The sequence below is a fragment of the Sciurus vulgaris genome (assembly GCF_902686455.1).
Source record: "Sciurus vulgaris genome assembly, chromosome: 5".
Taxonomy (NCBI): Eukaryota; Metazoa; Chordata; class Mammalia; order Rodentia; family Sciuridae; genus Sciurus; species Sciurus vulgaris.
In genome coordinates this window covers 59,421,202-59,493,290 of record NC_136465.1, presented here as the reverse complement: position 1 = coordinate 59,493,290, position 72,089 = coordinate 59,421,202, and the positions used below count along the sequence as shown (strand labels likewise).

The following is a 72,089-nucleotide window of genomic DNA, read 5'->3' as shown; positions in this document are numbered from 1 at the left end:
AGGTTTTGCCAAGGACCCAGAGGCCAGAAATTGATAAGATCTAGACACTCTATTTTCTATATCACTTTTATGATGACTTCTTCTATAGAGTATTTCTTACTGATAGAAAGAGACACTTCTGAAGGGGTCACCTGGCATTTCCAAAGGGTTTCAAAACATTCGGCGTTTTCCCTGCGGCAAATTTGTGAGGTCAGTAAGTATTTTCATTTTTCTCGATATATAGATAAAGGTTTAGAGCAGGTGGTATGCCCCAGTTCACGGGATATGTCAATGGCTGAACTTGTGTAAAACCTCATAGCTCAAGGCTCCATCAGTTTGCTGACCTGTATTTTTACTGGTTGGTGAAAGTAGATTGAGTACATGAGCTTAGATTCTACCCTGCAGCTCTCAGTTGGGAGTCATAACCTTATACTATATAGCAAAAAGGGATTTCAGAGGTCTTTTGGTCTAGGGTTGAATTCTGATCTGGTTGTAAAATTGATTTAGTGGATTTTAGATCAACATTTTAAAAAATAAAAGAATAGAATTTTTAAAAGATTGGAATAGAAAATAAGATAAATTCACATAGAAAATGTTGATGACAAGGTTGACATTCTCTAAGCATAGTTTTACATGTATGTGTACAGTATAGGTATACATATATACAGGGTTGTGATTTAGAGTTTTGTTTCTTAGTTGTGGGTCATGTTCAAAAACATTTTAAAGTCACTGGTCTAGTCTGGCCTTCCTTATTTTAGAACTCAAGAAACTGAAGTTCAGGGACATGAAGCAGTGCGACTGAAGTCACCCAGAAGATTAGTAGATGAAGAATACATATTTCCCAATTCCCACAGGAGGACCACCATGGGAAGAGCAAGGACTATTGAGTCTAAGAGAAGTTAGTTTAGTTCTTCCTCCTTGTCCACATTATATACTAGTTGTATAAAAGTAAACTGCTTGTCTTCATTTTATAGATGAGAAAATTGAGGCTTGGAGAGCTTAATACTTTTATCTTAGAGGTTAGAGTTGGGGTTAAATAAGATGATACTGCATAGGTTATGCAATTAATACCTGACTCACTCTGTAAATAAATTTTCAGGCTAGTCCTTTTTGGTCTGTCATTCTCAAAGACCACAATTATTTCACTTCAAAATATAATTCCTATTAATATGAATAATATGTGTACATGATAGATAATGATTATACTTTGGCATAATAAATGATAAACAAATATGTGCTAAGGCTTCTAAAATTATAGGAAAACATAATTAATCTCATGGACAAAAATGAATCAGATACTCATGAAAAGTTACCTTGCAAAACCAAATAGAACATGATCATTCTATGATATGGATGACTCAAAATAAATGTAACAAATTTGAAGGCAGGGAAATCATTGTGGAGTAAAGGAATCAAAGTAAACTGCTGGGAAGATATTCAATGAGGTGATATTTAAAGGATTGGGAGAATTTAGAAAGTCATGGGAAGAGGATGGCATCTTGACAGGGGTGCACATATAAACACAGAGGCCGAGGGTTTAATGAGAGAGCAGATATTCAGATTGGGTGATCAGGATGGAATAGATAAAGGAACAAAGGATGCAAGACCTGGGTTGTTTCTCAGACTTTGGGCTATTATCCTGCAGGAATGAACCTCATGGGAAGTTTTGTCTGAGGAGTGGAGTGAGGGGAGAATATTTAAAGGAAGTTCATTTTCAGTTCAGTAGGATCACAGTTTCTTAGAGGTGATATGTCTGGCAATATTTTAATCCTGATCAGTTAATTGATTTATAGTCTATATAATCATATGTCACAGAAGAAGGCAAAGGAGAAGGAGAAGTAGTGGGAGGAGGACTAATAGAGAAGGTAGGGGGTGGGGGAGGAGGAGCAGAAGGAATGACCTCCAAAAGGGGAAGGGAATTCAATTTTCATATTTGAGGTCAGGTAGGCTGACACCAAACCTCATGGATTCTGGGTAAAACAGATTTGGAGAAATTTCTCCCATAGCATTAGACAGGAGTAGATAAGAAATGCTAAGATCCAGAAAGAGTCAAGGGAAGAGTAACGATCCAATCTTGACAAGACCCAGAAAAATTGTTAGAATGGAGAGATGATCAGTACCTGAAAAAAATCGCATGAAAATAGTCAGAGAGGTTTGCAGAAATTGTCCCATCTGGAATGACTGATGTCCCTAAGAAAATGTCTAGCTGGCATCAGCCTGGGTATTACAGCCTGAGAGAATAGTGTAGGAAAAAGACAATTTGAGGTTCTTGTCCTTAACCCAGGAATAAAGATTTCACTGCCTGTAAGTTCAACACACAAAAATGTAATTACTATAGTTTTCTTACTTATAAGGCTGCAGTTCTTTTTATTACCCCTGTTTTCCAGAGTCATGTCTTTTTTATGTCATCCCAACTTTCATCTCATTTGTTTAAATTAGGACAGTTGTGAAAACAAAAAGTTGCAGAATACCAATATCCCTTGCACCTCTAGTACATTACATGTGTACAAAACAAATTACTTCATTACTATTGTTGTAATTACCAGTAGTATTTTTATTATTATTTTGCTGTTTTTATCATTTTCTGGTAAATATATATTGTTAGAAGTAACTGATGCCAAATAAATAAAGCCATGATAAAAATTTTACTAACCTCTTTTGTTTTTTACAATTGGCTTTATTTAAAAAAATTTTTTTGATGTTGAAAAATCATTTATTTTATTCATTTATTTACATGTGGTACTGAGCATCAAACCCAGTGCCTCACACATGCTAGGCAAGTGCTTTATCACTGAGCCACAACTCCAACCCCTTTTACTAGCCTCTTAATAAGAAACATACCTGCTGATCCTCCATGTATTTAATTAGTCAGTCTTCAGATTCTATAGTTTAATACATTTTGGTTGAATATTTGAATAATTTTGTAATATAAAAACTGATAGAGAATTTAGAATCATGACTAAGCCTTCCTCCTTCTCCTTTCCTTTACCTTTTGGACACATAATCACAGTGCCTTCAACATAATAGCCAACTCTTCCTCTCTATGGTGCCTTTTCCTTTCCATCTTTTTTGTTGTTGTTGTTGTTAGTTGTTTCCCTTGTACTAAGAACTGAACCCAATACTCCACCTGTGGGTTTGACTGTAGAGAGAGAGGATCACAGAGGGCTTGTGTGAATCAGTTTTTCACTGCTATGACCAAAATACCTGATAAGAAAAATTTAGAGGAGGAAAGGTTTATTTCAGGCTCACAGTTTCAGAGGTTCAGTCCATAGTTAGTCAGTTCCATTGCTCTAGGCCTGAGGTGAAGCAGAACATCGTGGCATAAAGGCACTGTGAAGGAAAGCTGCTCACCTCATGGCAGCCGGAAAGTGGAGGGAGAGAGAGGAGCCAGGGACAATATGTATAATCCCCAGGGACACACCCTCAGTGACCTAGCCACACTCCTCTACAGTTACCACCTAGTACAGTTCCTTTCAAATTTTTAATCCATCAAATGGATTAATTTGCTGATTAGTTTATAGTTCTTATTATCTAATCACTTCTGCTTTGAACATTACTGTATTAACACATGAGTCTTGTGCCTGTATTCTTCATATCCAAATGATAACAGGAATGATTATGTGATTTATTTAGGATATAGAATTTCTCCTGGTACAGTCAATTGTATCAGATTTGTGGTATCAAAATGATATCAGACCCAAGTTATGAACCTTTCCAATTTTTCTTGGCTCCATTTTTCTCCAGGCCCCTCTGCCTTTTGCTCTGTAGTGCTGGATGCAGTAGACACATCTTATGACATCTCTCGCTGTTCTTGCCTCCCCTCAATTAGGTTCATCTCTAGCACTGTTTCCCTGGTTCCCATCCTGGCAGAAGTGTCAGCTCCTCCTGTGCTCAGACCCAACCTAAGTAGGCCAACAGAGACCCTGGTCCAACTCAATTCTTCAGTGCCAACAGGCTTGACATACACCTTTTTCAGTGGCTACATGAAGGGCCAGGTGACACTAAAGATTAGTAAAGACATTAATGCCCTATGGGACAAAACTTGATCTGTGACAGACAAGAGCTGAAACAGCCAGTAGGTTATTTCGCTTTCTCCTTCCAATGGGTTGTCTTGTTCTAATGTTCAACCAGTTCAGAATATATAGTGACATTCTGTGTGAATGGACAATGGGCTGTTTTCTTGTGAATACATGGGCAGCATGATACACAACCCTCTTATTTGCTTTCTTCTTTCCCTGCTTTGTGTCTACATTTTCTTCAATCTTGCTGCCCTAATATTTGCAGGAAAGCAATAGCATCTATGCTTTCTCTTGGGTTCTGTCTTCTAGGGAACCTGATTCTGTAATCATTTGTGCTACAAACACTAAGTGCTTTCCACGTAGTTCAGATAATATGCTGAAAAGTTGTGGTACTTACTTGGAAAGATAATCACAGTCTAGTATAGGGCATAAATGATATATGTTTCACATATAAATTTTCATTAGATCACAGTTTTTCTAAGTGATATTAGTAAAATTAATGTTTAATAGAGGCTAATGTGAAATTTGGCACCAGGATTTAAACAACACTTAATCATAACATTTTCTCATGCCATTTAACATATTTGAAAGCATTTGGTTTATGGTCATTTATAAAGTTTCATTTAATGAATATTTAATAATTAATTAATCATTTTACTAAATTTGAATATGCTGCCTTTCTTTTCTCTGTTATCCTCTCTCCTGGTTCTCTTCCATCCTTCCCCTTTCTCCATTACTCCTACAATTCTCTGTATTCATTTCCATGTCCTCTTCTTCTTTTTGCTTACACCTACAATGCTAAAATGGACATTTTTGGCATGAAAATATTAGGAGAGTCATAGAAGTGGAAAATGTGTCCAAAAATCAAGATGAAGTACCTCAAAACTACTGATAGACCTTTCTAAATTTTTGTAAGTTAATTAAAAGTACTTTCACCAAAATGAAATGCTGTAACTTCTTGATTTTGATATTTAATATTGAATTTGTAAATTTCAATATTGAATTGATAAAATTCAATATTGAATTGGTAAATTTAACATATATATATCTAAAATATTTACTATATATATATAGAGAGAGATAGATTTAGAAGATTTAGTAGTTTTTTTTTTTTATCTTTAGTGATTAATATATTTATATCTCTTCTTGGAGTTTTAGTAACTTTCTTACCTTGTGAAAAAACTTTATGTATTAAGAACATCAACTGTTTTCCTGTTTGCGTCTCATAAATATTTTTCTCAGCTTGATGATTGTATTTTAATTTGAGATTTTGTTTTACAAACATGCCAGACCTTCTGGAACCATATTTCTCATTACTTTATATTAGTTTGACTTTCAACTTTGCTACTTCTGCAAATTAGACAGAAGATATCTTTTTGAAAGACAGTGATTTTTTTAAAGTATAAAACAAAAGACATGGAATGAATAAGGCAAAAGTCAGAATTTTGGTGGCTCAAGTACCTACTTCTGGTCTGCTGGTAATTATCTGCTAATAAATTTAAATTTTTGATCTATCTTTCACAAATGCCTTCCTCTCTTATCCATAAAAGCATTTTAATAACTTTATGACTGGTGGGATTCTACATTATGCATAACCAGAAAAATATACTCTATTATATATGATGTGTCTAAGTGCATTCTACTGTCATGTATAAAACAAATTTTAAAAATTTTTTAAAAAGAGAGAGACTTCTTGGTTCTTGATTTCAGCAGGGTATCTGATGATGTTTAACCACAGCACTGCTACAACCCCTTTTTAATAGCTCCAGCACAACCATTCAATAGAATGATCCAGACTTAGTTTATATTTCTGAAAAATGGCAATGATTACTGGAAAGCAGGCAAGGCCCCCTCTGTTCTCACATTTCACTTATTCTTTCATATATCCCACATTACTTCTGAGATGGCAGTAATATTTTTTAAATTCTATATTTTTCATATTAACAACATCAAGAATATTATTGAAATGCAAATGTTTGACTTACAGTTTTGCCTAAGTTGATCACTGAAATAAAAGAAAGGGACAAGTTGTAAAAATATAACAATCATTCAGAAAAATTAATCTATAGTTAGTAAATATTCCTAAGCAGAGAAAAATGAAATCACATGGCAGTTAAAATCAGCATTAAAATTGCAAAATAAAAAAAAAATAAAAACAGAATTAAACTTCACTGAATGAAACTCAAAATTCAGATGTCAAAAGATCTCATTTGGATTCTAATTAGAATAAGTTATACTTCATGTATGTAATATGTCAAAATGCACTACACTGTCATGTTTACTGAAAAGAACAAATTAAAATATTTTTAAAAAATGATCACAAATGACGGAGTCACTGAGAAAAGTCAACATCTGAATCCCAAGTTCTTTCTAGTTCTACAGACTTTAATACTTGTAAGTTTAGCATAATCAATGTTCTTGTAAACCAGCTATACAAGTGATATGACTCATTGAAGCCCCTCTAAATGCCTGGTCTCAGGGCTGGGGATGTGGTGCAATGGTAGAGAACTTACTTAGCATGTACGAAGCCCTAGGTTATATTCCCAATACTATGAAGATAATAATAATAACAAAACAATAAAGCTGCCCTCCAAAAAAACATATCATATTTGCACTAAAGAAAAAATGTTTCTCTCAAGGAGAAACATTTTATTTTTTTATTTTTTTTATTTTTTTTTACTTTTATTTATTTATTTATTTTTTTTTTTAAATCAGCAGATTGTTCTTTATTATTTGTTATTTTAGAATCACTTTTAAAGAATTAAAACAGTATTTTGCTATAGACTTGTTTGGATGCTTTAAAAAGATACCACCGGTTTCTAGGCTGAATGACTAATTTTGTACATGCAAAACTAAAATTCATATCTGAATTATCTATTTTTTGCTGTTAGACTTAGTATGTATAAGTTCAGTGTACTGAACTACTGGTTTGTGTTTTTTTTTTTTTATTTATTTATTTTTTATTGTAAACAAATGGGATACATGTTGTTTCTCTGTTTGTACATGGCGTAAAGGCATACCATTTGTGTAATCATAAATTTACATAGAGCAATGTTGTTTGATTCATTCTGTTATTTTTTCCCTTCCCCCCACCCCTCCCACCCCTCTTTACCCTCTATACAGTAGTTCCTTCCTCCATACTTGCCCCCCTCCCTAACCCTAACTCTAACCCTTCCCTCCCCCCCATTATGTGTCATCCTCCACTTATTAGCGATATCATTCGTCCTTTGGCTTTTTGAGATTGGCTTATCTCACTTAGCATGATATTCTTCAAGGAGAAACATTTTAAAAAGTGAATTATTTTAAAAAGTGAATCGATCATCAATCAAAAACTCAAGTAGATAAAAAGAAATTGGGAAAAAATTTAAATAATAATGAGTCATAGGAGAAATGCTAGAGTTAGTTCATGGTCAACAAAGTTAACTAACAATATTTCTGTGACCTCATCTAAACCCTATCAGATTCTTCTGGGACAGATCAACTCCTATCATACCATGAAGCATTATTTAAGGTGGGGTGTGATTACTTTTCAGCCTCATGTTCTTCCTCCAAGCTTTACAGATTTTAAATAATTAATATTCAGAGAGAAGATAGAGGCCTACTAGAGGTAGTTCTGTCTCCTCTCTGTTATCCTTACGGCATATAGCAGTGTGTTGAATGCCCTGGAAATTATAATTTCTGTTGTTCTAGTTGTTGTGGTTTCTTTTTCATTCTTGTCCTCTCTTTAGGCCTACAAGGATAAAACCAACTAGCGTGAAATCAGTATTCACAAGATGTGGGGGCCCATGTGGGCTGGAGCTGTTGGAGGTTTATGGGCTGACCATCATTGGTGCTGAACACACAGAGCACTCTACTGCTGTAACTCACTCTTGACCCTGCTGAGGGCCTCCATCAGATCATGCTATCAATCACTGATCACTGTGAGCTGTGGACTAACATTTCCATTCTGCAGGGAAGGGCTGGGACCTCCAGATCCATGTTCGTTTATGCAACAAAAATCTGGTTGTGTCTGGTATCTGTTAACAATTTAATTTCACCTTGTTTTTCAGTTTTTTCTTTTAATAAGGGAAATGGGTTATGCAAGAGATTCTTTTTTCCTTCTCCAAAAAGTTCCCTGGAGAAATACCCTCATTTTGCTTGGTGCGGTTTCCCCTAATGTCACCACAAGTTTGACTAAAGAAGATGGAAAAGTCTGGTTTGGATGAGAATGTCTCCTGTGCTGTTTAACTTTTAGGCCAATAAATGTCCCTGGAGCCCAGCTGCAGAGATGGATAACACATACATTTAAGTTTAACCTGCAAGCTGTTGGGGGCAAAGAGCAGAGGAAATTCAATTCCAAGCTCCAGTTGTTCTGATCAGACTTGACATGTGTGCCTGGACAATAAGATTTGTGACCTCAGCAGAATAAATGTAAACCTAATACCAATTAGCATGTATAAATAGTTGTGCTCCAAGCACTGAGTTTCAACTTTGGACAATGTGAACACAGGAATAGCAACAGAGTGCAAGCCTGGAGCCTAGTAAATCTGGGTTCTAGTTCAGTCCTCCCTCCAGGCACGTTAAGCCTTGCTGAAGTTCACTTTCTTATCTAAAAAACGAAAATAAAATTAGCACCTCTTTCATGACTTGACTTTAATATTAAGTGACAGTGTGGCATGCAATGGGTTTAGCACAGAGCCTGGTACATCATTTATAGCAATAAAAGAACACTAATGGTAAATTACATTATGGTGTATTTTGTCTATATCCCATTCCTTTTTTTTTTTTTTAATGGTGCAGGGGACTGAACCCAGAACCTTGTGCTTGACAGGCAAGCACTCTATGAACTGAGCTATATTCCCAGCCCCCCATTCCTTTAATAATAAGAATATGAGGAAGGGAGGGAAATGGAAAAAGGAAAGACAGGAAATGCATCAGATACAACTTTCTTGTGTTCATACATGAATATACCACCACTGAAACTCCACATCATGTACAACCACAAGAATGGGATCCTAATTAGAATAATTAGAATAATCTTATACATACTCCATGTATGTATAAAATGTCAAAATATACTACAGTCATGTATAGCTAAAAAGAACTAATAAGAAAGAGAGAAAAAGAATATCAGTAACAAACATCTTTAAAATTATCATCATTATCAAGGGCTTAGAAAAGAGATAAAATGCATCATTGCACACATGAATGACCCTAAAAGCAAGCCCATAGATGTGGAGTTTTTCTGACCCTCATGGTGATATTTTTCCTTTGTTTTTTTCTCAGGACAAAGGAATACAGTCTGTGTCATATATCATTTGTATGATAACACAAAATTTATTCTCTTCTTCACATATATCTGGCCCTAGACTAGATTACAAATCCCTCCACACCAGAGAGTGCCTAATATATGGTAATGCATGAAGTAGGTATCAAAAGACACAAGCAAATTGGAGCTCATTTTCAGAAATCAGGGTGCATATAATTATTGCTACCTTGAAATGGAGCTCCAAGATTCTCCAGGGGATGACACCACTTGGAAAATGACTTGATTTGTTTTTTGACCTGGAAATAAATCCCAACATTGCAACTTAACACTTGTGTTTCTCAGTCCTCTTCTTCAAAATTCTTTCTGTAGCAAATCAGACAAATCATCATTTATTCTGATGGAGGAGAGAGCTAGAGTTTTCTCATACGTAGGGACATGCGTATATTAGGGGTTAATCACGGGCTACAAATCTTCCAGTTCCAGTTTTAATTCAATGTGAAATCTATAACCACTTGTGAGCAATCAATAATGGAAATAGTAATAATAGTAATGGAAATGGAACTAGGGTAAGATATCACTTCTTACAAATTTTACATACTAACCATTGTATATATAACACTTTACATTAACACATTTAAGCTTTATAGGAAATTCATGAAACAGGCAATTATTTCACTGTATGTGAAAGCAGAGTCTAATATTAAGTAAATACTCACAATCTTTTTAATTCTTAGAAAAATATGGAATACCTAGAGTGTGCCAAATAAAATTAAGAATATAGCTGTAAACACAGCACTCAAACTATGCCTCTTGGAGTTTACATTCTAACAGGAGAGGAAAAGTCTGAAAAACACATAAAATAAATAAATAAGTAAATTAATTAATTACAAAAATGTAACAGTGGCTAAGGAGGAAGACAAGTGATGCAGGAAGGTATGTTAGCAAGTGTCAGAGGTAGATGGAAAATTTAGATGGGTAATAGAAAGGTAATAGAAACTGAGACTTCAAGAAACTAAATGCATGTTTGGAGGAAGATCATTCCAGGAAGTAGATAAAGCAAGAGCAAAATGCCTAACTTTGGAATGTGTTAGGAGTGTTTGAAGAACATCCACAGGGCCAGGCTGATGGCAGAGAGCTGATGAGGTCAGAGATATTCCTGTGGGACAGATCATGCAGTCAGGAAGATGGGAACGCTTTAAGAGTTTGAGAAGAGAAATGAAATGATAAGAATTTTCTTTGTATTTGTTTAAAACATTTTTTCTTTGGAATAATTTTAAATTTAGAGAAATGCTGCATAGACAGCATAATGCTACCTGACACCATTCACCTAGTGTTCCCTAATGTTAACATCTGACATGACTCTAGTACATCTAAGACATTAACATTGTTATATTACTATTACCAAAATTACTCCTATTAGCAGGGGTATGTTCCAAAACCCCCAGTGCATATATGAAACCATGAATCATAATGAACCATATAATTTAATGCCTTTTCTATTTTAACTAAACACATATCACACACTGGTCATAACTTTTTCAGTTTGAGGTAAGCTGTAGTTTACATCTGGAATGTCTTCCAAAGGCCCATGTGTTAAAGGCTTGTTCCCTAATGGATGGTGCTCTTGGAAGGTGGTAGAAACCCTTAAAAAGTGGGGCCTGCTGGTTTTAAGTTATTGAAGCTGTGCCTTTGAAGTCGATTGTGGGATGTTGGTCTTTTCCTGTTTTTCATTTCCCAGGTGCCACTGAATAATCAGCTTTGCTCAACTATAATATGCTCCCTGTCACAGGTTCAAATTGACATGACAATTGATTGTGGACTGAAACCTCTGAAACTATAGGCCAAAAAACCTTTCCTCTTTTTAAGTTGATGATTTCAGTTATCTCATTGTAGTAACAGAAAACTGGGGCAAACTTCTTTTTCATTCTTCACAATTTCATAGATGCTTCTTATGATACAGATCTTAGCAATCTCACCATATGATCTTTTACTTTTTTCATTAAGTGAAGAACTTCCATCCTTTCACTTAAAGTTCCTTACAGCTTCTCTTTGCTAAACCTGAATTGTTAGCTTCACTCTTCTTGCACTTTGGGGGGCATAATTAGGTAAAATAAGCACATAGAGTATGAATACACTGGATGAGGGAATTATTCACATCTTAATCATCATGAAGCAGAGTGCCTTAAGATTTTGTGACACTATTCCATGGTACAACTTAAATTTATAATTTTGGAATAATTTCAGACCATGGCTGGTGGCCATATCCTCATGTCTTCTTGGTATTTTGGGATCTTTTCTGTCTTTTCTTGCTTTTCATGACTTTGAGAGTCTTGAGAGTATAGTTGTGTTGTAAGATGACCCCCTATTGGGTTCGGCTTAGTGTTTCTTCATGATTAGAGTGGGCTTATGGTTTGGGGCCAGCATAGTTCAGAGGTGAGTGCTCCTCTCATCATAACGTATCACAGGCACAGGGCACCATGCCACTTATCACTGGTGATGTGAGAATCGATCACTTGATCCAGTCAGTGTCTGCCTGACTTTCCACTGTAAAGATATGATCTATCCTTTCCCTACTCTACTTTTTCTAAGTGAGTGATTAAATCCAATCCTCTGGGTGTGGGATTAATTGATACCTTCCTAATCTACTTTTTGACAGGTTATGCTGCCAGCAGTGGTGAGAAAAGCTTGGAGGAACATCAATTAGAAAACTTGCACAAACCTGGCAAGAGATGGTCATAGCCTGGACAAGCCTTGCAGCAGTGGAAGAAGGGAACACAGTCCAGTTCTTGATGTACACTGAAGTCCAACCTAACAAAATTAACTGGCAGATGGTTCACCAGGATAAAGAGAGGGGTCAAGGATGATTCCAAACATCTGGAAGTGTGAAGCTGCTATTTACCAAAATGAGGAATAGTAGGCATTGACGGCAAGTCTGGGTACCGTGTGGATAGAAACCCGGTTTGGACTCCAAAGCCCAGACTCTCAGTTTCTTTGCTTCTGTTTCTGTAACTAATTCTTCTCATCTTGGAAGTATCTGATAGTAGAAAGCATAACTAACATTCAAAGAACCTGTACTGTGAGTTTATGCTTCTCTATTTTAATGGCTGTCTTCACCAGTAAGACCTTTCTCCAGGTGTTCACCAGGAAGGTATGCCTTCTTGCTCAGTAGATACAGAGCAGCCTGCCAGTAGTAATACTTAGAATGGGAGTACTTCAGTCCAGACATCTCCTTTGATGATCATCTTGGACTTTATCGAATTCCTTTAGTATCTCACTGCAAATGTTGCCCTCTTCTCTTCTAATTAAAAAGCAACTTTTCATTACCATTGACAAAATTATCCAATAACACATGCCCTGAAGCAGTCTAAATTGGTCAAGGTTAAGGAGCTGTTCTATGATATTCAGCTCTGAAAAATGGTGTTGATTTAGAGATATCGAATGAGTAAATTTTACAGGCCAAGTGGAAACCAGTGCAGAGACAGTTGGTCATTTATTCATCTCCATATTAGTCCACTTTCCATCATTGTGACAAGATATATGAGACAATCAACTTAAAGTGTGTGTAGGGGGGTATTTTAACTCATGGTTTTAGAGGCTTCCCTCCATGGTTGTTTGACCCTGTGGTGACACTATATATCATAGTGGGAGTGTGTGGTGCTGAGGCCTGTTCACCTCATGGCAGTTGAAAAGCAGAGAGAGCAAGAGGCCAGGGTCCCAATATGCTACTCAAGGGCACATCCCCAATGACCTAACTTATTTCTTCCAGCCCTACCTCTTCAAGTCCTACCACCTCCCGCTGGGTGCAGTGGCACATGCCTATAATCTCAGTGGCTTGGGAGGCTGAGGCAGGAGGACCAGGAGCTCAAAGCCAGCCTCAGCAAAAGCGAGGCACTAAGTAACTCAGTGAGAACCTGTGTCTAAATAGAATACAAAAAAGGGCTGGGGATGTACCTCAGTGGTTAAGTGCCCCTGAGTTCAATCCCTGGTACCAAAAAAAAAAAAAAAAAAAAAAAAAGTTCCACCACCACCCAATAGCACCACAGGCTGACGACCAAGTCTTTAACACATGGGTCTTTAAGAAACATTTCAGATGCAAATTGTAGCAATCTCACCACGCTTATCCTCTTTATTTATTTTGTTTTATAAGTTTCAGTGGAAACCCATCTATAAAATGGTGACTTCCCTAAGCGTACTTATAGGCACAAATATTTGAGGTATATTCAGTTAATCAGGGTATGAGCTGGTGGTTATCTACTTGCTAAAATATTTTCTCACTATATTTAGAATAATGTCTAAACTCCTCATTATGGCAATGAAGTCCTATAGGATCTATTTGTTGCTAACCTCTCCATTCTCATAGCTTATAATATTTCACAAATCTACTCTCTGCCCATCAACTGCAATCTCTTACCTCAGTGTCTTTGCACTTGTATCATTTGCCTCAAGTTCTCTTCCTCTGACCTTTGCAGGGCTAATTGATTTTCATTTTAGTTTTTATGTTTCAGTTAAAAGATTACCTTTTCAGAATGGGCTTCTACACTACCAGTTTAAAATCAGGATTTCCTGGGATAGTCTTATTCAGCAAACGCTTCTTTTAACCAGACACTTTCTAGTACAGGAACCTCTTCATTTTCGATCCATCAAATTTGAATAATTCTGAGATCATTATTGCTTATTTCCTTGCTTCCTTGATCGTTTTCTGACTTCCTATGCTGGAATACAAGCTCTTTATTCTGGCATGGGCATTAGTGATTAAACTCTTTTCTTCTCAGCAACTGAATTAATACATCAGAATAATTGTATCAACAAATATTTAAGTGAATGAGTGATGTGTCCTGAAGATTTCCTGAAAACAGATGGTGAATATTTCACTTCTTCACCTTAAAAAATAGGAAACTATCCAAAGGTTTGTATGTTAAAGGTTGGAGTCCCAATGCAGCAAGGATCAAAGGCAGGGCCTTTTGAAAGTAATTGGATCATGAAGGCTGTGGTCTCATCAAGTGATTAATTCACTGATGGGTTCATAACCAAATAAGCCATTGGGAGAGGATGGAAACCGTAAGAGGTAGGGCCTCTTTGAGAAAGTGGGTCCTTGGAAGTATGCCTTAAGGACTATATCTTCTGTGCAACTTCTCTCTCTTTCTCTTTGCTTACCAGCCACCATGATGTGAGAAGCTCTGCTTTGTCATGTGCAGCCTGCACTGTTGTTTTGCTTCAACACAAGCCCACAGTGATGAGGCCAAGTGGCCACTGACTTAAACTTCTGAAATGGAAAGTCATAATAAATCTTTCCTCCCTTGAGCTCTTTTTCTCAGATATTTCATCACAGAGACCAAAAGCTAACTAACATAGTGTCTTAGGAAAAATAAACTGGAGGAACACCTTTTGATTTGAGGATTCAAAATATAAAATTGTTTTGAACCATATAAGAAGATGAAACCAGAGTAGACTGAGGCAGGATGTGCATGAAGGCAAACCAGCAAATAAGGTCAGAAGAGGGCATTTGAGTAGAACTGCTGAATTTCTATCATAATGCAGCAGCCAAGTCCCAATACACCCAAGTCTCAAGAGATCGGCTTCCACAGACTGACTCTCTATCATGCATTGTGCACCTAATGAATCCCAGGTTATTTTATATTGGATTTCCAGAGAGGTTGTCAAAAAATAGGAAAGGCAGAATGAGAGGGTATTTTGGAAGCCAATTATCTTAAAAAGTTCATTGAATCACTTGCATTTCAGTCTCTTGGGGACAATAGCAGAATTCTCTAATGGGAACTTGGTTTTTAAAGATGGGGACTGAATAGGAATCTGAGTATCTTGAAATAGGTTTCAGAAGAATCTGATGCATAAAATTATGGTGGGAAAGAATATAAAAAGACCAAGGTCCTCCACAAAAGTGTTTACCTTACAAAATAAAAAAGCAAAACCATTATCATTTTGCCCATTTCTAAGCATTGAATAGAGTCTCTGATAGTGTCTTTTTCCTTGTCTTCAGACTTTGTATACTTATCATGTTAGATAAATGTGAGCTATGGACCTGGTGTCCAGATATGATTCTAGGATGCAGTACCTGGACTTAAAGCCTATTTAACCTTCGTAGGAGACAAAGGTATTCCAAATCCAGAGTTGGTGGGGGTCACTGAGGAGTTCTCTGTGAGCCAATCTTCACCTCCAGATAGATGTAAGAAAGAGCAGGGACAGGCGAGAAGGAGAGGGGATCTGTAACCCCTGGGCCAATTCAGGTTTTCTGAAAGGCTGTTACAAAATTTGAGAACAAACATTTCAAACTATGGATTGATTTTAGAAAGAAAACTTACGCTAAGGAGCTAAAACAAGTATTTGTCTAGCAAAGACTATCTTGGGTTAATTTCATTCCTATGATTTTTCTTTCCTTCCTGCCTTCTTCCTTAAATTCACCTTTGTTTGACATTCAGTCTCTTGTTGAGGAAGGACCTTATATTAGTGATTTCCAGAATCAATAGAATGTAGATAGATAGGTAGATGATAGAGATATGTGAGAAGAAAATTTTTAGGGCAATCAGCTTGCACAAGAGACTGAGAAGTCTCACAAAAGTCTACATGCAAGTTGGAGGCAGCAGGCACCTGGTAGCATAACTCAGTCCAAGTTGAAGTCAGAGAATGTGATGCTGTCTAAGGTCTAAGGCCACTAAGGCTTGAGAACTCAAGGTGTATAACCAGTATATATATCCTGGAATCCTAAGGCCAGAAAGCCTGGAGTTCTGATGTCCAAGGAGGAGGAAGAAAGAATATCCCTGCTACAGGAGAAAGACCAATTCACCTTTTCTGTTTTCATTTGTTTTGGGTCCCCAGCTAAATGACTAGTACCCACCCATGTGGAAGGAAGAGTTTTTGTGTGAGTCAACTCAGACTCACACACAAATTTCCTATGGAATGCCATCAAAGATATACCCCCAAATAATTGATTTACTGGTTCTCTAGTTATTCCTTAATCTGGCCAAATTGTCTCTTAACCATCAGAGACCCTGAGTTTGTATTCAAATTTAATTTACAAATTAGCTTTATAAGGTATCACCCCCTGATTCCTTTGCCCCACTGCAGTGTTCAACACAGGATAAATAGCAACATGACTGATTTTCTCTCTTCCTTTTCACCTTCCTTGGGGGGACAAAATGTGTTGTTGTTTTACTATATTCTATATGCTGATTTTTTTCCAACCCAAAAGACATTTTATGACATTTTACACTAAAGTGTTAATGACTGCCCAAAACAAAATTATCCATAAGAGCAAGGTGATATGAGTGGGGAAAGAGGGCAGGGTGCTTTGGAATGATGCCATCAAACATGGTAGCTAATATATTTCCTTGTTAAACACTTAGGCTAGTGGAGTCTGACCATGAAGTTGGGGAGAGAGAAAATTGTAACATTTAGTTGAAATCCTCTCATGTCTCCTCCAGCACATTCTTCATCTGGGAAATTCCACTACCTTCTTCCCACTGTTTTCTTCAAGGATGCACTTTATTTTTATAACTTATGCTGAAAGAGCTGACAAGCCAGCAGGGAGGGTTTGACCTGACTCTGAGAAATTCTGTCTCCCACTCTTGGAGCCAATGAAATTCCTTCAGTTCTGCTGAGGACCGTAGGTTAGCTGCAGAAGGCTGGACCCAGTGTCAAGGGTTGGAGCACCTGCAGAAAAATAAATCTAATCGTCAGCTACAGTTGTTCCTTCCTTTATCTACCACATCTACCAGGAAAATCAGATGTGGCAGCTCAAGTGCTTGAGATGGGTACAATGTGTGCTTTCTGGTTTCCGACAAATTAGACCATCAGAGATGATGGCGAGCAGAGGGAAAAAATTGAATAGGAGAAAGTCCAGTAGGAGTGGAGGACTTGTCTGGAACAAGGAAGCAGACAGCATCTTAGTTTTATCTTTTCCCATCCCTTGAATGTCTGAAAAAACAACTAAATAGTTTAGATACTTTGACAATATTGTATTAGTGGCACAGCTGGGCTGGGAGTTGCCTTCAGAGGAAATAGGCACTGCTGTAGCCTGCCTGTTGCTTCTGAAAGGAGGAGATTAACACAGGAAGAAATGTGGCTGGCATGTATCGCCAGATCCCATTTTTCTTGCAGGGTTAAGAAAAGAGGAGATTTTGTTAGCATATGCATTTTTAAAATAATGTGATCTTTTAAGGGACTCTTTTAATTCTCAGGTTGTTGTGTCTGTGCTGTTAAGAGGAGAGGAGCAGCGATATGGCATGCTAATTGCTGTCACAAAGTGAGTCTGAGAAGGGGTTGCCACTCTCCAGCACAACTGTAACTAGCAAGGAATTGGAGTTAACAACAGACATAGACTCAGGCTGGAAGTTAGTTGGTTTAGAAGTTACTCAAAGTCAGAACAATCTGCACATATTTGCAGAGGCACTAATGTAGAATTCCAAGGGGCAGGCCTGAGTTTTTGTGGAGAACAATGCACATCCAATCCAATCAGCTTTGTCTTTAATGAAGTTCCTCTGTCAGTTCTTCTTTTTCTTTTTTGTATCAGGGATTGAGCTCAGAGGCACTTACCCACTAAGCCACATCCCCAACCTCTTTTTTGTATTTTATTTAGTGATGGGGTCTCACTGAGCTGCTTAACACATCACTAAGTTGCTGAGCTGGCTTTGAACTTGCCATCCTCCTGCCTCAGCCTTCTAAGCTGCTGGGATTACAGGAATGCTCCAGCATGCCAGGCTCCTCTGTCAGTTCTTGAATCTGGATGAAGTATTGGCTCCAGCCCAGGTTTCTTTCTTAGAGGCAAGTCTGGCTAGATACTGCATACATTCAGCCCTAGATCTCCCCATGAGCCAGTGATATTGCTTTGGGAAGTTGGACTACATTGCAGGTTGACTAGGACCTTTGAGGAAGTGACATTGTTTTCCCCAAATCTGGAGCAGAACCGTATTTTCCTTTGAACTCCTAAGCTTCCTCCTCTGAGGATAAAACCCTGAATCTGAACTGTGACTAGGCTGAGGCAAGTAAAGCATTCACATTAGTTGTCCCAAAAGTCGATCAAGAAGACAAATAATGTTTTAATGCAAAAGTTTTAAAATCAAAATTAATGCCAAAAATTCCATGGAGAACCAATTATCAAAATTTTCAATAAGGATAGGTTCAGTGTTATTGAGTTTTCTTTTGCCTTAGGCTTCTCTGTAGCTCAGCTGGGCACTGACCCTGTCAACACCATTCTGAGGACAGAGACCTTTCTCCTCCCATGTCCCCTCATCAAAAAAGAAGAGTTCATAATAATGTAGCAGCTGAGCCAAAGCTGGAGGCGAAAGTTTATGCCCCTGAAGATCAATCGTACTAACTAAACCTGTTGCTGAAAACAACCTTTTAATTAATTGAGCATTCCCTACTATACCTCAGACCTGCACAGTTCCTAGCAGGTTGTACTGATCCCAAGAGGACAGAAGTTGTAAGGTCATTATTTGAGGAGGAGCTTTTGCAGCTGTCTCAGGTGGCTGGGTTACCTCCTTCTTGAGGTAGGACTTAGGGGTGATCATGGACAAGACCTCTTGTATTCAGCAGATTTTTCACTATTCAGATCGTTTTCTGGGAGAAGGGTTTGGGTTGCAGAGGAAGATATTTTTTTTTTTTGCGGAACTAGGGATTGAACCTGGGGCCTTGTGCTTGCGAGGCAAACACTCTACCAACTGAGCTATATCCCCAGCCCAATACTTTTTTTTTTTTTTTTTTTTTTTTTTGCAGTGCTAGGGATCAAACCCAGGGCCTTGTGCTTGAAAGGTAAGCACTCTACCAACTGAGCTATCTCCCCAGCCCCAGAGGCAGAGATTTCGTGAAGCCTGGTGAATCCCTTCTTTCTTTTCGTCCTTTAATACCCCATTTTACTTTCGAACAGGATCTGAAATTCTCAAGTTAAAATAATTTGCAAGCAACCCTGGGCAACAACACTAATTGAAGGGTTTGATCTTTGTCAACAGGTATCAGACAAGGGGTGGAAGGAGCAAAAATAACTGTTTATCCTGTCAGTATGAAAAGCCTGCTATGATATTCTGGTTTTTATTTTAATTTTTTGGAGAAGAAAACTTGTCATCTGGGAATTTATAGACTTTCTTCAATGTTTCAAATGAAGTAATAACTTCAACAGGGATAGTCTTTCTAAAATGTTGTTATTATTGATAACAATAGGGGAATATGAAATGTTTTGAAAATAATGAATTATTCCAGAAGTTATCTCAGTCCTTGGAATAACTGTGTGAAGTAGGAAACATCTTTTCTATTGTATTGATGAGAAAACAAGTTACCTGCTCAAGGTCATACAGTTACTATCCAAGAGACAGAATTGGGACTCAAACCCACATAAGCTAACTCCGCATTCAGTCTTTATTTAAAATTTTTTTTAAAGCAGACTTCTTCAAAATCATTCTGATATATCTGAGTTTTCTTGCCCTCAAAATGCCCCAGCTCAATTCAGAGTGCTATTCCTTATGATTCCTTCCCTAAATGTTAGCCCATTGAGACAGGAATGGTTACATACTACCCTCCATCAAATGTGGTTTCTCTATAAATCTACAGCTTTATTTCTTATATTGGAAATATTTGCATAGATTTCTTTCCACTGGCAGTCCCGGAGAATGGTATTTCTGATGCGAAAATAGCATGTCAGACTCAGGAGAATGAGTCTGATGAGAACCTGCCTTTGAGGTACTTTTCAGTATTCAGCTTCTGAGTCTGGTGAGGCTGACCCTTGGGACCCTTGTAAATTCCCATAAAGCTGGAACCATACTGCATTCTTGCCTGGAAAGCAGCAAAGGTATTGTGTATACTCAGCAAAAGTTAGAGGTGAAAGAAAAAACCTTATAGACTCAGGTTAGTGTACAAATTAAGTATCATGTTTTGGGAGGTATGGTTTTCTCTGAAGAATTTATTTATATATTAACAAGTTGGGTCATAATTGGACTTCAGCGATTTCCCCTTTCCTTCAGGGAATATATTCTAAAGATACATAGCAAATGCTTGAAATCATGGGAAGGTAGTATTGAACTCTATTTATACCATGTTTTTTCTCCCCATACATACATACCTATGATAAAGTTTGATTTATAAATTAGGCACAGAAAGAGATTAATGAAAAAATCAGAAAATTCATAGAGAACTAATCAGCCAAAATTTCAATTTCAATAACATTTACAAGCATATACTGCAATAAAATTTATGTGAATGTGCTCTCTCTCTTGCAATCTCCCTCTGTCTCTCTCAAAATATCTTTTTGTACTTTCACCTGTCACTTAAAGAAGGCCCTTTATGGCTAGTCTCTGATATGTCTGAATTGCCAACATTACTACCCTTGCTCTTTGAGGCTATTGTTAAGTAAAATAAAGGAAATAAGGGTGACTTGAATACGGGTGCAATGACATTGTGACAGTGGATCTGGTAACTGTGATTAAGTCAGGGGCTAAGTAAGGGACAGGCAGGGTGTACAGCATTGGCCATGCAACACCAAGGGATGAGTCCTGTTCCAAGTGGGAAGGCATGAGATTTCATTGTGCTACTCAAAAGAGTACACAATTTAATACTTATGAACTGGTCGTTTCTGGAATTTTCCATTTAATATTTTCAAGTGGCAGCTGATTGTGGATAACTAAAACTAGAAATCAAAACCATAGATGCATGGAACTGCTACAGACTCTGGTAATTGATGAATTAAATTCATTGTTAACTGAGACTACTTTCTTGGAGAAATTAGGTGCTAGGTTTTATTTTCTTGGGTTCTATAGGAAATGTGTCTCTTCTACTATCCCCCCTTTGAAGAAATATATGCTAAAATCAGAAACAGCCTCTAATCCAAGGATTTGTTATCCTCAATCTATTGGGATATTAACCAGGGTAGTAAAACTGGGATTAAATTTCAAGTTTCTGGGGGAGCAAAAAGGCAAATTTACAGGGAAATAATGAGAATGAAATAAGGGAAAAAGTGCTCAGAAGTTCAACCAGCTTGAGAAGAGGGACAGAAATAATGACATTGTTTTTACTTTATTTGTGAGATCTTTCACAAATGAAGGAAAAGCAGGTGGCCTCCCTGCAACCTAAACAAATTCATCTTCCTCTGAAGGAAGGAAAATTCATCTTTCCTCTTAGAGAGGAGGAAGATGAAGATCAGAGAAAATGGCAAAACACCAAGATACTGAAAGGTTGAATCCTTTGACTCCACAGTAGATGGAGACACTGTACCTTTAACATACTTGATAAATTCCTCATTGTATTATATCATGCATTTCTCCCTCTAACATAATCCCTTTTGTAGTTATTCATTTTGCCATCATTCTCTGCATGTGCATGGGTAAGTTATTGAGCAAATTATTTTTTAATATTTCAAAAGAAAACAGATTTAAAAGGCAGAGGGACATTCTTAAAACTATGTCTCAGAATAATTAAGGATAACAGCAAACTCTGCTTCTACTACATTTTCCCCCATATTTATTTTTTTGTGCTATGTTCTACTTACACATATGCAACTTGGATTGGTTTTCTCTTTTCATTATTTAAAGAAATGAAGAAAGTCTCCCCTTTGTATTATCTAAAATAAAAATACATTAATTCTCCCTCCTGACTGATGACTTGAGCAACCACATCTTGAGTGCATGTATATCTCTGTATGTGTGCACACCCACATGCAGTGCATGCATACACACACACCACACATATTGTCTCTTTGTGTTAACGGCAGTCACCTTGACCTATTTCAAGGGCATGATTTTCTCCCATTTCTAAGCCTTTTGTTTGTGGATCTGCCGTTTCTTATTCTTTTCCATTCTTATCTGTCTTTCAGATTTATCTGTTCTTTAGACTTGATTTTACATATTTTCTACTAGGAATAATAGTGACGGTTCCGATTGACCTTCAGAATCCTCTCCATCAGTCTTTCAACTGCCTGAATCAGGCTGACTTAGTTTGACATTTCTATTCCTATCAACATATGGGCTGTGCTTCTTCAAGACTTGGGAAAGTCTCTGAATGGTAGTATACATATGCTATTGTATACTCTGTTCAAACCTTGCTCCCAATATGTATCATAACTCTTGCCTGTTGTCTTAAAATGTTTAGTCTCTTCCTTAAAAAAAAAAAAAAATTATGTTACCATTGAGCCTCTGCCTTTCAAGTCATTGACCTTCTCAGTATATTAGTAAAAGAAGGAAAGAGAATCTCATAAATTTGCTGAAGATCTTTCAGTATTTCCCATCTTTGGGTCTTTGTTATTACTTATTTTTCCATCCAGGCAAAAGGTGTTGCTTGTGTAAGATACAACAATTTTGTTCAGAACAATTTTCCTGGAAACCTGGAAACCAGGAAATAGGTTCTTTCATTTAATAAGTGAAACAGATTTTAGCCTCTGGATAGGAAGCAAATGAAACTTCTCTCCCTTCTCTCTCCCCTTTCTCCTCATCCCACTCCTCTATCACTTTCTTACTCTTTCTGCTTTCAAAATACTTCTCCAGCTAGCAGGAGTCCATTTCTTGCTTTTCTGTTTTTCATGCAATAATTGGTATTTTCAATCTACTATCTCAAGAGAAAGGAATCTAGAAGCCTTTCTGGACAAAATAGAATAAGAAAAGCCACAAACGATGATTCCGAGGTTTGCTTTCTCTGTCAGGTCATGGAACTTCCAGTTCACCTACCACTTTTTTCAGACTGCTTTGAGGCCTGAAGCATGCAATGGATCAGTAAAGGAGCTTAGATATGGACTACTATGACTGATCCTTCTCCTGATGATTTTGTTGCTATTGATGCTCATACTGCTACACATTCCAGTCACCTCTGCAGGTGCTGAAATTCTTAACATAATCTGATAAGATAGCAGGCATCTAGACTTAACTATCTTAACAATGCAATTGACATCAGAGTAGCATCAATTTCTTTTAACATTCAGAATTACTGGTAAGGTTATTAAGATGGCTTAATTTGAAAGATATAAAGTAATAGCTTTAAACAGGGTTTCTCTAAGATTTAAATAAAAAAAATGTAGCATGATAATTCTCAAATGAGCCTTTTAAGCCAATATAATCAGTGGTGTGCTGGAGCTGGCTCAGACCAGCTAGCAGGAGTTGATTATTACATTTTCAGGAGTTTGGAGAGCTGGTTGTAAAATAAAGACATTATTAAAAGTTAAATCAGAGAAACTTGCACTGAAATAAATTATATTAAAAATGGTAATAAAAACTCAAAGTTATTACTCTCTAATTATTTTACTACATTTTGCTATTATCTATGCTTCCGATGTTATTTAAATCTATTGTTTATGTAAAGTAGAAATACTATGTAATGTGCTATAACACATTTCTTCCCAACTCTGCCTTATGAGTTGAAATGAACCATTATGGTCTATTTATAATTAAGAAATCAGAAAGTTACAATCAGGGCTCCCCTCTGCCCCAAGATATTTGGCAGTTAAACATTTAACAGCACACTACAATATGTAATCATTCCTATCTTATAACTGAGCAATTGGAACCTTAGAAAGCCAAGAATTTTTCAAAAGGGCGGGAGATTCAAGACTTTGCCATTTATCACAGGACCTCCCCACCCCACCCCACGCCCTGCCCCCAGGCCAAACACATGAACATTTGGGTTACTTGGTTAACTGCCTAGAATCAGTATGGAAGGAGAATCACTCCCTTCTCCTTCTCATGAAAACCTCTGGAAATGGCACCTCCGTTTTCACGTCCTACTATCTATTTCATTCCCCAGCCAGCAGAGTATATTTTGGGATCTTCTACTTACTAATTTAAAATGCCACCAAAAAGACACAGTATCGTAAGTTACATCACACCTGAAGAGTCACCTATTAACTTCCACTCAGGTATGATTCTGACTTTCAGATAGAAGAACTTCAGATCATGGTGAGAAATTCAGGCACATTGGAGCTTGTATGTTAAAGAATGGCATGTTGAAAAAACGTAAGTAGAGCGCAAGAGGAAGTATCTCACACCTGGATACATGCAAGTTCACGTGTGTTAAGGAGACATTTATAAACTCAACCTTTTTATCTTTGTTCAGGTGGATCCTGGCTTGGACATTTACATTTAGTAATGATAACCCATAAGGGTATCCTTCAAAGATACTTTTAAGCATGCTTGCTGATAATTCTAAGCAATTCCTAAATAAAAATGACTAATATAATCAACTTTAATAATTATCATTGTAATCACCATTATGTGCTTGAAAATATGCACATACTTTTACATTTGAACTACCTAATATCTTTAAAAAATCTCGCTTTATCAGTGGATACACTTAGGGCATAGGTAAGATACTTTTCCTAGGATTGCATAGATAAACAGATTGACATAAAACTTGGTGTTGGTTTTATTTTTTTATTTTATTTTTAAAAAATATTTATTTATTTTTTATTTTTTACATACTACATTTTGATTTATTGTACACAAATGGAGTACATCATTTTGTTTCCATGGTTGTACAGGTGTTGGTTTTAAATGTCAGCTCTGAAACTAACATTTAGTGAACAACTACTCAACGCCAAAAGCAGTACTAGATGCTCTTACATAAACTACCTTATTTGGGTCCCTCAAGATAAGTGCTATTTCTTATATTCTATAGATGAGGAGGCAGAGGCATAACATAATTTATTTTTTCCCTAAGATCCCATAGGAAGTTTGAGAGAGAATCATAGTTAAAGCCCACGGCAGCCTGCCTTCAGCAGAAGTTTTCTACACTATCTGCTTTAAGCTAATAAATCTGACCCTATAGATAACAAATTCTTCTGAAGTTAGTCCCATTAGTGGGAAAATACACCCAACATTGCTTGCCATGAAGAATGTCTGTCATTCTAATGAGGTGCTTTCAGAAATTTTTTCAGAAGGATTTGGGAACTTAGTGTCTCAAGAAAAAGAAGTGAGGCAAATAGGAAATGACCCCAGTTCTTTGCCCTCAGACTCCCGTGTTCAGTTACCAATACTTCTAGGTCCTGGGAAAGTGACATAAAAATACAGTCTCAAAACTTCATTCATTTGGACACAGATGAAGATGTAAACATCAGTGTGTGTCTGTATGGCATTTAGTGCTTCATTTTCTACTCCATGGATCCTTGCATCCCAAGAGAACGCCACAGACAGGTTTCTATGGAAATACAAGCCAAAGACTTTGAGGGTGTGTATCAAAAAATACTTCCATTTCAGCCCATGGGATCTAAATGTGTTGGTTGTTCTAAAAGACAGAACTTTAAAGACAAGCACAAATCAGAAGGTATTATAGACAGAGATTCTATGTGACCGTAGAGTATTCAACTCCAAGTTACCTTGGAGAAGAATGGTCATAATTCTAAATCTTGTCCTTCCTCCAAAGGAAGTGAATTTCACCTTCATGTAGATTCATAATGCACTAACTTAAAAACAAAAAAACAAAACTGTAGATAAATAGGAGAAAGTTCAGTAGAACAGAGGAAAGAGAGCAGGGGGAAGAGAAATGGAGGGAAACTGAAGGACTGGGGACTGAATTGGAGCAAATCATATTCCATGCTTCTATGATTATGTCAAAATGAACCCCAATATTATAGACATAATAATAAACTAATACAAAAATTTCAAGAAGATAAACACTATTATTTGCATAATAAAGAAGACTTTTCCTGCTATTTTAAAGTGACTTTTTTTTTTTTTTTGTATCAGTGATTAAACCCAAAGGCTCTTAACCACTGAGCCACATCTTTTTAAATTTTTTATTTTGAGACAGAATCTCACTAAATTGTTCAAGCCTCACTGAGATGCTGAGGTTGGCTTTGAACTTGGGATCCTCCTTCCTCAGCCTCCTGAGTCATTAGGATTACAGGTGTATACCACTGTGCCTAACCTAAAGTAGTTTTTTAGAAGTAAGCAGTTTCTACCATTAGCCAGTCACTCCAGGGTGATGTTCTGGTTTCAATTGTTGATTATTTGATTACTACAAATCTTAGCAGTTTATAATCCTTTAATTTTGCTCCAAGGTTTGTGGATAGTGAATTCTAGAAGGGCTTGATGGGATAATTTTCACATGGGGTCTTCCATGAAGTTGTAGTCAGAGGTCATTAGGGCTGAAGTCAAGTCTTGACAGGGTTAGATGTATGAGATGGTCAGTCCCAGGACTGGTTGTCAACTAGGAGCTCAGTTGGGGTTGTTGAACAGAGATTCCTATGTAACATCTCAGCATGACGACTTCAGTATAATGAGGTCTGACTTCTCTCAGAGTTCATATTTCAAAGAAGCCAGTTGTATACTGCAGAGTCCTTTCTGACCTTGTCTCAGAAGTCACATAACTTCTGATGCAGTTCCTTGGTTAATCAGTCACAAAGTAATCCAGATTCAAGAGGAAGAACTATGCATCCCTTTTTTGATTGGAAGAGTGTTAAAGGAGTATTTTCTCCTGTCTTATTGATGAGAAAAGTGTCAAAGAATTTGGGGTAATATAAAAATGTCCTTAAATTAATAATAGTAGCATGTTATTGCCGCACAACAAAACATCACTAAATTGAAAATAAGAACTGCTTCTTCATTTCACAATTTTGTGATTTGTAATTTACATTGGACTCAGTTTGGTGACTCTAAGTTGGGCTTCTTCATGCATGTGTGGTCAATTTTAGGCTGGTTTTGTTGATTTTGCTTGTCTTTCTGAGACCTTAGTTTGGGCAGACTTGACTGTGGTCTGCATGGTCTCATGCCCTGTAGTTACCCTTAGCAACTTTTGTGGTGGAAGAAAGCTCTGAGAGAGTATGGAAGCATGCATGGCCTCTTGAAACCTGGGATCAAAATCAATACACCATTACTTCTGTAAATTAATGGAACTGGAGAAAGAGTCTATCCCTTTGTGAGAACTGCTGAACAGTCACTCTGTGTGGGGTTAGGGAAGGGGTAAATTGTAACCATTTAAAAAATTATAGTAACTAGTCCATATGGAGTGTTTACTTTTTGCTGGGAACTCTTCTGAGTATTCTACATAAACATTTAATTTAATTTTCAAAACAATTCTACATGTAGTTAGGGTTATTATTCATACTTTATAACTTTATAAGTGAGAAAACAGACACAGAAAAGGCAATGACCTATTTACAGTCACACAGGTCTTCAATGATTACAGCAGTATTAATACACAGTCACTCTAGCTCCAGAGTCTGTACTTGAAACTATTAAATTCTGTTAAATGTTTTATTTTATAGGAATGCCTTATAATGGCTAATTGTGAAGTCTTAATTTTCATATATGAACTAAGGTTCAAATGCCACCAACCACCAACATATCACTTTTTGGTCATCTGAACCACAGAGCATGCCCTTTTAAACTGTTTTATCACATGACTGACATTCAAGTAAATTCAGTTTGTATCATTAAATCTATATGTAGACTTTATTGTATGCATAAAGAAGGTAACATAGAGAAGTGATCTAATTCCTGAGTTTGAAAATAAAAAAAAGATCTGGTGTTTGTTCTCTTAATTTTTCTTCCTTATTCACCAAATGATGGAGGTAAGATTGAGTAATTGCTGGTCATACTACTTTCTAAAATCCAAGTTCCCTTGGCATCAGAGTTGTATATTGATTCAAATATCCTTACCAGTTAAGGATGATGAATAAAGACAACAAATGTACTGCTCATTGACAATATTTTTGTTTTTGATTGTGTGTAGGTTCTTCATGTTTTAAACCACTTTTATAGTTCTTAGGTCAGATACATTTCTTGCTGATAATTAAAAATCTGCCATTTCCTTATAAAACATAGCACCTGAGAAACAATGCATTCACATGGCAAGTTAATGGATGTTTGGATATGTATTTTGGTGATGATTCCTTTAGTGATGATGTACTTCAGTAATGGACAATATCATGAAGAAGAGAGGCCCAAAGGAGAAATGTTAAAAAGAGAGAGAAGGGTAAAGTTAGAAAATGGGAAAATAAGAACTGACTCAAAATGACATCTGTTTGGCTATGCAAAGGCTTAATAAAGCTGAATGCTGGGGACTTTTGTTGGCACAGGGGCAATTTGGCAGGTGTTGGTGTCCTCTGGGGAGATGTGAAGAGACATCTGTCTTTCAGAGGGTTTTTTCCTGACTGATCCAGCCAAGAGCACCTCAACAGGGAATCCAGTGCCTGGACAGCTCTTGACGATGCCTTCCAACACCCTGCCACCTGGAAGCATCTAGATCTTTGCATAAGTTATTATTTTAAAAGAAAAGTGGAGAAATAATCTTTCAGCTAAGCAAGCATGGGCAGGACACAGGATGAAGCAGAAAAGCAGGTATATGACTAAAAGTGAGAAAAAAAGCCTTTTGCCATTTGACTCATCAGGTCTCAGATTTCTCATCTCTGTATGGGGGATTTGAATAAAATGGGTAGAAGGGTGGAAGAACAATGTCCTGGATAAAAAGTAAAATCATTTCTTAAGCATGTTCTGGTTTTGTTAAATCAATGACCAAATTCTAATTTCACCATCATGACATTCTGAACTAACACAGTACCTCCAAAATTAAAAATTCCAAACCAGCTTATTTATAACAGTTTACATATTTAAAAAAATTTAACCATTGTTTCCTGCCTGTCTATATGAGCTGGCTTCAGCACATTATGACCAGGCCTGAGGAGCCAGAAATAATTTATACAAATAAATAAGGAACCTCAAGATGGAACCATAGGTATACAGATCAATTCAAGCCTTAGTGGGAACAGCTGGGATTCTAGAGGCTAGGGTTTTAATGTTCACTTAGATTAGAGATATGGCCATAGATGAGAGGTACAATTAGATTGCTGAAACTGAGATAGCAGAACAAAGCTGGGACAACTTAAGAGCTATTAGTTGTCAAGCAAACCAGAAAGTATCATACATTCTGAGAATTGACAAGGAAGCCTCTCTTTCCTATATGCTCTGGGTAAGAAAAAAAAATCTCCAATTAAGAACTGAAACTCAGAGCTCATGCCATTCCTAGGTATGGAATATCAATTCACACTCTGTGTATGGGCATGAATTCTAAGCTGATAAATTAGAAATGTAAATAGTGATCCTGGACAAGTGAATTCTCAGAGGTGCCTGGTGGAAGCAAAACAAAACTGCTCTTCAGGGCTTCTACAACACAGGAGAAGGGGTTCAAGTTGAAAACAAACAATCATTCAAAAATTACAAGCCTCAAGAGGAAATAAACTATCATGGAAGGAAATTGGCAGATATAACAAACTGTGGGATTAGTATTTTGAGAACTTGAGATAGTAGAATAACCTAAAAAGATATAAAGATAAAATAGATAAAAATATGTCACAAAAGAATAGATGTGAAAGAGTCAGTGGAAATGAATAAAAGTATTGGAAGAGAAAAATAATAATAAATGAAACAAAAAACTTATTGGAAATGTTCACTTCTGGAAAGATGGAGTAGGTATTCTTTTACTGAGTACAGCTAAAAACTCTGGGGTATGTCATAATACAACTCTGAAAGGTCAAGAGAAGAAGGCAGGACCGAGGATCTAGAGACCCAAGGAATAGTAGAGTGGTAAATTGCTCCTTTTTTATTTTCTGTATCGCAGACTTGGGGATAAAGACGATAGCAACCTGGAAATGTCAGGATCATAGATAAAAAAAAAACTTCAGAGAAAGGATGAAGAAAAGGACAGTCTAGTAAGACAGAAAACTTTTAAATGATTACATCCCTACTTCAGCCAAACACCACAGAGAACTAGGTCCACAACTCCACACACTCGCAAAGGGTTCTAAGGGTCCTACATTTCTGCCCTCGACAGGTTGTAATGAGGTATCCAAACACCCACCAAGGTTGTGTTGTAAGAGATTGAGTTGGGACTTTCATCATCACTAATTAATAATAAGCCCCCACTCCCCATGCTGTCTGCCCTTGCGTGGGGAACCTGGATCCCTCCCACTCCCAGTAGTAATAATGGGTCCCTCCCCACTCCCTACTAGGATTGTGTCAGGAATCTTAGAGGACAGTCCAGAACTTCTTAACACTATCTAGTAATAATAAGTTCTACCATGAGATTGAGGCCACCTGGAAAGGCAGAACTCCCACTCTATCAAGCAGAAATGATGACCAATGCTCCACACACGTCAGTAGAAACAAAGTGGGGAACCTGGGTTGTACATCTACCTGGAAGTGGTGAGGCAATGCCAGCCACTTCCCTTGCTGGAGCTGTATCCACAGTCTATTATGTAATAGCCTAAATCTCAAGGTTTGTATAAAAATCACTTATACCAAGAACGAGTTAAATTTCACATGAATTAAACTATGCTGACAGAGATGACAAAATTGCGATTATTAGCTGATGAAGATTTAAGCTATCCTAAAAAGTACATAAACAAGAAACTGTAAACCCACTTCAAGTAATGAAAAAATAGAAAGTCTGAGAAAAAAAGAAAAAATAAATAGAAAATACAAGAAAGAACCAAATCAAAATTTTAGTACTAAAAATAAACTACTAAAAAAAATACTCAGAGAATATGCTCACTATGGGAATGGAGGAAAGAATCAAGGAACTGGAGGATGTATAATAAAAAAAAAATTTCTTCTCAACATTGGGGACAACATAGACTGGAAAACAAGAGAAAACGGCCTCTCATATCTATGGGAGTATAACAAAAGATCTAACCTTCATTTCTTCAGAACATTGAGAAGAGAAAGATTGGGTTGAAAAGTACTCAAGGAAATTATGTTTGAAAACTCCCCAAATTTGGCAGAGACCTATATCTATACAGAAAAACAAAACAAAACCAAAACACAAAAAAATGATTGAACTTCAAACAGGATAAACTGAAGGAAATTAACACCAAGACACATCATAGTCAAACTTCACAAAAAACTAAAGACAAAGAAAACAATCTTGAAATCAATAGTGAGGAAAAAAAGCTGTTACTTATCTTAGGGAAAAACATTCAAATATAATCTTTCTCATTATAAATTATGGAAGCCCAAATGAAGTGATAAAAACATTTTTCAAATGCTTTATGTAAGGAACTGTCAACTCAAAATCCTGTATTCAACAAAAATATTCTTCAGGAATGACAGAAAAATAAAACCATTTTCATGTGAAGGAAAATTAAGACATTTTGTTATCAGTAGGCCTCACATGAAAAGATTGACTAAAGAAAATTCTCTAAATGGAATGGAAAATAATAAAACAAGTTTAGAAAGATCAAGATGGAGAAAGATGAATGGGTATATACTTGTTTCTTCTCCTCTTGAATTTTCTCAGTTATGATTGATTGTTAAGTGAAAATTATAAAAGTGTCTGATCATGTCATAAATGTACATGGGGAAACATTTAAGAGAAGTTTATTACAAATAGAATGAGGAACACAAATCAGATGAGATTGGGTACATTAATGGTGGTATGGTAGTGGGTAAGGAGGAGGAAGCTTTCTACACTTAACCAGAACAGATAAAACTATGTCATCAGTATATGTGATAAGTTATGCACATGTGAGGTAATACTTAAAACAATAATTATAAAACTATGCAAAGAAATTCACTCAAACTACATAGAAAAGTCTTTAACTGAAAGGAAGGCAAAAAAAAAATCTTGCACACTGAAATAAAAATGAGAATGAATACAAAATAATATTAAATGTCAAATGTTCTCACTAATCTCTCAATAATTACATTAAATATAAATAGTCCAAACATGCCAATTAAAAGACAAAAATAAATATAGTGGATTATAAACACTACTTAACTACATGCTGTCTACAAGAAACTCACTTCAAATACAATGGCATAAGCACATTGATAGAGAAGATAGAAAATTTTATCATGCAAATATTAATAAAAAGTAGGAATAGATACATTGATGTTAGAATAGTGTTCAGTGTAAAGAAAATGATCAGAGATGTAGAGGAACATTAATGATAAAAAATCAATACATCAGGAGTACATGATAATACTAAATGAATATACAAACAGGGAGCAAAATATGTGAAGCAAAAGTTGATATACAAGAAAGAAGAAACAGAGATATCCATAACTACATTTGAAAATTTCAATACCACTTTCTTAATTGATAGATCAACTAGACAGAAAATAAGTAATGGCATAGATGATTTCCTTAATATCATCAACCAACAGGATCTCAATGACATGGTCAAGACATTTATTTTTCCTAGTAGATATCCAATTGCTCCAACCCATTTGTTGAAGAGGCTGTTTTTCCTCTATTAAATTACTCTCTATTTTTGTCAAGAATTCACTTTGGCATATTTTTGGGGTGTATTCCTGAGTTCTGTGAATCTGTGTGTCTATTTCTTTGCCCATACCACAGAATCTTGATATTTTTAGTTATATAATAAGAGTCTTGAAATTGGGTAGACTGATTCCTCATACTTCTTTTATTCAAAATTATCTCAGCTACTTTAGCTTCTTTACCTTTCATATATGTAATTTATAGTAACTTTGTCTATGTACACAAAAACTCTTGCTAAAATATCAATAGGATAGGGATTTTTAATACTGGTGATCAGTTTGAAGAGATTTGACATCTTCACTGTGCTGAGTCTTTCAATCCATAAACACAGGATATCTATTTCTTTTTAGTCCTTATTTGGTTTCATCTGTCAGTGCTTTGTGGTTTTTAGCATACAAGGACTACAAATGTGTTTTTACACTTACTGGTTTTCTCAGTGATTCCAAACAACTGTATTTTTAGTGTCAATGTTCACATGTTCATTCCTAGTATGTAAGTAAACAATTTGCGTATCTTCATCTTATCATCTGTGAACTTGTACTTCTGTTTTAGTTTGGGACTTTTTAATAGTTTCTTTGAGAGTTTTACATAGACAAACATGCCTTCTACAAGAGGGATTATTTTACTTCTTCCTTTTTGATCTATATGACTTAATTTTATTTCCTTATTACATTACTACAACTTCTAACACAATATTGAATAAGAGTAGTGACAGTGGACATCCTCAAGTTTCTGCCAAACTTCCAGGCAAAGGATTCAATCTTTAATTATTATGTATTATTATGTATCTTAGTTATGTGTTTATTTCCTAGAAACTCTATCAAGTTGAAGTAGACCCCTCTATTTCTAACTTTCTAAGAGCTTTTATTTCTTTCCAATTATAGAATAGTGATAATATTTTTGAGTTGAAAATGTATTTTATCATTACATTTTTTCAATAAATTTTTAAAAAGTTTTTAGTTGTAGATGGACACAATACCTTTATTTTACTTATTTATTTTTATGTGGTGCTGAGAGTTGAACCCAGTACCTCATACAGACTAGATTAGTTCTCTACCACTGAGCCACATCTCCAGCCCCTCAGTAAATATTTAAAGAACATAAAATTTAGGAGCACAGGAATTTTATTATGTTGAATATCCTTTTTCTTTTTTGGCAACCTTTTATTTTTTTTTAGTAATAAAGTATTTTGTCTTTGGGAAGATTTTTTCTATATAAGTTTTTTAGTATAAGAACTCTTATTTCCTTTGAGTTTTATTTTTTCTTACTTGCATTAGTTTTTTCGTGAGCAGATACTAGGAGCTCAGTCAAAATTCAGAATAGCCCAGAAATGACCAGTAGAGTTCAGGTCAACCATGGATTTCATAACAAATTAAGTGACCAAGAAATAAGTGTCTATTTCTGTAACTTATGAATGTGTTAGGGTTGTTTGATAAAAATAGGAAAAGCTGACTAATAAAGCAACAGATGGTTAGCTATTTGTTGTCATTCTACATAGTGACACTGACCAACCTCATCCATACTCCTGCCACTAAAACCCTGAGGACTCCAAATATATATTTCAAACTTCTACCTTTCTCCTGAGCCTTAGTAATATTTCCATCTTCCAACCATAACTCAAAGGTGATTCCATCTCAGTGAACTTTTCTGAATCTTCCCTGTGCACTTATCCAACCCAAGTCACTTAAACTATGTGCTTCAAAATTACTTTCCCATCCCTTTATTTGTAATGCTTACCTTCCTGTAACGTAGCTGCTGGTCTTTCACCACTACACCAGGTTCTCTTTAAAAGTAAGGACCTTCATTAAAAATCTCCAAACTGGGATTTAGCTTGGGTCACAAAGTCATGTTAAGTATTTGATGAAATAATGTAAAGGTAAAGGCACACATAGAATTAACTACTTTTTGCTTAAAAATAAAATAAATTTATTTCTCATAGTTCTAGAAGATGTGAAGTCCAACATCAAGATGCCAGGAAATTTAGTGTCTGGTAAAGAGTTCATATACTGGTTTATAGATAGCCATCTTTTTTGTGTGTCTTCACAGGACCAAAAATAAATTTTATTGCAGTTTTGGTGTGGGGGGGAAATCCCATTTTCTCTCATTGCATTAGTTTTTTTCATGAGAAGAAAACAAGAAAAATAACTAATTTTAAGATACATCATTAATTTTCTACTTAGATGCAAGCAGATAAATTTTAATTATGGGAGGTACAGCCCTAACAGTATAATACCAATTTATAAAATTCTATTGATATTCCTCTTGTCATTTTAAATTTCTAATTTTACATTACACAGAATCTTTGTTTTGAAGAAGAAATGGAAAGAAGAAGGGAACCTTTTATTGAAAATCTGTTAACTAGAATGACTATTAAGCAGTTTCTTTTAATTTCATTTTATTCTCATCTGAACCTTTCACAATGTATATCTGTGAAGACAGATTGACTTTTATAGAAATTAGATCCCATGCCCTAGGGCATTCATGTATTAACAAGTAGAGCTGGATCTGAACTCATGTCTTGTGATTTCCTAACTAGCACCCTGGTGGTGATTTGGTCTGCCAAATGACTCATAGTCATTTCTTAGATGTGTGCCAAGGTATGGTCATCTGCACTTACATACCCAAACCAGAGGAAGAGAGACAGAACATTGTGCCACGTAAACTAACTGGCGCCATTCTTAGAGAGAAATCATCTGGGGCCACTGAGACATCATGGTTCCTTCTTCACGGAATGGCTTGTTGATGTGATGCTCCCTCATGTTTCCAGCATTCAGTCTGGTTTATCTCCCTGACATGAATGTGGATCTGAGTGCTTAAAGTGGCAGAAGAGCTTTTCAAACAGATGGAAGTGAACTAATTTTCAGCCATTAATAACATGCCCATTTCTATTTTCTTTCTGACAGCTACAGGACTACATTAAAGGCTCACTGACTTGCTACATTTAATTTGAAAAAACAAATCCACTCTTGAAATCATGGAAACCAAAAACATTATTAAGAGGAGCAGAACTCTATTTTCACCCTTAGAACAAAAAATACTGGTTCCAGTTTAAAATACTTGACAATGGGAATATGGTGTGATCATTATTAGAATAGATACAGTTCTGAATTTTCAAAATTATGGTGGCTTTTGTACATTCTTTTGTTAGTGATGACTTTTCTGGCATGGTCAAGTATTTAAAAATAGGATTCATAATTTAATTACTCCATTATCTTTCTCACCAATTGCTTTTGGTTATTGACTTTTCAATGGTGAGTGGTGAAAAGGTGAACAGGGTAGTCAGTTGCTTTGTCCAGCACTGCAGTAACGATGTGGGCTCGAACCACTAGGGTCCCTGCTATCTTACAAACAGCCCTTATCTCTTTCTCCATCAGATCATTACTTGTGCTTACCCATTTCCATTTACTGGAAATACATATTTAAGAAGAACATTAAAGGTGTTTGTTATTGGTGCATTGACTTCATTGATTTAATATTTACTGAGTGCCCATTATGTGCCTGTTGCCGTTATCATAAAAACAACAAGAAAGACCAGGATTTTGCTTTTGTAGAGTTTGTGTGACCAGTACCATCATAGACATGAAATATGGAAAAGGAGACAGATCAAACAGGGGAATCAGGAGGTGATCTGTTTTACACAGGTTGCTTTTGGGTAACCAAAGAGAACTGAAGTCAAATTTGCATCCAGCCCTAAAATGTGAGGAAACAGTTACAATGAAAGGTAAGAAGCAGGAAGGGGTTGTAGAGAGAACAGTAAACACTCTTAGAATTTTCCAGCAAAAGGAAACCAGGAGTGCCGGGATACAGAAAACAGGGGAAGAAGAGTTTGTTATCCAAAAAGACCATTTAGGGAAGCACAGTCATGATTTTTCATTTTATTCTGATTGCAATGGGAAAGTATTGAAGAGTTTTAACTAGGGGAGTAATATAATCTGATAAAATTGAGGCATTAAAGTAAAACAAATGAATATTTCAAATGTATATTTTGATATTGTTTTAATGTAACAGAATCTGCAGTAATTATCATGAAGGTGGAGCTATACTTTGGCACATATTTTTTCCCACTGTCTCTTCTCCCCCTTGAGAGTGTGTGATTTGGCTTAATGATTATGTTATGGCAAGAATCAGGCCTGCGTGGGACCCCTTTGGCCTGGTGGTTTTCCTGCATATGTCAGTTGAATGTGATGCCAGGTGGCAATTGAAATAAACACAGTGTAATAAATTCAATTATTAGAGCATTTTCTGTCTTACTAGGGGGAGATAAATATCAAGTGAATTTGAGGAATTGTGGAGTTAGCCACTAGCCAGCAGCTGTGTCTGGAGTGGAAACCCAGATAGAGAACAAAAAGGTAAAGATCCTTTGAGGAGGAGTCCCTGGAATAACAGCTCATGAACTTCCCCTGCAGCCTATGATCCTTGGCAGTACCATGTACTCTCAGGCATGCTGGCAGGGACCAGTTGGCCATCTGTCTGAGAGCAACAGGTGTCTGTGGTGTACTGACACTCAGTTAAAACCGGACATAGATGAAGGAAAATGGCTAAATGCTTCAGCACATCTCACTTCACCTGAAGAAGGAATGATAAGTAGAAGAGCTGCAGACAGAACTTAGGATCCATGCTTCTGAGAGTCCCTGGAAGCAGCAAGGTGGAACTTCAGGGTCAGAACATCTGATTTGTAATTGCTATGTTTGCATGGTTATTTAGCAAACCATCAGGATGCTGTTAATGTCTATTTGAGGATATTTACTTATTTAGCTTATCTGGCATGCAATCTGTTTTGTCAGAAGTTATATAGTACTGGGAGAAAATTACAAACTGTAAGTACAAGATAATAAAAGTTTAAATCAAAGGAAATAATAGATCTCTTTAAATCTCTGAGTATAGTTCTGGAAATTCTTGTAGCTACTTTAACACTACAAATTCATAAATAAATATTTTATCCACTATTCTTTCTTACAAGATGAGTAGAAGGTGGGCTTGATTGCCCCATCCCTTTCTTCAGGTATAGAGTGTGGTGCTTAGAGAAGTTTGCTGAAAGAGTTGTAACCAAAGGTATTAGATGAGTTATTTATAAGAGAGCTACTTTTACTTCAATAAAGTGTCTGTTAGTATCTATTTACTGCACATTCAAATGTGCTGGGTGAGACTTTAGTCCTTTCCTTTGTGGAATATACATTCTTGGAAAGATAATTATATAATTATGTTTGCCAAAATTTAAGGTGAAAAATGCAGCATTAGAGGGATAATCTAACAGATGACTGGTACAAGTAGAATACATATTAAAAACTGAACATTGACTGGGTGCCATGGTGCACAGGGAGCTCAGGAGGCCGAGGCAGGAGAATCACAAGTTCAAAATGAGCCTCAACAACTTAGCAAGCCTCTAAGCAACTCTGTGAGACCCTGTCTCTAAATAAAATATTTTAAAAGGGCTGCGGATGAGGCTCAGTGGTTAAGTACCTCTGGGATCAACCCCTGCTACCAAAAAAAACAAACAAACAAACAAAAAAAAAAACAAAAAAAAACCTGAACCATTTTCCCCTACTTCCAACAGTATGTATTTATTGTTACATGATTGGACAGATCTTCTTAAATAACCATATTTGTGTTTTAAAAAGATTAATCAGGCAGCAGTATTAAATGTACACATATTAGAAGAGGGTGATGTTTGATGTAGAGACAAAACTACCAGATTAAATCAACTAAGTCAAAGATAAATCCAGGCCTAGCTCCTTGGGTTCTGCAGCCTCAGCCAATTTCTTGTATGTTCTCACCTATTTCATATATACTTCCAAACTCAAACTATGCGTGCCGGTATTGAATGGGAAATTATCCTTAGAATCAATCAGCATTCAGTACTGGATACTGAGTACTGTGATACTGAATAGTACGATATTGGGTACTGTGATAGATGGGTGTCTGTCTGCAAAAACAAAATAAAATAAAATTGGATCCCAACTTCCAACTTACACCAAAAAGTTATAAATGAATTGGATATATGTAGAAAACAGAAATCAAATTTTTAGAGATACTGTGGAATATTATTTCCATTTATGTTACTACCTCATGTAATGTGAAATATATATGTACATAAACAGTAACATATGTAAAAATATATTCATAGAAAACAAAATTCCAATCCATAAATAGATTGATATACTTATCTAGATCATCCTCTCCCTCCTCCTCCTCCATCTCCTCACCATCATTTACATACAAAATCCACAATTAGCAAAAGACAAATAACAAATGAAGAAAACTTTCTGTTGGGATCTGGTATTTCTAGTAATAGAATCTAATCACTTGTTAGGAAAAAATATCAAAAAAAGTACACAAAACTAAATATAAATGATTCAAACATGAAAAAAACATTCAACCTCATTCAGAATATGAGAAATAGAAACTCAAATTATACTGAGATACTAATTTCACATGCTGGTTTGACATACATATATATAACTATTGAAGGTGAACAGACAATATCAGATATTTGGGTTAGTAATAGAAATTGCTATAATTTCTTAGGGGTACAATTTAAAAATAGCTATAAAAATAACAAATGCAAAATAATAAAGTGCCCTTTGAACCAACATTCTACCTCTAAGAATTTATCTTAAAGGTGTCCTTCACATAGGTAAAATTTATATATGCATATAAAATATTGTATATAGCATGATATATATACACATCCATATTTGAGTTTATATAGGGAAATATTTCTATTTCAAGTAGCAAAATGTTAAAAAGACCTTAAATTCCCACCAAATGGGAGTGATTAGATTATAGAATACCCCATTGTGAAGTACTATACAACAATAATATAAACAAGATGAGATTTCTGTGGCATATATTAAAAAAAACTCCATATTAACTGTGAAAATGAAGATACAAACATATATATTGATATCCTAAAATTTATAAAATATGGGATAAAAAAGCAAATGTATGTATACCTATGTATGATCAGAGTTAATTTTGGGTGGGTGGTGGGTACTGGGGATTGAACTCAGGGGCACTCTACCACTGAGCACATCCCCATCCATATTTTGTATTTTGTTAGAGACAGGGTCTCACTAAATTTCTGAAGCTGGTTTTGAACTTGCAGTCCTCCTACCTCAGCCTCCCAAGCTGCTGGGATTACAGGCTTGCACCACTACACCAGGCCAGAGTTAATTTCTTATAAATGCATCCAATAGCTCTGGAATAATACAAATAAAAGTGTTAAAATTTACTTACTGTGAAGAGGGAAACTAAGTGTCCAGATGTTAGACCTGTGAGAGAGAATTTTCACTATATATTTTTTCTTTTTACCATGTGAATATACAGCCCATGGAAAAATAATGTTAAGAAGAAAAACAGAGCCAGGCACAGTGGTGCTTACCTGTAATTCCAGTGACTCTGGAGGCTGAGACAGGAGGATCGCGAGCTCAAAGCCAGCTTCAGCAATTTAGTGAGGCCCTAAGCAACTTAGTGAGACCCTACATCTAAGTAAAATACAAAATAAGGCTGGGGAGGTGGTTCAGTGGTTGAGTGTCCCTGGTCGAGTGGTACCAAAAGAGAAAGAAAAGAAAAACAGAAACAACCATCAGAAGCTAAAGATAATAAGGAAATATATACCGTCAGATATTTTCGTTTTGTTTCCCCTGTTTTTTATTTAATCTCTATCTGTTATCACTTCTTTTTACAATTGAGGAATTTTATTTTAAGATCAGTAGATTTTCCAACACCACAGTTAGGCAGTGGCACTTAGGTCCAGTTTCATATTCCATTAGTTTAGTCCTTTTTCATTTCTAATTCTTAGCTTGTTTCCTGAGAAATTTTTCTTTAGTATAATGGGCATTGCTAAGATGTGCTGATGCCTGCTTCTATCCTGCACCAAACATTCCATTATTCTTTTTCCTTTTTAGAGTTTTAGGAAGTCTAGAGGTAAGGTTGAGTCCGGAGATGCCTTTAAGCACAAGGACAATAGACAGAGCCTGAGAGCACAGTTAGTTCCCTAAAGTTAGACTTCAGATTGTCCCTGAGCCACAGGCACAATTGGAAACTCTACCTCTGGGCAACTTCAAAATGGAATAAATCATTCATCCTTGTTGGAGAGGTTGCATTATTATGGGCTGCATGGAGTGGCAAGTGGCAGTGAAATACTTGCCACTCAGAAGGGTATCAGGAAAGCTGTTTTGTCTATGCACCCTGTGGACATTATGTTTATTAAGTTTTACTTTACTTTCAAGGAGAAAGGCATGCCTGCTAATTATGTGTCTCCTTCTTGTCAGTTCCTAAGAGATCCTCTGACAGATAGGGTGCCAATTATATTGACAGATCCTGCTCCTTGAATTCCACAGTGGCATGGCTTAGCCTTGCCCTCTCCCACCTGCTAAGACTGGATCATTAGAGCAGGTAGAGAGACATCTTCAGGAAAAGTACACAGCCAACAAGGTAGAGCAGCCACATTTTCTTTTAATCATAACCTTCCCTCCAACTGAGGAAGTTCCGTGAATGGGACTCACGTAAAAGAAGACTTGGAAGCAGAAGGTTGTAAGAACACAGAGAAAGTTTGAGAAAGGTTCCATGCTGATCTTGTTGAAATGAGTTTGGTCATGAGGCAAAGGCCTAACTCATGACTTGGTTTTGCTGTTGTTGTTATTTGATTTATAAAAGTTAGGGAATATTTTCTAGAAAACAGGGTTAATGAAGGTCTGGGTTTAAGTATGAAAAGACCCAAGGATCTGATTCAGGTCTTGTCTCTTATAATTCAAGGAATTCATGATATTGACTTTGCTAAACATTTGGTCCAAAAGTAAAATAGCCACAAGAGATTATTTTCTTATTTCAATAAGCAAATATTAAATTCAGAGTTAATATCCAATGTTAACAAGGAGCAAATAGCTGTTTAATTTGTGCAGTCTTTCCAGAGAGCTTTAACAATGCATCAGATGTGCTTAAAATGTTTTGGTATGTTCTATCAAGAATTCCACATGAAGTTATTTTTCTTAAGGAAATATTTGGACAAATAAGTAAAGATGTATATACTGCAATGTTCACATTGATGTTGTATATGATAGTTAAACACTAAGAAATAAAAAAATGGGTTTGGGTAAGTAAATACTGAGCAATTAACATATAATTATAATGTCATTAATATTAATATAATGTCAACCTACATTTGTCAATATGGGAAGATATTCATGCACCATTGGATAACAATAATTTACAAAACCACACTTATGGTGTGATTCTGGTTTTTGCATATACAATATGTGTACAAAGTAAGAATGTCCAAAAAATTTTCCCCAGTGGTTCTCTTTGTGTTAGGCTTAAAAATGCCTTGCTTTTTCTGTTCGCACTTTCTAATTTTTCCATTACAAACACATATTATTTGTGATAGGAAAAAAGAAAAAAAATCTGCTGTGGAACTAGCACTCAAAGAATGCTATCTGAATTTTTAATTGAAAATTAAATATTGTATGTGTTAGTAAACAGAGCTACTGTAGTCTGTATAGAGTTTGGAGAGTAACCCGATCAGTTTGATTTACCTATAGCATAATTTACAAGAAAGTGATTAGTGGAGAGATAGATCTGGGTCAGTGTATGGAGATCTTGAGTTGTAACAATGAGACCTAAACTTTGTCCAATGGTCCTTCAGAAGTTGTAGAGTCTATACCATTGGAATAAGGTAATGATATGATTGATTTTTGCCATAAAAATCAGAATCGGAATGACAATATCTCATAAGATGAACTGGAAAAAGAAGACATCTGTTCTATTTGTCAGAGTTGACAAGTGTCTTGTTATGTTGCTTTGCTGGTCTCCAACTTCTGGGCTCAAAATATCCTCCTGCCTCTGCCTCCCAAATTTAGGACTACAGGTATAGGCCATCATGACCAACTGGAAATCTGTTTTTAAATGTCTTGATTGATCATCAGAAATTGGTAGCAAATTACTTATTTCCTTCCATGTTTATAATGCTCACTACTATCTTCTTTTATGAACTTTGTGTACATTCAGAATTTCATGCATAAGAGATAGGCTTAAGTTATAGAGGAGAAATCAAGAAAGGGGAATTAATGAATTTAAACTTCAACAAGACTTTGTGTTTGTTCCATGTAACTTTCTCATTATTGCTGTAGGATTGGACCCAAAGAAGTTATTTTTTACTAGTTATTGGTATAGTGTGCTGGTTATTCTTTAGAATTAGAATGTCTGGCTCTGAATTCTTTTCTATCACTTATTAGATGTCTGACTTGACAGAAGTTATTCATAATTTCTGGTATTTATTTCCTTACTACTCCATAGGACTGTTGTGAAGATTAAATTAAATAATACTACAAAGTGCTTACAACAGTAGCCTGCTTTTATCCTTTAATAAATGTTGAAGTGACGCTGTCCAGCGGAGTCAATTTGGCGGGGAGACAAAGGAGCAGCAAGACTCTTGAATTTAAAGCAGTTTATTGATGATTCAGGAACCCGGAACCCGGAACTGGAGGAGAGCCGGCTTATATTCCCGCCAGGAGGCGAAGGGTAGGGCCAACGCTAGTTATGCGAAGATCAGGTGAGGACTTAGCTGTCCAATCACGGTAAAGGTCAAACAGGCACCAGCAGGAGCACTCAGGAATACATGTGCACACATTGTGTGCGCGGACTTATTTGAATACGCCAATGATAAAGCACTTGGGTGTGTCTATGTTAATCACTTCCTCACCACCATGTGATCAAAACAACTTCTGGCTGGCTGCCAGGCGCCATCTTGGTGTAGTCCGGATGGCATAGCCCCCAACATTGAGGATATTTTATCTCCTGTGTTCTTGTCAAGGTAGAACAAAACTCTGTGTTGTGCCTGGATTTGACTCTATTGTAGTTTGTAAATCTGCGAGAGGAGAGCCAAACCCAGTGGTCTCCATTATTTCTTTTTTGGTAGTAGTTTTTTTGTTTGCTTCCTTGCTTGCTTGTTGTGATAAGCAAGAGAATCTGCACAATATGTAGAGTGGAAAGTAAATTAATCCAAGGCCAGCAAAATTTATTTTATAGTTTAAATGAGAAAATTTAATTTTTATAAAGTATATTTTATATTTTAAGTTCAAAAAACAATTTTCTGTAGCAAACCTAGTTTATAAATTTAAGTGGTTAAATCATTTTATTTACAAATTTTATTTCTCACTCTCAGCAAATACAGAGAAAGCATCTCAAAACTAAGCCTAGAGAGTTTGTGTAATTTAATCATGTAAGGCTTTTCCCACTTTAATCTTTGTTTGTATGGTGCTGATGAGGGTACTGAAATATAAATAGCAAATAAACATTCCCTCATCTTTCTCCTTTAATTTGTGACTAGGGATACACTTAAAATTCCATAGATCTGCTATTAATTTAATTACGTTTCTTTACCTAAAGTCAGTCAAAGAGAGTAAAGTCCATGATCTCTTATTTATAAACTGCAGACCCTGAACTGCAAGATCTTTCAGGACATGTGCAGGTATGAAGTGCCGTGTCTAGAGATGCATGATTGGGAGACAGCCCTCCTGGGTGGGAAATGGCTGTTGGAGAGCAGCATACATAATGTCAAAATGGGGAATGTTTTTTTTTTTTCTTATGTGGGCTTGTTAGTCTATGATTCTAAGTGGTTTTAAAGGACACTTATCCAGCTAATGTCTAATGAGTACCTATTAAATGTCAGATAATTCAAAGCACAAGATTCAGGTTCAGGAGGACAAAAATGCCTGGCTTCATGGACCTTATACTCTGTCTCAGAATTCAGAAGATATATGAGAAAAATAAACAAGATTTTTAAGCAGTGTTAAGTTCTGAGAAGAGAATGATAGGACATACTGTGGCATATTGTTGCTCAGCTGGAGATTCTGTTGGATCAAATCATCAGGAGAATTCTCCCTAAGAAGTCAACAGTTGAGCTATACCTGATCCCAGGGACTCCTCTCCAGGACCTATGTCAAAGAACCCAAGATGTTCTACAGTGGCTTTGGGTTTCTTTTGTTTGTATATTTTAAATAATCTTGGTTTATTAGAATAGTTTTAAATTTACAGAAAAATCATGAACACAGTACAGAGTGCATGTGTACGTCACCAGTTACATTGTACATCTGTCATAATGAATGGACCAATCTTAATAATTATTATTGATTAATGCTCATACTTTATTACTTCCTTTTTACCTTCCATCCTTTTTCTGTTCTAGGACCTGATCCTCAGGGTCCTATGTATAGTTTCATTCAGTATATTCTTTATTTGGACTATTTAATTTCTTCTGTGTCTTTATTCTTTAAGTATGTACTTTAAAAGATGTCCCTCACATATTTTCCAGGCTTTTAAGTTGTTTTATATGAGTTGGCCACAGGGCTGAAAATGAAAGTCCTTTGTATTTCCTCTTCCTCATTAAAATGGACAAACATGAATGAAATCTTGTTATTTGCAGAAAAATAAATGGAACTGGAGGACATTCTGTTCAGTGAAATCAGTGAAACACAGAAAGACAAATGCCACATGTTCTCTCTCATAAATGGAAGCTAAAAAATTTCACCTGAATATACAGTAGGGATTGATAGAAGGGAAGGGAGGACAAAGAAGGGTCGAATAACGGGGACCAAATCACAGAGGAATAAGTTGTAGTGCATAGTACAGTGGGGTGACTGTAGTTCACAATAACCTACTGCATAGTTTATAAAAGTTTGGAAGACTCCAAACAGAGAAATAATGAGAAGGAAATGCTAACACACAGTATGCATATGTTGAAATATCACATTGAATCCCATCAATATATATAATTAATAAATGTGAATAAAAAAGTTTTTAAATGGGCAAAGTTTATATGAAGACCAAAACTTTCCATATAATCTTATAAAACAATTTAAAACTGTAGCAACCCATATAATCATTGCAGCATTTTTGACTTCTATAAAAATAGTCCATTTTCATAACACTTTGCATATCAACATATGTTGTTCAAATATTTGATATGATTCAGCCATTTCATTTCCACTTTGTGAAACATATTGCAAATAGTCTAATCATATGTAGTCATTTTTACAAGTGGTTATTTTCTCAAACAATAGGATAATATATTCATGTGTACCAAAGCATGGGCATTTGAATATTTAACTCAAATACAACACTCAGGTAAATGTGCTTTAATAAAACAAAAGTGATTTTCCCCCTTTCACTATGAATGGTGCTGCTTAAATATCAGTCATACATTATGTACAAAATTCTCTTTGGAGCACTGCATATTTGAACCATACCTAATTAATAGGTATGCAAAGCAGTACTTCCATAAATGCAGGAAAGTGGAATCCAGGTACCAACCCATGTGGTGGTCCCTACTCTCTCTTACTTTTTGGAAGACTTTCCTTGAAATTTTCTAAGTCTATTTGCCTAGCCTCCAACTGTCAGGGAGGCAGTTCCTTCCATGCAGGATGCATGAGTTCAATTTTTTCTTCAACCCTCTCTTCTGGAGAAGTTCCAAAAATCTAGCAATTTTGTCAGTTCTGGAGGGTGCCTGGCCAACCTATCATTCTCTCTGTATGTACCTAATTTCTTTCTCAAGATAGTGTGGATCAGACCATCAGAAAGGCACTGATAGTGATTCAGAGTGACTCAAAATGTTTGTTTTAGACAGAGACCCTGAAAAAAAGTATATGCCCGCATATCCTACAGGGAGGGGGGCATCTGCTTCAAAGATGTGCTGTGAAAACTTGTCCTTCCTATCAAGGTCTATTATCTGTATCTTTGAAAGTAAATATTAATGGGAAACTTCACCCTTATGATATTCTTTTTACAAAAGTAATTCCAGTAGGATGAAAATCCTAGAGGAAACACACTCACCTCCTTTCTACCTCTTCTTGGGAGTCAACATTTACTTGTGCTGCTCACTGCTGTCGTAAGGACTCTGCAAGGTGGCAGCTCACTTGCAGATCACATGTATTAAAGCAGGGACCCAGAGGCCCTGTGTAATCAGGTGCTGAGCCACTGCAGCTTGAGGAAGCATGCAGGCAAGAGTTCCACCTGTGCTTTTTTCTCTTTCTCATAGCCCAAATGCCTAAACATGGGAAGACAGAGATCATTTTCACTGATTTCTGTCCCATTCAGAATTACTGGAAGTCCTGAGAAGCAGTTCTAGGAATATTTAGAGTTTGATTTTGATAACACAGGAGGCTTAGATAAATATCAAAATGTATTGTTGGTTTGTGTAATGCTTCTTTCTTTTGGGGGATGGCAGAGGAGACTAACACATCAAAATCTGCCCAATGGTGTGTCGGTGGGCAAACACACTGCAAACAATGACATTGGGGGAAAAAATCTTCCCATTTACAGATTTCTGTCCCTTTCTTTTCCTAAACTTCTCCTGTGTGAGGCTGAAAAGCAAATAGAGAAACATACTGATTTAAGCACAATAGCAATACATACAAATCAATTCTTATCTGTTTTTTTCTTTATTATGAGTGGGATCTTTGGAGATATTAATTCACTCTTCACAATCCCATATAAATAGAGAATAATAATAGAAGCATGCATCTAATTATCTGTATTCTGTCTGGGGAATACAGAAGAGTCCACAATGGTATCATCACAGAATTTCTTACCAGGCCTCCAAAGGAATGACAGAGAACAGAGTACAGGTGACCCCGGAGGTTGCTCTCTTATACTCTATGAAACAGGAAGAAGTCCAGAGAAAGATTCAAGGGATTCAGGAATTCCAGTCTCCATATTTCAAAAGACTTAAGTGAAGTTGGAATCAGATTTCTCGTTCTACCCTCTCTGCTAACCCCATTTTGTATTCTACACACGAGGTCTTGAAAAGAATGGCAGTAAGTAGAGAAACTGACCAGCTGCCTAGGAGACACTGGGGCTGATTTCTCCTGAAGCAAATTGCCAAAATCTTGTTGATGCAGAAAGAAATTTGAAGGGTAAACTACAACAAGGAAAGAGAATGGGAGGAGGAAAAAAAAAGAGGGAATGACGAATGAGTTGTGAGGGATATTCATTTATTCTCTAATTGACAGTTAATTCAAATTTGTTAGAGTCCATGGACACAATGCTATCACCACAAATTAATAGGTTGAAAACAACCTATTAAAACAACAAGAGCTATAAACAGCAAAAACTGTAGACAAAAAAAGTGAACATTCCTTCATTTTTGCTGAAATTCTGCCAGTTAATGAATTCAGCTTCCCCAAGTTAAGTGCCTCATTTCGTGCATCCAAAGCATTCTCACGTTTGAATAACAAGCATACACACAAACACGCCAGCAACACATACTTTTATTGTATTAGTTTCTCAGGAACCCATAAGAGTAACACAAACTGCATGGACTAAATAGCAGTAATCTATTGTCTCACAGTTTTGGGGACTAGAAGTCCAAGGTCAGGGTACTGATCAGTTCCTTCTGAGGGCTGAGGAAAACCCTGTTCCATGCTTCATTAACCCCTGGATTTGCCACCAATCTTTGGTTTTTAGATACATCAATGCCTTCTTTATCTTCACATGGCCTTCTCCCTATGTTTTCTCTATCAGTTGTCCAAATTTTCACATTGAATTACTGTTTTAGTAAACTTTTTTCTGCTGTGACAGAAAGACCTGACCAGAACAACCGTGGAGGAGGAAAGGCTTATTTAGGGGCTCACGGTTTCAAAGACAGCAGGCTCCATTCCTTGGGACTTGAGGTGAGGCAGGACATCATGGCCTCACATGGCAGAGAGAACCAGCTCACATGATGATCAGAAAGCAGAGTGAGAGACTCCATTTGCCAGACACAAATACATACCCCAGAGCCACACACCCAATTCCTACCTCCTTCAGCCACACCTTACCACATCAGTTACCACTTAGTTAATCCCATCAGGTGACTCACTCACTGATTGGGTTAAGGCTCTAATAACACAATCATTTCTTCTCTGACCCTTCTTGCATTGTATCACATGTGAACTTTTGGGGAACACCTCACATCCAAATTATAACAATTAGTGTCCACTCTGTTCAACTCATCTTAAAAATAACACAAAGAAACTATTTCCAAGTAATATCCCATTCACAGGTGGTGGGGATTAAAACTTCGATGTGTGAATTTTTGAGGAAAGAAAATTTAGCTCATAACAGGTGAGAATATAATGTTAAATATATCCTTCATTTAAAAAACAAAGAAAAAATAAAGCCATAAATCTTGCATCTGAATTTAGAAAACTAAATTCAAATGTAGTTCCTGTGTCATACTTGAGGGAGACCCTAGTCATAATGAAATGACCATAAACAGCATTTGTAATATCTGGGACATAATATCACATGTGAATTTCTCAGGGCATGACACTTGTAAGGAGTGCCCCAGGCAGGAAAGTATTCACAGATATTGTGGAACACAATTTTATAACCTAAATATCTCTTCCATGTAAAGCAGCATGGTATAGCATTTTCTAAAAATAAAAGATTTTTTTTATATTAAATAATTTGTAGTCTTCACCTACTTTTATAAAACCAGGTGTGGTTCTGCCCTTTCCCTTGTGCCACTTCTTTCCTGATCTGACTTCTAATTGCTTTACACCTGAGGTGTTTGTTTGAGATATCAATGGGCATATCCCTATCAAAAGTTTTAGTCAGGAACCTGGAATAAACATTTTCCATTGAGCATAATTTGGTTAGGAAACAGGTGAATGTACTTTCAGCATGATGCAAAATTACAAACAGCTCTCTGATCTTGAAAATTATCCCTTGATTTCACCCATATTTATCACACTTTGAATATCTTTGGAAATGAATCACCATCACATGATTAAAATAATCTTGATTTTTTTTTACTTTAAATTCTCAGAGTTCTTGTGGGAATAAAACTAACCTCATCTATAAGTTAAAAGGATTTGTAGAAAGCTTTGAAGGTCTTATGCAAAGAGATAATAAAAATAGTTTTAGAATTTTAGAACAACACAGGAACATACATCCTTTATGATATTGCTCTTGTATCAGGATTCTAAGTTTAGATGATTATAAATTTGCCATGTGGGTGTGTCAATCAGAAGGAATAACCAAACATTGAGATTTTTTTCAGGTTCTATGTTGATTTAGATGGAGAGAATTTTACAGCTGGGTTGAGCCTAGACTAAGATTTTTTTTTTTTTCTTTCTCTTTCATGTTGCCACTTAGGTTTATGGGAAGTTCGAGCTGGAAGGAGCCTACTGATCTTAGTCCTCCCCCTTCGGAGATTACAACACAGAAAAGTGATTTATCTCTGGTCACTTGAGTTTTGTGGAAGATTTTGGTCTAAAATCCAGGAGTCCTGAACTTAATGTTCTTTTTACCATAACACAATAGGTTCAGTAAGTTTTAGGTCTATGCTTTGGAAAATTTCCTTTCTTTCATTCCCAATGTTTCAAATTTATATTCAGAGTCAGTTCTACTGTCTCGAGTTTGAGAGAATATTATTGACCATCCCTGGATGATTCAACTAACGTTGTTTGGGGGCTGGAAGTGAGCAGGGGAGGGAGAGGTATTGATTTCAGCAGTGAAGTACATTGCCAGTCATTTAGCTAAGACGGAGAATAAGAGAGGGAGTAAGAACCTTCCGAGAGTTTGTCTGTTTATAATATGCGCTTATATGATCTGACAGTCTCAGTTTCCAAAATTGAATTAATAAATCATCCACAGTACTGGCTGGAATAGTTAATACACTTTTTGTGCCCCAGCAGAGAGGAAAATGGACCTGCTTTCCTTAGCTTTATGACACATTAAGCCTAAATAGAATTAATGATTGAACTTTTGAATCATATTTGCTGTGGAGAGCTGTACTTGAAGGCCGAGTGAGTTTCAGAAATACACAGGAGACTTCTTATATTATTAAAAATAGCTCTTTGTTGGCTCAAATAACTCTTTCTGGTTGTTCAGATAACATTACTAGATGATACAAACTGAGACTACATGTCAGTGTATGAATCTGTTTTTTTATGTGTATCAAAACTATTAGCAAAGGGTACCTATGTTGTTACTTGTGTTGTGTATTGTGATACTGCTTAATATCTCTAATCTTCCAAGCTCTATATTCTGCATTTGAGGAGAAGGAGAGAAGGAGGGATGGAGGGAGGATAAATCAGAGAAAAGAGGAAAAGAGAGAGACAGAATGAATAGACAGTTCTCATTGTCATTCAGGGTATTATTTAAAGGAAAGAAGAGGAAAGTTTCATCTTGAGACTCAGTTTTTAAATAATTTCTGATGTTTTCTAGTCACTGGAACATTATAAAGTAGATGTAGATGATGGCAAGAACAATTAGATATTTTGCAGAGTGTAGTAAACAAATGAGTTGGACATTCTCATGCTAGGGCAGTTAATTATTGAAATGTTAAGAGTATACACCTAATGAATAATTGAATCCTAATTTTAATGAAATATCTGTTAGGCTTTAAAGTTAGAGCAAAACATGTTACTTTTACTGCAACAGTATTGGAACATGTCTTCTTCTCTTTGGCAAGTATTCTCCTCAAGAAATACTATCTGAAAATATTTTCTTATGTCTCAGAACTCTAGAACAAGAAGGTCAATCAGAAGTTTATTTCCTTCTCTCGTCTGATTTTAGAATAAACTACATCCAGAGGAGATTTTTAAAAGAACAACATGCGTCTACCCATTTACTGTTTCCTTTCATGATGCATATTACTTGCAAAGATTTATGCATAGTGTGTTCTTTAAATTTAGAGAGACACTTCTCCAGTAAAGACACACACACACACACACACACACACACACACACACACACACACAACACAAAGGGGGGATTTTATTTATTTTTTGTCTTAAACAATGAATCTCCATGCCAACAGGTGCACTACAGAAATGGACATTCTCCTGAATCATTAGATTTTTCAAAAGGGTTAAGATTCTACTTTAATATTTTAAAAATATTAGTATCCCATAGATTGTCAAAATGAAAACATGTAAATAAAGGAAGGAAGTAGGTAGGAGAAATAAAACTTTTTAACATTAATCAAATAATAACTAAGAGCATCTTCTTTTATTAAAGAACCAACAGAGGTGTGGAAAACAAAAGATAGTCCCTGTAGGGACCAAATTTATATATGGGTGAAATCATGTTATTTACCTTTTTTGTATAACAGATTTCTTCTATTCACCTGTGAATATTAATTATACAGCCCAGACATTCAGAGGAGGAGGGCGTGGCATTTGGGGAGAAGTTTTAAATTTCTGAGATGTGTGACCAGAGTGAAAGGTTATAGAGTCTGGACTGAGAAAAAAGCCAGGCAAACCTAGGAAAATACTGTAATCCCCAGAAACCAGAAATAAGAAGTCCAAAGCTCATGTGCTTATTAAAATTTCTGGTAACTCAGCAAATGTGAGCAGAATCACTGAATATTATCTTAAAGCCCCAAGCTTAACAGGGACGCTAACCCACTCCTTCCAAGGCACTCCTTAGATATTACCTGTTCCAGATGGGAGAAGGAAGACAAGCTGTAGTTTTAGCTGCAAGGAAAAACAACCACCACAACACAGCAAACACAACGTTTCTGCCTTCTTTTTACATCCTAAAGTATTTATTTAATATACTAGATTAATTGCATTTTTTAGCCAGTGGCACACAGGGAGTGAACTCAGTCTTCAGTCCATCATCCATCCTTTACCCAGGGCTGGAAGTGCCTTCTCTGAGTTAATTAATACCATAGAGACTTCTCTCCAAATCAGGTTTTTGTCTCTTATTTCTGAGAACCCAAATTGATAGTGACATGCAAAGCTCTTGCAAGCCTTAACTTATCACTTGAGAGTGATGATAGATGGTAAATTAATCAATTTGGGACATAATAATCAAGCAGAAGTATGAGAGGGGAAAAAAAGACACAAAATTGTGATTTATTAGGTTTTAATTTTTTTCTACCACCTGGATCTCAAGATAGCAATTGAATTTGTTTTTCTAGCTTAGGAGCCAGAAATACTTGGATTGCAAATCCATGCCAACCACTAGTGCGAATGGAGACAGCTGACATCAGTTTATGGGCTGGAGAGGAGGGCAGTAGTAAGCTGATGAGGGAGAAGTAAGTAAGAGAGAGAAGGAAGAGAGAAGCTTTTCCTTTTATAGACTGAAGAGCCCACTGTACTCATGATTTAACATATTTCCAGTCATCATTTATCTAAGTAGAGTAGGTAACCAATTCAAGACATCTATTTATCCAAAAATAAATATTGCAAAATGTGCAAAAGGAAAGTGGAGCTGGTAGAGTGCTGGTAATCTGTTTCTAATGATGCTGGCGGGGGGGGGGAGCGTACAGGGTACGTATTATTATCTCTAGATTCATTTGTTGGTCGATTGATTTAAGGAATTGCTCACATGACTGGGGGAAATTAAGAAGTCTCTAACCTGAAGGGCAGCACGAAATATTGGAAACAAAATGCTCCGTGTTATATGCATCAGCAAAATGCTATGTTATATCTTGAATTTAAAGGCAGTTTTGGGGGAGAATTTCTTCTTTGGGGAATCTCAGTGCTTTCTTTACAGACCTTCAGCTGATTGGATGAAATCCACCTACTATATGGAAAGTAATTTATGTTATTCAAAGTCTACTGATTTAAATGTTATTCACATCTATTATGGTTAACATGTGACATGTCCTCAAAAACTTCATGTGTGAGATGACACTAGAAGGCTTAGAGGTGAAATGATTGGGTTGTGAGAGCCTTAACCCAATCAGTGAATTAATCCCACGATGGGGATTATCTGAGTGGTAACTGAAAGCAGGTGGGGTATGGCTGAAGTAGGTGGGCATTGGGGGTGTGCCTTTGGGGCATATATTTGTATCTGGCAAGTGGAGTCCCTCTTTCTGCTTCTTGGTGACTGTGTCCTGAGCTGCCTTCCTTGGCCACACCTTTTTGCCATTATGTTCTGCCTCACCTTGAGCCCCAAGGAACAGAGTCAGCTGTCTATGGACTGAGATCTCTGAAACTGTGAGCCCCCAAATAAACAGTTTCTCCTCTAAAATTGTTTTTATCAGGTCTTTTAGTCACAGGAGTGAAAAAGCTGATTAGAAAAAAATCCAAAAAATATCTTCACAGAAACAACCTCACTGATGTTGTACGCTAAACTGTGTACCATGACCTAACCAAGTTGATGAATACAATTAACCATCACAGTAATAACCAAGTTATTACTGACTTGGTTAAAGTGCTTACTATGAACTGCTAAATGAAGTGCACTGAGTCAAAAAGTACTGGATTTTGTGGTAATAGATCTGGGTATTTATTTTGAATGTACCAGCCAAAGTCTAAGGTATTTCTAGTGCTTTTTCCTTAAGAGATAAGGTGGATCTGAGTCATATAAAATGAGAGAAGGATTCAAAGGAAGAGAAACAGCTTTCTCTGTGTTGACACTGAGGTACCCATGGGACATGGAGGTGAAGAAGTCCTGTAAGTATTTGAGCATATGTGTACACCTGGAGCTCAGAGAACAGCTCTCTGCTCAAAGTGAGGTTTATGAGTTGATAACATATAGATGGCAACCAAGTCCACATAAGTGACCAGACAGGAGACCTACAATAACAATGGCAGTATTCCAAGGGAACAGGAGAAAACAGCAGCAGAAGGACCAACACAGCATACCAAGAAGGAATAGTTATGCAACAGAATAAGAATTAGGATAAAGTGATTTTATGGAGGCCATCAGAGAATATGAAGATATTAACATGAGGGAAGTGTTTAAAATGTCAGACATCAAAAGGGACTTATAGAAAAATTACATCTGAAAACATTCAATTGGATTTAACAATTAGTTCATCATTTGGGGACTTTTGCTAGTACAGTTTAATAATAACTAATAGTCATTGTACTTTTATATAAAGTTCTGTGATGTGCTTTGGTATGCATTGCATATACTGCCTATAACCTGTGAAGCAAATGTTGTTATTATTATCCTTGTTTTACAGATATGTAAAATAAGGTCAGAGAAGTTATATATCTTTCCCACAGTTACTCAGCTAAAGACCTGGACGGGGTCTCTCCTCCATTTATTGCCTCCAAGGCCTATTCCCTTCACTCCACTACCTCTTTAGTTCCGTGGAGTGAAGGAAACTAAGCCAGTTCACAGCATTCAGGGAATGATTGAAAAATGAGAGTATGAGAAAGAAATTACAGATTATTAGCAAGGATTGCGTCTAGAGTGGAGATGCCTGTTTGAGGGCTGTTTTGAGGTATAAGAAATTTGTGCATGCTGTATACTACAAGAAAGGAAATGAGAGAAGTTGAGGATGGAGATGGTGATGGTAAAAAAAGCCAGAGGAGCAAGGCTCCAGCGTAGTCACTAGGTATGAGCGTCCCTGAAGGGTCATATTGGAAGGGTGTTACTGACACGTCTTCCCTTAGATTAAAGACCAGTCAATGTGGGTAGAAGCTACAGCAGCATTAAATTGTTGGTGGTGCTCATGGGGTCAATTAAATGTGTTGAGGAAAAAACCAGTACCTCAGATGTCCTGAAGAAGGTCAAAGAGCAGATGTTGTGGCCTAACAATTAGGCATACAGGCTTGGGCACACCCTGAGTTCCAGTTCTGTTTTTCCCCTCTCCCACTCAGTGTGGCTGGACTCAGGTCTTAGGGCCTGTGTTGCCGCTATTGAAAAGTCTGTAGGAGAATATCCTCTTTGTCTTTACATAATGGCATCGCAATTTGCCATCATTTTTATTTGTATGTTTATCCTTTTACTCTGGCTATAAGAAAATCCCCAGATTGGATTAAAAAACAAGACCCAACAATATGCTATCTCTATGAGATTCACCTCATAGACAAAGACATCCACAGACTGAAGGTAAAAGGATGGGAAAAATTATATTATTCACATAGATCTACTAAATAAACTGGGGTTTCTTTCCTCATATCAGATAGAGTGGACTTTAAGCCAAAGTTAATCAGAAGGGACAAAGAAGGACATTTCATACTAAGGGAATTATACATCAACAAGACTTAAAAATCATAAATATTTATGCCCTACACCATGGAACATCTGTGGACATCAAACAAACCTTTCTCAGTATCAAAAATCAAATAGACCACAACATGATAATGCTGGGTGACTTAGAACACCTCTCTCACCACTAGATATATCCTCCAAACAAAAACAAAATAAAGAACTTATAGAACTAAAAAATACAATTGATAATTTAGACTTCACAGATATATAGAACATTTCAATCATCAATTACTGAATATACCTTCTTTTCAGCAGCACATGGATCCTTCTCTAAAGTATACCATATTATGTAAGCTATCACATATGTTGGCATATAATTGTAATATTACTTTAATATATTTTCCACATCTGCATCTGTAGGATTGGTTTGATAGCTTCTTTTCCATTGCTATTAATTTTTGTGTTCTTGCTTTTATCTTGATTAGACTTAAGATTTTCATCAACCTTTAGCTGTATTATTTCTTTTGTATTTCATATATTTCTGCTCCTACTCTTATTGTTTCCTTTCTACTACTTAATTTGAAAATAATTTGACTGTTAATCTAGCTTCTTTCTGATACAAGTACTTTAAGTTATAAGTGGTTCATCTGAGTACTGTTTCATCCCAGAGATTCTGATATTTTAAGTTTTATTACCACTTAGTTCAAAGAACTTTTTAATTTACTTTAGTTGTGCTTTCTTCTTTGACCTGTGATATATTTATAAGTGTGTCATTTAATTTTGAAAGTAGTTGAGGTGTGGGGGTGGGGTTCTAGTAAACAGAAGAAGAAACATATAATAAATGCTGGAGAGGATGTGGAGAAAAAGGAACACTTTTGTACTGTTGGTGGGATGGCAAATTAGTACAACCACTACAGAAATCAGTGTGGAGGTTTGTCATAAGACTAGACATGGCACCACCATATGACCCAGCTATACTGCATTTCAGTATTTATCCCAAAGAATTAAAGTCATTTTACTATAGTGACACATGCATACACATGTTTTTAGCAGCGTAATTCATAATATCAAACTATAGAACCAGCCTAGGTTCTAGGTGTTCATCAACAGATGAATGTATAAAGAAAATGTGGTATATGTACACAATGGAATTTTATTCAGCAATAAATAAAAACGAAATTATGTCATTTGCAGCAAAATGGATTATGTTAAGCGAAATAAGTCAAACTCAGAAGGTAAAGGGTAGTATGTTATCTCTCATATAGAAAAAGCCAGAGAGGAAAAGGTAAAGAAATGTGGGGTGGATCTCATGAAAATCAAAGGGAGATCAGTGGAGGAAAGGAATCAGAGATGGGAGGCAGGGTAGGAGGGGAAAAATGCTGGGGAATGATGTTGACCAAATTATATTGTTATATTGTGTGCATGTGTGAATATGTAACAACAAATTCCATCATTCTGAACAACTACAATGCACCAATAAAAAAGTTGTAAAGAAAACAAAAAAACAAATCCCATGAGGGCACTACTCTGCCTTTGTCACTACTATGCATCTTAGTCCTAGTGTAGTGCATCTTGACACATAGTAGGTCTTGAACAAATATGCATTGAATGAGAAAACTGAACTCCACTGTGTATTATTCATTAGCTTTGGAAAGATAATTTAACTTCTCATGCCTCCATTTTATCATTTGTACACTGGAAAGCCATCATAACCTATCATGGGGTCTCATGAGCATGAAAGAAAATGATGAAGAGAAGACTTAAATGTTCTCTGATTCATAATGTGCTCAATAAATACCAGCTATTGTTTTGTTCAGTGTGGCAGTGCTAAGGCTTGGGAGTGGTTGTTTAAAAATGTAGATTTAGAAACAATGGAGCTCTTCAAAATAATAATGGAATCTAAACTCAGATCTGCTCTTGAACTAATGGATTGGTACCCATGTAGATTTTTTTTTTTTTAATAAAGATAAAGAGAAAGCACACATGAAATTGAAAGGGACTTTGAGAATACAAACATTTGACTCCAAGGAAAGGAATTAGAAGAGAATTCAGACCAAGTACGTTTCCTTTCAAACGAGTGCTCTCATCTGAACTGGTTTGCTGAAATAGAAAAGTCCCTGTCAATAGCACATCTCATTACATTTCCAGCCTGATGCAGCTTAATACCAAGCAATATGCCCCATTAATCAAATTTAAGGCACTAAGGCCAGAATCTGGGAGCTGTAACCTGAGTCACTTCTCCCCAGGTAAATAGGAATGTGTTTTTCTACAAATTGCTTCAAGGTACCTGGAGATTTCTTTAATCTAATCCAAGAAATGATGGCCAATACCTTATTTGATGGGGCCATATTGGCACATCATCTGTTCTTCCATTACATTTTCTCCCCCGATAATAAGGGTTCATAAGCTCTAGATTAAAGAACATATTATTCCTTTCACAAAGGGAGGAGGTGAAGAAAAGTTTGTTACCTTTGGGTGTTTCATAGCCCAGAAAGAGTTAGAAGTTCACTGTTGACTGGACATACAAAGGACTAGAAGTCAAAAAAGTCAACTGCGACTCCAAAGCTGATAGATTTAGTCAGACTGGATAACCTTAACTATCTGGAAACAAGTCTAGATGATGCTAACCAATAAATGATGAAGATAAGTAAAGATCTAGTGCTAAGTAGCGTTCTGAAATCCACCCAGAATTGTATGCTAACATTTAAACTAGATTCCATTTAGATCTAGAGTGATAATTTCCTGCATAAAGTACTTTTATCCCAACTACACATATATTTGTATATGGAAGATACATATTCTTCATTCATCCTTGACTAGCACAGAAACATCAAAGTTGTCATCATTCTATTTGTCAAGATTAGTTATTTTTATTCCCCTTTAGTTATTAATAATGCACAAACAGCGAGGTCTTTGGGCTCATTTTAGCTGGTTTATTTCTTTATTCTTCTTGTTTCCTCAGCATGAAAATTTATCAAAGCTACCTCTCTAATCTATTGTTCTTTGCCTTGAATGCTCTTTGTCAGATGCTTATCTTTGAGGTTTTAAGCCTTCAGAAACACTCTTTTAATCTCCCTTTATCATTTTGCTCTGTATCTGGCTACAAGCTCTTCTAATTTCTCCCTCTCCTTCCTGTTATATCCAGGTCTTAATGCACAGGTACAAGGTGGATGGAACACAGTGAACATTCTCCAAGCAGTCCTTGTGAAACAGAATTGGACAGAGACATGGTCCATCAGCTCCTCAAAGACATTTTTAAGAGAAATGATTTTCTAGTCCTAACCTCAAAGCTGCAAAATCCGATTTTCTGATCCCACTTTTATCCTGTACCCCTCCCCATGGTTCATAGCCAGGCACAGCATGTCTGATTTCCACTAAATTCAACCATTGTCCACCACATGCCTTAACTGCTGCGTTTCTAAATGAACAGTGGTGCTTTTCTGTCATGATATAAATAGAGGAAGCATGCTGGTGCTGTCTCTCACCACCACATTCCCTCTGATGTTCTTCTGCCAGGCAGCCAAGCCTGATGCAAAAATCAAACCAAAATTTTGCACCTGTTTTTCTGTTATGCACTAATTGCTTTCTGCTGCTTAAAATTTCCATACACACTATTTTTGTGTTGACACCAAATCTTAGCCATTTCAACATATTTCATCCTTTCATTTGTTCACATATACTTCAACATTCTACAACCAGGGGTTCTTAAAATTGGCTGCACATTGAAATCACTTGGGGAACTTTAAAATTTTTCCAGTGCTTAGTTACCCACCCCAGACCAATTAAATTTGAATCTCAGGGGATGAGGCTCAGACATCAACGTTTTAAAGTCTCCCTGGAAGATTATAAGACGCAGCTAAGGTTGCAAACCATTGTTAACCCTTTGTTACCTAGATGTTATGAGATTTCTGCCTAACTTACTATTAGGCACTGTTTGCAAAGGCCCTTTTACTTTCTCTGAAGTTCAGCTAAGAACTCTCAGGTGTCTCCTCTCAATGTTGGCACTGACAATCTGATTATCTGAGTTAATGCACCCTCACATCCAGTTTCTCTCAGGGATAACACACACAGTCTCATCCTCTAGAATTCTCCTGCAGAAACTCAGAAGTGAGCTAAGTCATTCAGCAACATCCTTCTAATTTTATTAAGGAAGGCAAGTTGTTAGAGATAGAGGAAACAAGCAGAGAAGAAGTTCACTTACCTAAAGGTAGGAAGGTAAAAAGGTAGTATTCACTTTGTAACATCCATCTAGCCATTGACCAATTACAAGTTCTGCGTACTCAAGACAAACTAAGTTCTTATCTCCTTGATTAGTGATTGTACTTTAACCACATACCACCCTGCCCTGCATAAGCATTCCTTGCTGAGTACATGGGAATACACTTAGTGAGAGGGCTTACCTGCAGTCATCGTCACGTCGTAGAACCTGGTGACTTCAGGATACAGTTTTCCCTATGCAAATGATATTCACCTAAAGCCTTGCTGGGAATATAAATTAAAGCATCACTCCACAATAAACTATATGTGTTTGGTGATCAATACAGAACTCTAATTTTCTCAAGTTAATGCCTTTTAATGACAGTTTCCCAATGCTAGCTGTAGACAGTTACATGCAGGATTATAAATCATGGGATGTCTTAGCTTTGAATTATTAATCTTGCTACCCCCTGCATTACATAATTGATAATGACTTTATCGACAGTTCCAAGAGGACTCCAGAGATGGATCTGTTTGGTAGAAGGAAAAGCATGACCATAGTGGAGTGCAGAAATGACATGCTGTGTATTCTAATGAGTGGGCTCTGTAACTTCTATGTGAATCCTTGAGTTTTTCAGGCTTTTCTTTCTCCTGAAAGCTGTTGTGGTCAGAAAGTGACTATAGAAATGTGTTACCTTCTTATCATAGATATTTGTTTCCTGGGAGTCTTTGAGTCATCTTTGGTGACTTTTACTACTGGAAAAGTACATTTCATCTCCCATTTTGGGTTCATGAATCCAATAACCCTACTTGAGAGAGGACAGTAGTGAGACCTTTGCAGCGGATCAAAATTCTTTATGGGTTTACCCTGTTTGTCAGCAACTGGAAGGCAGAAGGAAGGGAAACATAATTCAGGGCAGAAGAGTTGCCCATTGGCCTAACACATTAACCCAATTTTAAAAATGCATGTCTTTCTTGAACAGGGATTTTTTTCATTAACAAAGGACTTTTCCCCATGTGAGTTTGACTGACTTTGTCTGACAAAGCACATAAGTGTAATTACTTTATAGTTTTACTTAAGAAAGAGTCTGATCTAGAGGGAGAAATCCACTTGCACGTGGCTACTCTGTGAAGTGTATCTACGACACATTTTTCTCTGTATAGTTGTAGCATTTACTAAGGGGCAACTGGATTTTTGTATTTTCACTATAAATATAGCCCTGTGATAACACCCACATTGACTATTTTTGTTCTCAGTTTTCCCTTCCATTTTATACTTGGAGGGCAGGTGCCTAGACAAAGACTGTTGTTTAAAACAGATCACTTTCACTAAACTGTAAAGTAGGTGCCCTCAATATAACCAATCATGTGGCCCTTCCCCTCCTCCAAATCCCTGTACTCAAGGGAACTCATGACGGAGACTTTCTTCGAAATGATTTAACCAGAATCTCAGGAGTCCATTTGACAATTGGATGCTGTAAAACCATTGTCTTTATCACCTTCTCCCTTTGTGTTGCTGAACATGCCCTTTCATGAGGCCACACATTTTGATGTCATGTGGCAGGGCTATGGGTAGAGTTGAGGCCATTGCAGACCTTGCACTTGACTTTTGTGTAGTGTTAAGAAAGTTACTTTATGTCACCAAGTCTCATTCCTGTCTATGACAGTAGTATGATAATAAAAATACACATTAACTTATCAATTACATATGGAAGAATTTTGAAAGACATAAAGTGTAATTGAAATTTATGGTGTCATTAAAATATGTGTATGTGTATATATACACATTATGTATATTTGATAATATAATTTAAAATATGAATATTTGTTATATGCATATTATATAATATATATTATATGCACATATTCACTATATACATATTATATATTATAATATATTGTGTGTATATACATATGTATACATTATATATAATTGTAATTTTTATTATTATTTGGTGCTAAGGATTGAACCTAGGGCCTCATACACACTGCACATGTGCTTTTCCATTGAGCTATTCCCGCAGGTCCAATATTTTTGGAGTCTACATAGTTCCAGATAAATATACAGAGGTTGTTGAACAAAGGGAATCTTTGAATTTTCTTAACGGTGTTCTTTCCCTTGAACATTAAACCTAAAATTCTTTTGTCTTTCCATTGTTTAACTCATTTTACTGTTTGGTATTTTAATGTTTGGTATTTATTATGCAGTTAGTTACTTATTTAATACTTTCTTGGTCTCTAGTCGTCAATACATACTACCCCAAATGGTGTTTTATCATCATATGTTATCTTACTTATAAGTCGCTTCACAAGAGTTCAAATTGTTTTCTCAGCCCCATGGCACCTGTCCAAACTGTTTATAAAAGTGCAATGTTACGCAATATGCTCTTGATAAAAAACAGTAGAACTAATAGCCCCATGTGTTCACTTCATGAAAAGGTAGAAATAAGTTTATAATTTTTAAGTTAAATCTCAGAGAAAGAATAGTTATGCTGATGTAGTAAGAATTAACTCTGTCCCAGATGATAGTGGTTTGAACAAATCCCATTTGCACAATTAGCATATGCTAAAGAATGCACATTTTATAATTTCTGACAAAGAAAATAAGTCATGTTTTAGTTTGAATCCTTGGTCTGATATCTATGCCAAAAGTGTGTATTGCATTTTTAGACATAATTTCCTACTTCACCTAATCTACATTTGTGCTACTAAGGGTTTTTATAATTTAAATAAATATTAAGGAATTAATGCTTCTCATTTTAATGAATGCATCAATCTTCTAATGTTCATGCATAGCATATTTTGGAATAGATTTAAGCTATGATGAGTTCACAGCTAAATCATTTCCAGTTGTATAATCAACTTATGGAAAGAAGATTGACTTGAGGTTACTTGCGGAAAAATTTCCCTTCATTTCGTAGATGAATGAAAACACTTAGGCTAATAACATAATGGCAAAAAGTAATTTGACACCAACTACTAAAGAATGACTTTGGCTCCATGTCTTTTTAATGCCCTATTTTATGTGTATGGGATACTTGAGTTCTCTCTATTGTACTGTTTTTCTTTCTAAGTATACTTTGATTAATATGTAGTCTCTGATTTGATGGCTATCATGATCTTTCCATCTTTCAGACATTTCTCTAGAAAAGAAGGATTTTCATTTTAGATTACTTTGAAATGAAACTAGATATAGATATCAGTTTCTAAAAGCAAATTGGATATTTTAAACTCTGTTTTGTGCTGATGCATCTCTCCTGTTTACTGACTCTGCAATGGTCTTGCTTCATTGCTGGAGCAAGTTCTTCCTGGTCTTTAAGAGCAACCCTCTGCACTCATTGCCAGGCCATCCCCACATTGCTAGCTTACTACATTACCAAGATTGCCTTTTTCCCTTTTTCTTTCCCTTTTGTCCCTTTCCTTTATCTCCATCTCTCCCTTTCCCCCCTTCCTCTCTGCTTTTCTCCTTTTATCTCCTCTCTCCTCTCTCCTCTCTCTCTTCCTTCCTTCCTTCCTCCCTTCCTTCCTTCCTTCCCTTCCTTCCCTTCCTTCCCTTTCTTCCCTTCCTTCCCTTCCTTCCCTTCCTCCATCTAGCATTAAGACAGACAGCCTGACTTGCCTCCAGTCCACATTTGGTCATGTTACTATTGATCCGGCTATCTCCTATTCTAGATTCACAAAGTAAATCTCTTCAGTTCCTGAATGCTTCTCAAATTCATCTCTAGCTCTAATGTCCTTCTCATGATGAGCAGCCTACTTATTAAAACCTCCCAATTCACAAAGAGAGCAGTCAGATGAGCACTAGCTATTCCCACGTGGACATGGGTACAATGTTGTTTCTTTCTCTGGTTGAAATTTGATTTCAAGTTTTCTTCCTTCCTTCCTTCCTCCCTTTCTTTCTTTTTTCCTTCCCTCCCTCCCTCCTCTCTCTCTCTCTCTCTCCTTCCTTCCTTCCTTCCTTCCTTCCTTCCTTCCTTCCTTCCTTCCTTCCTTCCTTCCTTCCTTCCTTCCTTCCTTCCTTCCTTCCTTCCTTCCTTCCTTCCTTCCTTCTCTTCCAGAGATCAAACTCAAGGACACTGAATCACTAAGTCACATCCTCAGCCCCTGCACCTTTTTTGAGACAGACTCACAGTAGGTTGCTTACTGTCTTGCTGACTTGCTGAGGCTGGCTTTAAACCTGCGATCCTCCTGCCTCCACCTTTGGAGCTGCTGGGATTATAGGCAAGAGCCACCAGGCCAGGCTGATTTCAAATATTCTTAATGCCATTTTAGAGATAGCCAAAAGGACTCCTGCTTTTCTAGAAAAGTGATCTGAAAAGGAAGAGCAAAACACAAAGGGTGGAGAATTAATTTGTTCTGATGATTAAATTATCAGGTTATTTATGTAATTGTTAAAGAAACCAACTTACCTATCTCTTCTTTCTCTCTTATACACACACACTCACTCATTGATTTGATGCTTTCTGTGTGAGATTGCCTAAAACTGCAATAATTTTTACTACATGACTGTCAATATCTACTACTGTTCTTTTGAATTTTTTTTCATTTAATTCTACCTTAAATTGGGTACTGTACTATCATGAGAAACAAAGAAGTATATTTTTTGTTTCTGGAAACTTCTCTTGAGTGAGGATAAATCATATTATATCATACATGGGAAGAACACAAGAGCAATCCCAATGAATATGATTTAGAGCTTGCACTCAAGGTAAAGCTAACAAACGAAAACCCTCCCTTCTTTAATGTCACTCATAATTCCATCTAAAAAATATTGTTTAGTCTTTGTCCATAAAATATATGTGCAGAACCTAACAATCAGGTATTACAACAAGGCTAATTGCAAACATCACCATTCTCTGACTCACTCCTCCTCAATTTTGATATTTTTGTACTATTTTCTCTTCAGTTATCTCCATGCATTTCTCAGTTGTGGTTGTATAACAGTATTTGTTTAATTGATATTCAGATTTTATCTTATTGTAACTGATTGATGTATTATATTCTAATTCTATTTTCTTTTCCTATTTCCTAACAGAATCATACCCTCTCACTAAACACTAAAACCTTCAGGTGTCGTAGCAATTCCATCATTTTTCTAGAAAGGTCTCTTAAAGCGTTTGTGCTCCCTGATGGACTCTGCTGGAGTTGGATTGTTGCAAAGTCCTTGTCCTGGGACTTCACTTTACCTCTTTACTCTATTGGGTCCCATTGACTGAATCCAGTGTGGACTTTTCCTTTGTTCCTTCTCTTGTTTTGATGGCATACATACAACAATAGAAAGGAGAATGGGAGGTATTTTTTTTAAAACTTGCATATATAATTAGTATTCAGCTCTCACATTTACTTGACAATTTGGCAGCTTTTATAATTATAGTCTGAAAGCCATTTGCCCTCAAAATTTTGAAGGAATTTCTCTTTCATCTTCTAGATGTGAGTGAAGTTGCTGAGATGTCAAACATTATTATGGTTCTTTTTATGTTATCTGATTTCTTTCTTTCTTTCTTTCTTTCTTTCTTTCTTTTTTCTTTTTCTTTTCTGGAAGCCTTTTGGATCTTTTTCTTTCCTTTCTGAACTTGCATTTTGATGTGATTCGGGTCATTTATCATTCATTAGGTTGGTAACTTAGCTAACTCTTGATGTGTAAAAATAAACATCTTTAATTTTTTTTCTTTTTTGTCAGACACAGTGGTGATCGCCTGCAATCCCGTTGCCTCACAAGGCTGAGGCAGGAGGATCACAAGTTCAAAGCCAGCCTCAGCAACTTAGAGGAGCCCTAAGTAACTTAGTGAGACTGTCTCAAAATTTAAAAAAATAAAAAATAAAAATGTCTGGGGGTGTGGCTCAGTGGTTAAGCACCTCTTAACCTGGTACCAAAAATTTGCTCCCCTGGAAAGTGCACTTTGAGGTAGAAATTAAGGTGCAGGAGCCTTGAGTCTCCTGGATGAAAGCTCTCAAGTTTATGTACGTGACTGGGCCTGAAGGACCAGTGGGTTTCACTGTCCAAAGACTGATAGAGGACCCTGCTTTATCACTGAAGCATCATTAAAGACATCAATATTTATGTCTTTCTTTCTTTCTTTCTTTTCTTCCTTTCTTCCTTTCTTTTTTTTTTTTTTTTTTTTTTTTTTGAGCTGCTAAGTTTGTCCAGAGTAGACTACCCCAAACTTTTGCTTAGGGACATTGACCTAACACAGGGTATTGTTGCAATGGAGTGAAATTTACAAGGTTGACAGTGTTTGAGAAACAGCAACTTTCCAGATCAGTTCCTTTGCCCTATTTTCTTCTGTGCCAAGTGTATTCATATCTTGACACTTCTGGAAAGGAGCTAAAATAAACTCTTCCCAAGAAACTTTTCAGTTTTCAGTCCCACCTCACCCTAGCCTTTCATGGTATCTGGTATCAAGATAGAGGCACCATCCCAAGTGTCTGCTGTGAGATTCAGCCTGCTTCTGGTTGGTGTGGTTCACCTTCCAATGCTTCCGTGCCCAGTTCACCTTCCAATGCTTCCGTGCCCTCTCTGTATCTCCTGACAGCTCCCTCTCTTTCTCTTTGTGTGGATTTATCTTTCTTTACTCTAATTTGAATAGGGTTTCTGAAAGCAACACAGAAAAAGTGTTCTCAGGTATTTAAACCTCCACACTTCTCCAGAAGTTCTTACTCAATTTGCAACATAAAACTCTAAGCCAGTCATAGGAAAAAGAGATTAATTTTGGCTTAGAGACATGAGTGAGGCAAGGAGGTTTTTATGTAAATAATAATAATTAAGATAATTTCTTTTAAGCGTATAAAAGATGGGGAATATGGCTTTTTGAAAATGATCAATATAGACTGTCTAAACTGTTAACATCCCTGAAAGTATTGTTGAAATTTTTCTGGCAAGATTGATTATTGATTTTTTTTGTATTGTCTGGAAATGGCTATTTTTGCTCTTGCTTCAATCTTATTGAATTAAGAAAAAATGAAAAAGAGAAAAAGAAAATATATAGTGACCAGGGTTAGATTAGCCTTACTTTTCATCTCCATTTTCTCTGTCCCAAGCAGAATTAAAGTATTGAGGGGAAAAGGTGCTTAACAAATAGAACTCGTTCTTGCTGTTGATGCTATCATTAATCTAATAGAGCTGCTCAAAGTGCTGTGGCTATTCCATTTAGTAATGTCAAAATAACCTTGTTAAAGAAAAATGCTTAACTTGACCTTCAAAACCCATGTCCTTTTCTTTCTTATTGATTATTAAATTTGTCTTTTAGGATCAAGTAAATAAAAGTTATCTTTTAAAAACTCTACTGTGTTTATTTACTTGTTCTATTTTTTTTTTTTTTGAGAAATTCTTCAAGGTGTCAACTCTATTAGCCTGAAATGAGAGAAAATATAATTATCTTACATCTTTAATTACACAATGATGTAATTTTTGATATTTGAATGTAATTTTTGATATTTAATATTTGAAAGGGTGGGGTGGGGGGAGTCATACTTTGCTTTTTAAATACCTTTGGTTGTCTTACTGAAACAAAAAGTAAAATCTGGCAATTTGATGATTATGGATATGGCCTAGTCATTTTAGCATTTATACAAAATACCATATTATGGATATAGCCTAGTCATTTTAGTGTTTATACAAAATACCAACTCCATAGCTTTTTGTATACTGATAGAAGTTCTTGAACACTACAGGGAAGAATGGGTGTGTGGAAAAAAGATGCAACTTGGATTCTGTCCCTAGTACTCCACTGGATCTGCCCTTTCAGATATCAACAATGATTTCCCAATTGACAAATCTAATGGGATTTTCTTAGCTTTGAGGTTCCATGAATTTTATATTAGTAGATAGTTGAGATAACTCTTAAAGTTTTGTACTTTCATTGCTTCTATCTATTTTGCTTCCCCTTTAACTAATTAACCATTCCTGTGAAGGAGTATGAGTGTTCTGTTAGACTCTCATCATGGTGCTTCTTAGATGTATGCACAACTGAAATGGGCCTCTTCATCTCTTTCTTACTTCAAACCGTGCCTCCCTTGGTGTTTTCCTGTTACTGTAATGTACTTGTCATTTAGATCAGACATTTCATTCATCTCTGACTTGTCTCTCTTCACTTTCTTCCACGTTGACATAGTACTGTTGATTTCTCTTTCATATTTTTCTTACCATTGTTACCATCACTACCATTATTCATCATCCCTTTCTTTTTTCTTCCACAAATGTTTATTCAGCATCTATTTTTCTAGGCCTTGTGCAATATATAAAGTATTCAACTAACTCACCAATTAAGACCCCTCAGTCAGCAAGTGTCTACCAAGTACCCTACCAAGAAGCTATCATTGAATTAGGAAGTAGTCAACTAAATTCTTTCTCCTTCTCATAAATAATCAGTAACTTCAGTTTTGTTTGAAGAAATATCCATGTCATTTAAGGAGACTCTGAGTTTGAATGCTTTTTACAGCCTGGTTTCAGTTTATCACCTTGCCTCACCTGTTACTCTTCTGCATATACTATCCTGTACAGACAGATAGCTGTATTAAAACCCATTTACTATACTCCATCCCTTGAGTTTCTCACCTTTAGGTCTTTGCTGGGGAAACCATTCTTCTCTCAGCTAAGAATATTGTGCTGAAGCCCATTTCCTCCAAGAACCCTCCATTGATCACTCTAGGACTTAATGGTTTCCCTCCCTTTGGATGATTTACCTCATATATGGATCACATGACTGACTGCAGTGAATAATTTGGGTTTCAGTCAGAGCAGTTTCTCTTTGGGGAGACCTCCCCTGACTGACCTAGGGAAAGTCCTCTCTCAAATACTTGCTTCCACTCATCATACTTTTATTATCATACTTGTTATGCTCTAACACTTCTTTGTTAAAATCTGTTTTCCCAGTCTATCTTTCTCCTTGAGAATATAAATCCTGTGAATGAAAGGAGATTGCATTAGTCACATTTCTATATTCAGAAAAAATTGGCATGTAGCACCTACATATTTCCTAAATAAAGAAATGAATGATAACACTAAATGGGTGCATCTCTACAGGTACAATTTTTACCAATTTACACATGTTAACTAATTAATAGTCACGAGAATAACCTATGATATATATTATACTATTAACACCATGTGCAGCTGTAGTATTTAATCACAAAGCCACAGCCATCCAGATCCTAAATAACAGAATGGGGAGTCTGACCCCAGAGCCCACAGACAGCATTTATTTTTAGTGATCTTTTTTTCAAAACTCCAAATAAATGGCAAAATAATGGTATTTGCTTTTTCTTCAAATCTAGAGTAAGTTGTTGAAGATAGGAAACTGAGTATTGTAATTCTTTTTTGTCTCCTATAGCGTTTAAAATTGACTTTGTTGAAATAGACAAGATTTAACAATAAGTGTGATGTCACAAATTAAGCCTAGCAACACCCTTCAGAGCTGTTCAGATGTGTTAAGAAAGGGGGAAAAGAATTCAAGTCCTGGTAAGAATAGTCAGGAAAGATGTGGAGTCAGATCCTGTGTTTTTTTCCTGATGAGTCTCTTCTCTGCCCAAGTTTACAGGCATCCCCTGGAATTAAAACTAAGAATCATTAATGTTTTACTTTTTTTTATCAAACTGGAATCTATTTTATATATTACTAAACTTGAAGTACTTAGGCCCTGGAAAGTGGGAAGTAAGTGATGTTTTCTGCTGCTGCTATGACATCTTTAGCAGCAATATCATAAAATCAGTTTTCTTAAACTATTTAGATGTTTCCGTTTACATACCCAGCCAGGAAGAACTGTAACTCTGATGAACGACTTCCTTTACCAGACCAGACACCTCATTTCCTGCCTTGAAAAGTTTGGATTAGCATCAAAACTGTCCCTGGAGGCAAAAATATATAGGGTAACACACCAAATCAAAGCTATTTGAACTGTGATTGTAACATGTTAGAAAAATATTCTGTATTGATTTTATGCATTTTGTTCTGATATTACTATGTGATGTTTCCACATTGTAAAACAAAATCAAACCAGTATTTCAAGTTTAAAATATGAATGTGGGGCTTAAAATATATTAAACCCATCAATGTAAAGTTGGTCTGTGTACTCAAAAAGAACAAATCAATGAATTTGATAGTAATTTTGAAGTGGATTTTTTTTTTTAAATTATTACAAACTCATCCTAAGCAGTATGAATCTAAGGGTGGCATTTGTTTCTATGAATTCCACTTGTGCCATCAGATTTCATCTCATTGTAAACTGCGGTGTCATTATCATCTCTTGAAGGTCACCTTAGCTTAAATACCTATTGATGCTTCATCTGGGAAGAAGAGAAGTCCAAGCTGTGGTTGGACAGAATGGGTTAAAATGGAGCCCTGATGCAGCACTGCATCTATAACCGGGACCTGCTGCATGACCCACTGTCTTTCTGCACTGCAGCAGCATCTCCATTTTCACTCTTACACTACTTTATTGTGAGCCCAGTCTGTTCCATCAAATCCCCTAACTTATGCTGCAAACACTTGCTGCCAGAGTATCCATTCTTTTTTTCTCCTTTTTTCTATCTATGCTTAGGAAGCCCATATCAATAAGATGTTGTTATATAGCTGTCACTTCTGTCCTACAACAAATCTCACTGTAGTGGAGTGTCCCGTGGCTGCAGATACTATTAATGTTTTCCCCGCTCTGTCAATTGATTTCAAGGCTGCCTCCCCATCAAGCCGTGTGCTCCTTCAAAAGGTATATAAGCCAGGCTGAGGGAAAGGATCATAAAAGTGTCTGACAACCTCACATCATCTTCACACAACTTGTCATTGCTGGATAAATTCTTCCCATGTGGATCTTTTTGTAACAGTTTTCCCACCTCTCCAGTTACCCTTCTTCTTTTCCATTATGTGAAGGTTTTTAACTTCTGGCTATCAATCAGCCACTATAGGTATCTTGTTCATTTCCTTAATTAAAAAAATTTTGAATGATGCATAAAAATTGTACCTTTTTATGAAGTACCATGTGATTATTTCAATATGTGTGTACATTGTGCAATGTTTAAATCAGAGTAAACGTAGCTTCTTGTGGCATGTCCCCTGAGGGAGAGTGAAAGGGTTCCTGCTGGAGGGATGGGCTGGCTGCAAAATAAAAACTATGAAATTTATTTATCAGAAATAATGACAGAAAAGAGCAGGGGCATGATTGAATGAGCTGTCCAGAAGGGTCTGGCTCTAACAAAACAAGGAGCCCATGCTTGCTTTATTTATAGCGGTATAGATCAAAAGGGACTAGTAGGAGCTTCTCTTGTGAAAAACGGGATGGAGGGTGTAGGTAAGCAAGCCATGTGGCTCTAGCAGGTCTCACTCCCACATCAAATTCTTGTATTTGAACCTGAGCAGACCTAAAATGAGATAACCACATGACTCAGGCATTCTTGAACAGTTATCAGTAACTGCGAGTTCCTAAGGCCGGACCCTCCTGGTTAATGGCTCAACCATGCTTGGGTCTCATACAAGCCATGGATGGCTTCCTACAATAGCTATCTCTTCAAACATTTATCATTTCTTTATAGTAAAAACATCAAAAATCCTTTCTTCTAGTTTTTTTAATACTTACTACATTATTTTTACTTGTAGTGAAGCTACTATGTAATAGCACAGCAGAATTTCTTGCTTATCTCTAACTGCAACTTAACCTATTGACCGGTTTCTTCCTTACTCCCCCAAGCTCTGATAATCAACATTTTACTCCTAATATTTTAATATTTCATGTCTAAGTGTGATCATGAAGTACTGGCAATTTTTCCTTGCTTATTTCATTAAAAATAATGATGTCCAATTCTATCCATTAGTCACAAATGATATGATCTCATCCTTTTGTATAACTGAATAGTAGTCCATTTTGTATGAGTATCACAATTTTTTATCCATTCTTCAGCTGAAACAAAAGGTAGGTACTTTCTCTCTTTAAATTCTTAAGATAGAGCATCACAAAAATGGTAATAGATTCCCTTGAAACTTTTAAATTTGAATTTAAGGGAAGCTGCCTATGGCTTCCTGTCACTGATGGCAATTATCTTGATTCTTTGTCCCCTACTCCTCATTCCATTGACACTTCTTGTTTCACATCCTGTGTGTATGGCATGCCTCTACTTCAGCTCACAGGGATTGACCACATAAGTAGCATTATAGAGAAACCATGAAAGTTGATGACATTTCTCAAAGAAAATGAGATAAGTGAAAAGAAAATAAGAAACATATCAGCTAACAAGGTGTCATGATTCAGATATGAGGTATCCCCTGCAAATCTTATGTGTGAAACAATGCAAAAGTTTCAGAGGTGAAATGATTAGAACTTTAACCTAATGATATGGATTAACTGGGTGGTAACTGTAGACAAGTAGGTGTACTAGAGGAAGTACATCACTGAGGGTGTGTCATTGGGGTTTATATTTTATCATTGGTGAGTGGAGTGTTCTACACTTCCCAACTGCCACATCCTAAACTGGTTTCCTTCATCAAGTCCTTCTGCCATGATGTTCTGCCTCACCTTGGGCACAGAGCTATGGAGTCAACTAATCATGGGCTGAACCTCTGAAACCATGAGCCAAAATAAAGT

At 36.4% G+C, this 72,089-nt stretch overlaps 1 long non-coding RNA gene across 1 annotated transcript; it reads left to right on the top strand.

The window, feature by feature from the left end:
• Positions 1-25,995: 25,995 nt before the first annotated feature.
• Positions 25,996-48,761, top strand: LOC306661624. The gene is made up of 3 exons (XR_013763914.1): positions 25,996-26,070; positions 42,736-42,960; positions 43,875-48,761. It is a non-coding gene; the product is annotated as an uncharacterized lncRNA (long non-coding RNA).
• The last annotated feature ends 23,328 nt before the right edge of the window (positions 48,762-72,089 follow it).